General features: G+C 47.9%; 4 protein-coding genes and 1 long non-coding RNA gene across 8 annotated transcripts; 2 read left to right on the top strand and 3 right to left on the bottom strand.

Moving 5' to 3' along the window:
- Positions 1–3920: 3920 nt before the first annotated feature.
- Positions 3921–9281, bottom strand: LOC120097360 (uncharacterized). The gene is made up of 3 exons (XR_005494651.2): positions 6811–9281; positions 6373–6444; positions 3921–5759 (listed from the first exon to the last, which is right to left on the bottom strand). It is a non-coding gene; the product is annotated as an uncharacterized LOC120097360 (long non-coding RNA).
- Positions 9282–30164: 20883 nt separating this feature from the next.
- Positions 30165–32204, bottom strand: Ifitm1 (interferon induced transmembrane protein 1). Of its 2 annotated transcripts, none has more exon segments than NM_001106314.1 (3): positions 30165–30488; positions 30979–31180; positions 31943–32088. In NM_001106314.1, coding segments are annotated over 2 exon segments (330 nt in total). In that variant the 5' UTR covers positions 31165–31180; positions 31943–32088; the 3' UTR covers positions 30165–30344.
- A 14408-nt stretch (positions 32205–46612) lies between these two features.
- On the top strand, positions 46613–47793 carry Ifitm2 (interferon induced transmembrane protein 2). Its single transcript, NM_030833.1, has 2 exons — positions 46613–46917; positions 47469–47793. The coding sequence occupies exons 1-2, from the start codon at positions 46672–46674 to the stop codon at positions 47655–47657; spliced, it is 435 nt and encodes a 144-aa protein (NP_110460.1). The 5' UTR covers positions 46613–46671; the 3' UTR covers positions 47658–47793.
- Positions 47794–50769: 2976 nt separating this feature from the next.
- Positions 50770–53496, top strand: Ifitm5 (interferon induced transmembrane protein 5). Its single transcript, XM_002728832.6, has 2 exons — positions 50770–52455; positions 53004–53496. Exons 1-2 carry the CDS (start codon positions 52264–52266, stop codon positions 53214–53216), a joined length of 405 nt encoding a protein of 134 aa, XP_002728878.1. The 5' UTR covers positions 50770–52263; the 3' UTR covers positions 53217–53496.
- A 1279-nt stretch (positions 53497–54775) lies between these two features.
- On the bottom strand, positions 54776–61782 carry Pgghg (protein-glucosylgalactosylhydroxylysine glucosidase). Of its 3 annotated transcripts, XM_006230587.5 has the most exons (14): positions 60910–61782; positions 59944–60226; positions 59315–59525; positions 58807–59242; positions 57808–57927; positions 57349–57480; positions 57067–57178; positions 56909–56981; positions 56674–56810; positions 56418–56551; positions 56228–56323; positions 56002–56099; positions 55725–55936; positions 54776–55649 (listed from the first exon to the last, which is right to left on the bottom strand). In XM_006230587.5, the coding sequence occupies exons 2-14, from the start codon at positions 60197–60199 to the stop codon at positions 55573–55575; spliced, it is 2094 nt and encodes a 697-aa protein (XP_006230649.2). In that variant the 5' UTR covers positions 60200–60226; positions 60910–61782; the 3' UTR covers positions 54776–55572. The 3 variants fall into 3 exon arrangements, 2 of the variants coding, with proteins under 2 accessions (XP_006230649.2, XP_063135764.1); XM_063279694.1 differs by lacking the exon at positions 59944–60226 and having other exon boundaries at positions 58807–59525; positions 60910–61014; XR_005494647.2 differs by lacking the exons at positions 54776–55649; positions 55725–55936; positions 56002–56099 and having other exon boundaries at positions 56418–56576.
- Between the last annotated feature and the right edge of the window lie 7802 nt (positions 61783–69584).

Here is a 69584-nt window from a genome sequence, read left to right as displayed (position 1 = left end):
AAAGTTTTACAGGGAGAAGGAGACTGGAACAAGAGGGAGAAGCAGTGGAGAGAACATGGAGGAGGATGTTAAGATTCCTCTCTGCACATTTACAGGTTGTTATGAATATTTTTAAGAGATGGATGTGTACAGGGCTTTGTCTAGTAGGCAATTATATCTTATCAATTGGGTCAGAGGTTATTGTGTTGTGTGTTCTTTCATGTGGCAATTTAAGTTTAAAAGAGTGTGTGGTGACTGGAGGCACTAGGCTGCCATGAAATTGGGATGTGTATGTCTGGCGTGGTGGCAACCTGCTTTGGAAACTAGATGGGTAGAGAGATTGTTGCCAGGCTCAGAGAGTAGCCATTGGCAGTGTGATATGGGATGGAGCAAAGCAGGTGAGACGCTTTGCTGACTGAGATGAAGATATACAACAGATGTCTTGGGGCACCAAGGCACCAGACCTAGTGCAGGATAAAAGATAGCCTCCCCCCTTTTTTATAATTTTACAGCAGCAATGAGGTGCTTTTATGGTTAAAACTGCTTGATGATGCAATTAGGATGTTGCTACTGTATCATGAACTAAGGCTCTAGAACACTTTCTGGTCACACATATGCACTAAGCATGGGTATGTACCCTTAAGAGACCTATACTACAGTCACTACGGGATCACTTTCAATGTGGTTTGGATGCCTTCCATTTGAAGGGTTGTGAGTAATTATCCATCTATTGGTTCAGCCCTTCTCATGTCCACTACCCTAAACTCCTTCCAGTTCATAAGCCTCCCTCCCTGCAGCTTCTCATCCTTATACCCTGGCACCTCCTCTTGTATCCTCTCTTGTGATTCTCTTTACTCTTTCTTCTCTCACTATTTGCTATCTCTTGCTAGTCTCTGTCTCTTACTATCTCCACTGCTCTCTCCTGCTTCCTTGGCCATATCCAGACTGCTCTCTTTGCTCTCTGCTCTGGACTCTTCCGGATGCCTCTGGATTCACAATAAAATCTTTCCCCCTAATAGCAGATCAGTCAAGCTTCTGTAAAACAAAGGACACTGTGGTTAGGACAAAATGGCAACCAACAGATTGGGAAAAGATCTTTACCAATCCTACAACTGATAGAGGGCTCATATCCAAAATATACAAAGAACTCAAGAAGTTAGACTGCAGGGAGACAAATAACCCTATTAAAAAATGGAGTTCAGAGCTAAACAAAGAATTCACAGCTGAGGAATGCCAAATGGCTGAGAAACACCTAAAGAAATGTTCAACATCTTTAGTCAAAAGGGAAATGCAAATCAAAACAACCCTGAGATTTCACCTCACGCCAGTGAGAATAGCTAAGATCAAAAACTCAGGTGATAGCAGATGCTGGCAAGGATGTGGAGAAAGAGGAACACTTCTACATTGTTGGTGGGATTGCAGACTGGTACAACCATTCTGGAAATCAGTCTGGAGGTTCCTCAGAAAATTGGACATTGAACTACCTGAGGACCCAGCTATACCTCTCCTGGGCATATACCCAAAAGATGCCCCAACACATAAAAAAGACACGTGCTCCACTATGTTCATAGCAGCCTTATTTATAATAGCCAGAAGCTGGAAAGAACCCAGATGCCCTTCAACAGAGGAATGGATACAGAAAATGTGGTACATCTACACAATGGAATATTACTCAGCTATCAAAAACAATGACTTTATGAAATTCATAGACAAATGGATGTAACTGGAAAATACCATCCTGAGTGAGGTAACCCAATCACAAAAAAACACACATGGTATGCACTCATTGATAAGTGGATATTAGCCCAAATGCTTGAATTACCCTAGATGCATAGAACACATGAAGCTCAAGAAGGATGACCAAAATGTGAATGCTTCACTCCTTCTTTAAAAGGGGAACAAGAATACCCTTGGGAGGGAATAGAGAGGCAAAGTTTAGAACAGAGGCAGAAGGAACACCCATTCAGAGCCTGCTCCACATGTGGCCCATACATATACAGCCACCCAATTAGATAAGATGGATGAAGCAAAGAAGTGCAGGCTGACAGGAACCGGATGTAGATCTCTCCTGAGAGACACAGCCAGAATACAGCAAATACATAGGCGAATGCCAGCAGCAAACCACTGAACTGAGAACAGGACCCCCGTTGAAGGAATCTTAGAAAGGACTGAAGGAGCTTGAAGGGGCTGGAGGCCCCATATGAAAAACAATACCAAGCAACCAGAGCTTCCAGGGACTAAGCCACTACCCAAAGACTATACATGGACTGACCCTGGGCTCCAACCACATAGGTAGCAATGAATAGCCTAGTAAGAGCACCAGTGGAAGAGGAAGCCCTTGGTCCTGCTAAGAGTGAGCCCCCAGTGAATGTGATTGTTGTGGGGAAGGTGGTAATGGGGGGAGGATGGGGAGGGGAACACCCATAGAGAAGGGAAGGGGGAAGGTTTGGGGGATGTTGGCCTGGAAACCGGGAAAGAGAATAGCAATCGAAATGTAAATAAGAAATACCCAAGTTAATAAAGATGGAGAAAAAAATAGCAGATCAGTCATGTCAGCAGTTTCTTTCCTGCATCCCCTCCCATACAAGAAGAAAGAATCTTCTTGCCCAAATGTCTCACAAATGCCCTGCTTCCATGATCCTCTCTATGAAGCCAGTTTCCATGTGCAGGTTTCCTGTCTCAGAGATGGCCGCCTGCATTTGCTAAAGCAATTCTCTATGGGAGTCCAACAGTGATTCAGAAAGAGAGAACTCAGTTTCAGGAACTGGACAGGCCAGCTACATCCTAAAAGGAAGATCTAATCTATTATGATTTTGGAGGGGGGAAAAAAAGTCAATCTTACCTCATGACTATGACATCTACCTCATGAATATTTATGAAATATTTAAATCCATAGTGTTGACTCCACTGTGCTATCTGCCCATCCCATCCCATCCTTTCAATCTCTCTTGGAGTACATGCTTTGTTTGTTTGTTTTTGATTTTTAATTTCGTTTTTAAAGTTTTATTTAATTTTTAAATTTAATTTTATTTATTTATTTAATTTTTAAAAAAATTGTATGTGCATTGGTGTTTTGCCTTCATGCATGTCTGTGTGAGGTCCTCAGGTTCCCTGGAACTGGAGCAACAGACACTTGTGAGCTGCCATGTGAGTGATAGGAATTGTACCTGGGGTCTTCTGGAGGAGCAGCCCGTGCTCTTAACTACTGAGACATCTCTCCAGCTCTAGAGTATATACTTTAATTTGTTTTGCTAAATAAACCTCTTTTAAAATTGGTACTCCCCCCACCCCCAAAAAAAGGAAAAAAAAAAAACAACCAAGAACTAAATGATCCTTTAATATCTTGGTGCCATGGCTCAGATGACTTTTCACCAAAGGCAAAATGAAGGCCCCTCTCTACAACACCATTTATCTCCTTTTTCCTGGAGCTTGGGAACATTCTATATGCCTTTTGAGTCTTTTTACTTGTGTGTCTTGGAAATAAACTGAGCATTTCTCTTCGGGTCACTTTCTCTATTGCAGGGCCTCTGTTCCTTCCTCATGATGACACCGTCCACTTACCACTTCCCTTCCTTTGTGGCTACCTAAAACCCCCAGTTGATCTCTGCTGTCACCCAGCAGGGCTGTTTCTCTTTCTTTGATTGATGGTGAGGCACTGAGGATTGCCATCTCCTCTCTTCATTGGTTTCTTCTTTTTTGCCTAGAAACTCAGTAGGGCTGAATTCTCTTGAGTTTGGCCAAGAGGAAAACTTCCAATTGCTAAGGGAATTTGATGGGATCCCACTCTGCCTTGCTTACTGTCCTCTCTCTTAGCAATATAGACAAGGGCTTAGATAGAGCGTATTGCTTTCTATTGCCAACAGGACTCAAGTGTATTGCAAATATTTCTTTTTTTTTTTAAAGATTTATTTATTTACTTTTATTATATGTAAGTACACTGTCGCTGCCTTCAGACACACCAGAAGGAGGCATCAGATCCCATTACAGATGGTTGTGAGCCACCATGTGGTTGCTGGGATTTGAACTCAGGTCCTCTGGAAGAGCAGTCAGTGCTCTCAACCGCTGAGCCACCTTTCCAGCCCAAGATGAGTTTCCAGTCAACAGAAAAGGCGTCTGAGGACGCTCAGCAATGGCTGCTCTTTTTTTTTTTTTTTTTTTTTTTTTTTCGGAGCTGGGGACCGAACCCAGGGCCTTGCGCTTCCTAGGTAAGCGCAAATATTTCTTGTTCTACATGGCCGAAGAGACATTAATGAGACCATCTTCGCTTCATTTGACATTTGGTCTGCTTCTAGGTGGCTCCAGTCCCAGATGAAAAAGATATCCCCTTATCCCATTTGCCTTTTACTATCCAACATCTGAGTTCCAGAAATTTTAATGCCTGTAGACTCCTCTTTTGCAAACTTGCACCATGCATGCAGATTACATGTATGCATTGTGTGGGCATGCATGTTCTTGTGTACATCCACATCTATGTATATGCATGTGGCGATCAGAGGTTGCCATGGAGTGTTTTCCTCTATTGTTCTCCACCATATATGTTTAATCAGGGTCTCTCATTTGAACTCAGAGCTCACCGATTTCATTAATCTAGCTAAGCCATCTTGGTCCAGTATCCCCCATATCTGCCTCTGGGTTCCTGGGGTAACGGGGAATTTGTTTTACCTGCCCAGCACTTTCATGAGTGCCAAGAAGCCAAACGACACTCCTCAGACTTGAGCAGCAAGAACTTTGTCCTTTGAGACATCTCCCAAGTCCCAGAGGTCTCTCTAAAGCTGTTTTCTGTGAGGATGAAGAAGTCATTTGGGGAGAATGTAGTTTCAGGAATTCAGTCAGCCATTACTCCGAGTTCCTGGGGATGATTAAGGGACACCCTGATCACCTGTTTCTCTGCTTTAATGCGTGAGGGAAGATGCTCTTACTTGAGGCAGTCACTGGATACCTGGAGTGGATACCTATCCCCCAGATTTTTGGTTTCTTCTCTTTTTGTATGGGGATCAGTTACCTGTCCAGATGATCTGTTCTGTGGGCAAGTCTGCTTTAGCACATATATAATTGTCACTAGAAAAATTCTGTGGGGGCTCGATTGATGACAACGATATATATAAAATCTCTGTGTAACCCTGACTGTCCTGGGACTCACTCTGTAGACCAGGCTGGACTCCAATTCAGAGATCTGCCTTCCTGTGCCTCCTGAGTGCTATGCTTAAAGGTGTTCATCACCACTGACCAGTTCAAAGTCAAATTTTAAAACAGCTTGTTCAGAGAGCCAACAAACCAAGATGACAGGGGATTGGGGTCCGTTTTCCAGGGTTAGAGAGACGAGTCAGCAGTGAGGAGCACTGGCTGCTCTTTCAGAAGACCAAAATTCTATTCCCTGCAGTCACTGGGCAGCTCATAACCACCTGTATAACTCCAGTTCCAGTAGACCCAGCACCCTCTTATGGCTTCCCCAGGCAACAGACACACAAGAGGTCCACAAACATACAAACAAGCAAAACACCCATAAAGATAAAATCGTCGAAATTAAGAAGTCTGTCTTCCATCTCATCTCTAACCAGAAAACGAAAAGGGGGGAAAGAGAGTGGAGGTAACGCTGTTAATCACTGACCCTTGGTCAGATGGTCAGGCACTCTGTAAGATGCGTGATGGCTGTGTTCCCTTTCCATTCATCCATTGCACTCTGATCCAGATCTGTGCAATCTTGAGCAGAGTCATTTCTTGAGCTTTATGTCAGGTGAGTTTCTGCTGGTTCCAACCTTGTTCTAGTCCAGGGGCATCTTCTGGATTAGAAGGGGTTAACCAGGAAGAAGACAAAACATTTTAACAGTGCGTGGGTGCTAAGCTAGCGATAGCCTTATACATGCGGATTCTTTTTTTACAACATGGATGATGGGCAAGGTGGCTCAGTGGGTAAAAGTACTTGCCACCAAGCCTGAAGCCCTGAGTTCAATCCCTGGGACCCACATGGTAGGAGAGAAGTGATCAATTCCCACAAGTTTTCCTCTAAGTTCCACAGCTGTGTGCACATAGGCACCCTAAAAAGTTTTTTTTTTTGGGGGGAGGGGAGGCTTCGAGACAGGCTTTTTCTGGGTGTCCCTGGCTGTCCTGGATCTCATTTTGTAGACCAGGCTGTCCTTGAACTCAGAGATCCAACTGCCTCTGCCTCTGCCTCCTGAGTGCTGCGATGAAAGGGATGGGCCACACTGTCAAGCGTCTTCCAGCCCGTCTTTATAAATGTTACAAAGAACATACCACTATTTTAAAAGAACGTCTCTAAGTTAAATAGAGGAGTCCTCTCAGGTTTTCTACCAGTGTCTCAATTTGATTATGGGACTTTTACCAAATTTCAGTCAGCAGCCATCTTTAAGTTCTGCACATCCTGTAAATGATTACCTCAGATCTATGAGCTCGAGCCTCCCGATTTTACCTCTATTCTTTCTTTTCCATTTTGGCTGGTCACTTTATCTTAGGAGAAAAAAAAATCTTGTTAAAAAAAACTTTCTTATAAAAAAATTCTGTTTTCTTTTCGTCTTTATCAGTAAAATATATATATATAGCCTCACACACTCTCAGCCTTCTTCACATTTCTCTCTCCTACTTACTGGCGCCTTCCTGTTTCATTTCCTTCCTTAATATTATGAAACGGAGCAACATAAGCAAATTTATCAACTTATGAGCTTTATGAACTTTCTTTATGGCCATCCGAAGCACCCTAATCACCAATAGTTAAGTCACTGTGCTTTTCACCCCTATTTCCTTGAATGCCTACTCACGTGTGTTTCTCTCGGAGTCTGACAAATTCGAATGGTTAAGCAACAAAAATGCTCTTACCGTTTACATAGTTTCACTCATCTTCCGCATATAAAAGAGTAAAATATCTAAACCACAGAGTTTAAAATAAAAATCCTGGCCTTCCTCTGAGACTGAATCCAGACATTACACCCTCTGTGGTATCAAATGAGACTTTAAAAACGTGGGACCATCCAGGCAACGGTCATGTGACCAGGCTTCCAGAGCCCTTGCTACTGTTTCAGTTTTATTTGTGTCTTTGGCTCTGGCTCACTTAACCTCCTGCTATGATTGACGTCTTCGGACTCTGAAAAGTTCAACTAATGATGACTTTGGGATGTCAGCTGCTGCTTGCTATAATCATGGCAGAGCATAGGAGGGCTTTGGTCTTGGCTCAAGGACGCCATCTGGAGCTTGTGTGGGCTGGTTCCCATTGGATCCTGGAATGGTGTTATGTGTACTGTCCGCCAAGTTTCAAACTGTCCCCAGCACAACCCTGATGGAGGAGTTTTTTTTTTTTTTTTTTTCGGAGGTGGGGACTGAACCCCGACGGAGGAGTTTTAACTGATGATTCACTCTCTAGTGGCCTTCCGGGACTCACACATTTTATCCTTAGAGTACAGCACTGGAATCCTTGTACCAACACTGGAGCCTCCAGAAAACTCCAGCAAACTTGGGGTTTTGGGGTGAAGACGCTGATCTAGAAAAGGACCTGTCCAAACATTGCCAACCGCCGTCAGGGGACACCCGTGTCTCCTTCCTGTTGACTCTCTGCCTTCACCTACAGCTGCACCTAAGCCCAGGAACGAACTCACAGAACCAAAATAAACCCAAGCAAGGCTGCAGGAGGTGGGTGGGCAGAGGAAGGGGGAGGATGTCCAACTCCCACCTTATCGTCCAAGTGTTCTGGGAACCCGGATCCTCACCCAGGGCCACCACGGAATTCCGGACAAAATCTGTCAGTATAGCAGAGTTCTTTCCACTTTGAGGTCAAGCAGTCAGTCATCCACCCTAGGTCTGAGACTCTCTGTATCAGATCTGCATTTTTGTTGGGCGCTTCGGGAGAATGGGAGTAGGGAATGATCAGTCGGTCTCTCGGCTCTACCTTTCTGGGAAAGGCCAATTATTTGAAAAGAGGCCCCCCCACCCAGCACGCTGTTAACCACTGCCCACAGCAGGGAGCCAGAAACCTCCCACTCAACCCCAGTCATTTCCTGTCCCTGGACTGGAGGAAAACAGATAGGGTCCAGGAGCCAGTGAACTGAGAATGTTCCAACTCAGTTTCCCATTGTTAACTGCCTACTGCAGCCTCAGTTAGGCCAGGGACCCTGTGGCCCTTTCACACACTCAGACTGTGCAGGAGTCCCTGCATCTTGGTGTCTTACAGTTGGGTTTCTGTTTCCTCGGAGTCCCTTGGGTACTTTTTCAGACTGTGCTCAGCCTGCAGGGTGAAAAGGCTTTTCAAGAGCTGGACAGTAAGAATTCCTCTAGGCTGTAAGGTTTGGGGTAGGTGGGTGCGGCAATCTGACCTCAAGGATATCCAGGCAACATCACCGTGTGTCTGCCTAGGAGAGTCTCCAAGGCATCATCCCCCAACTCCCTGGTACATACAATAGACAAGGCAAATAGACTGTCATTCAGCCATAAACACCCCCCACCCCCACCCCCACCCCCACACACGAGGTGCTATTCCGGCCAGGATCCTCAGGCTCAAACTCACTTTCTTAGACTCCTGCTCTTTCGATCTTCCTCCCTCCTCCATATTCACCTTCAGGCATAGGCCACAGAATCCGGGCAGCAGAGCTTCATGAAGAATGTGCTAAACAGGGACCAGACCAGGTAGCCAGGCCCTGAGACCTCACTGGGCATGTTGATGGTGGTGGCTATCATGGCAGTACAGTCAGTGTGGTCCCCTGAGCAGGATCACTTTATGCTGCTGCTATGCATGGCCTTGTTTGGGGGACACAAGTGCTGCAAGCCAGGACAGGGTGGGAAGTGAGTGCTGGAGAGGGTCTGGAGGCCAGCACGGCAGTAAACTAACCTTTCTGCTGTGTTCTCCATTTCTCAGAAAACACTTTGTAAGTTGATGTATTTCCTAGAGACCAAGTAGAAGACAAATCACAGAGTTTTAAGTTACAGCTATGGGTGTGTACGGGGGAAGACTGCTCCCATGAAGGCTCTTTTCAGCCAGCCTCCCGTAGCCATGAGGTGGGAGTTTGAGGAGATGGACAGCAGCAGGCATTCCTACAGCTCTTCCTGTGCTCAGGATGTAAGTTATATGAATAACCTCAAGCGAGAAGGTGACCTCGAGTGACGAGTGATGATGCCATTACCATAACTAGGAGAGGGCTGCCTCACCTATCCTAAAAGAGTGAGCTCTGCCGTGTATTCTAATTCCCACGCTCCCTCCTGTTACATAGCATTCCTTCTAGACTCTGCCCAGCAGTTACCTGGCTATTGCCAGGTATGCCTGACTTGCTATGAAAGGAGCTGTTTGGCCCCTCCTCGCTCTCTACCCCTTTTCTCTTTCTGATCCCCTTCACTCTGCCTGACCCCTTTCCTGTTCTCTCCCCTTCCCCCTTCTCTCCACTGTTCCTGGCTGGCCTCTCCTCTTTCTCTCTGTCCTCTGTCCCCTCTCTTTCTCTGTCTCTACTTCTTTCTCAACTCCCCTTCCAGGCCCCCAACTAAACTCTATTCAGAACTACACCCATCATGTGATTGGTACCTCAGGGGGAAGGGATGCCTTAGCCTGGACCCACCAAGGCACCCCTCCCTCCTCACCATAACTCGCCCTATGAGACATATCTTTGTCCTTTTTATAAAACACATCACATAGTTCACAAATTAAGGCTTCCTCCTGGCCTAAGACCTGTTCCGCCCAGGAAACCTTAGGCGTGCACCTTTGTTTCCTCTTCTTATACAACCTCGGTATGGTGGCTGTCATTAGAGATCTTTCTGCCTCAGAGGGATGATCTGGCTCTGCCTATCTCTTGAGCCCTAGAACACGGCCGTGATGAGCTTCGTCTTAATGTGTTTTCCTGGATTCATGCTTGCTAGAGCCTAAATTTAATGAGCAATTCAGGTCTGGAACAGAGCTAGAGCGTGTTCAACATCAACAAGGAAATGATTCCCCAGAAGCTCCTGTCTTGCGGATGAGTGAAACGTGGTGTTTAAGGGAACAGACTTCTCAGGCCAGAGGGAGGGAGTCACCCATGAAGGCAAACCTCAGGCAGTATTCTGGAGTCAGAACACTCTAGTAGCCTCTGTTTGGTTTCAGACCCCAGGACGGGGTGGGTAGGGGTGGGGGATGGGGTGAGGGTGGGGGTGGGGGTAGGGGGTGAGGTGCATATTTTATATACCAAAGCAGACCTGGCCTCCAGGTTCTCCCAGCATCCCTCAGTCCCTACCTGGTGTACCCCTCCCTCAATCCTGAATTTTCCAGCCTAGAGGCTCTTCCCTGTATAATCCAGATGTTTTGGTCTCTCCCTCCACTTCTCTCCTCCTCCTTTTCTCTCTCTGTGTGTTTGCTTTCTTTCTCTTCCCCTTTTCCTCTCTCCTTCCCCATGGTGACTTCCTTGGCCTCTTTCCTTGGGTGTCAGTGAACTTGCCGGCCAGAGAGCAGCTTCCCAATAAACCTGCTTTATATGTTTTAATCTGGCTTGAATTGGCTCATTCTACTGGTGGAGAAATAACTTATCAGACTCCAAAATATTTTTGTTTGTTTGTTTGTTTGTTTCTCAAGACAAAGTTTCTCTGTAGGGTTATGGGTCCACGTCCACTCCACCACAGGGCACAGCCACTGGGGAGGTGGGACTCAGGAAGTTGACTGCCTGGAGCTGTAGGGAAGCCAGGACACTACTCCGGAGGTGGGGAAGCACAGTCTGAGGTGCTGGACAGCTGGAGCTGGCTCAGGGGCCTTCAACGAGGCCAGGGCTGTCTGGTTCTCAGATTCTCAGGCTCTCAGACACCCAGGCGCCGCTGGAAACTGCGGAAGAGCTGAGAACAGAGTGGGAACCTGCAGGCTGGATCTACCCTAGAGCAGGAGGGGAAAAGGGAGCTCCAGCTGGTCCTGTGAGGAGAGAGTCCTTGACTCCTTAGTGGTTGGCTTGGTTTGAGCTTGGTAGCAGTCAAGGCTGGGAGTACAGAGAGGCCTTCTACGGGAGATTAGACAGCGAATCTGTAGGCAAAGGCCTTTTCCATGGCTGCCCACAGTGGATCCTGATGAAAAGAGGCAGTCCATGGTTTTGAGACATTTATTGTCATGGTGGAAAGTGAATGAGTAAAATCATACCCCACTTCTCAGGGTGGGCCTGAGATTAAATACCTTTTGCAGGGAAGGCAAGCTTATTGGCTAAGCCTCCAGGCCTTTAGGTACCTCATTAAAATGGAGATCTGTCTTGAGCCTAGGTGACCTCAAGTCACATCCTCTACCTGTGGAGGGGCTTGGGGCTTTGACTGATGGCCACAAATCTATGGGGGGCTGTGGCTAGAGACAGGAGTCTGCTGCCTGGGAACAGGTGAAACTTCCCTTCAGGGTCTTTGGGGTTTCAAGCCTTAGCTCAACTGAGAACCGGGCTACCTTTCATGGTCCCACATTTCTCTGTGTAATTCTGGCTGTCTTGGAACTCAGTAGACCAGGCTGGCCTCAAACTCAGAGATTCTCCTCCACCTCTGCCTCCCAGGTGCTGGGATTAAAGGTGTGTGCCACCACTGCCCAGCCAACCTCCAAGATCTTGACCAAGTTCGAGGCATTCAGTATGATCTTACAAGAATGCCTGCAGTGTCCTCAACACACTCTGGTGACACACACATTGACACTCCAGTCACTGTTCAAGTCTCTCTCAACGGATAGTCATATCAGGGCCACTAGGTGCCCATAGTTTCCAACAGAGGGAGAGAAAGTGCCTCAAAGAGCAGCACAGTGGCCTCCTGTCCCTCTGTGAGCACCCTTGATTTCAGTGATCTATATCAGATCCTGGGACAACATGGCAGTCACTGTGGTCTGAAAACTGAACTTACTGTGTTTCATAAATATAAGTATAATGCAGCAGGAGGGAGCCCCTCAGTGGGCTGGCCAAAGCGTTCCGCTGAGGAATCACCACAGTGAGACAGGCCCAGTACAAAAGAAAGTTTATTGGGAGAAGAGAAGGGGACCTGGAAAAGGGTTGGAGGCAGAGAACAGAAGGGGAAAGAGAAGGACGGAAAGAGAGGAGAGAGGAAGGAAGAGAAGAAGAGAACACTTGAGGAAGAGAGTGAAGATGGCAGAGAAGGAGAGGGAGAGTGAGGAGAGAGGGGGGAGAGCACGAGTGAGCTGGGGTAGTTGAGCAGTCCTGAAGTCCCTCTAAGCCATGTTGGCTCGCACCTGGAGGGTGGAGAAGCAAGCTGCTGGGCGGAGCCCAACTCTGTTGAAGAGTTGCCAACAGAATTAATTTGTATTTTCTTCTAGAAAAAGAAATCGTTTTTAAGAAAATCACTTGCCACTCTCCTAAAGGGGGAGGCAGTATCTGTAGTTCTGAGAGAAAAGCTCTAAGGTAACAGAGATCTCGATTCTGGCTCCAAGCAAATGTGCCTCTGAGAAAAACCCAGTGTCACGGGGTGCCATTGTTCAAGCATGTTCCTGGATTCAATTTGGTAGGATTTCAGCCCTAAAATTCATGCGATACAGTTTGTGGTTTTCTTTTCATGAGATGTATTTTTTTTTCCTTCTTTCTTCTTGTCAAAATCGAGGTAATCCTGACCTTGGAGGATGTGTTGGGAAATCCCCATGCACTTTCTGTTAGTCCATTTGTTTGTTTCCTTTTAAATGGAGCTTGTGCTTACTTGATATTGTTTCTTTGAAAAAACACTTGATGTGGTATTCAGTGAAGTGTCGGCGCCTGTGTCGGTGCTGGCGCCGACAGTGAAGAGGCCACCAGGGACCACGTCAGTGGGTGGGTTGCAGGCTGCCCATTAGTCTGTGCTCCTGTTCTCGGACTTGCCGGCTTGTCTGTTCTTCCTGAATCAGCATAAGTGGCCGAGCCTTGTCTTGTGGTTTGTCCGTGTCATCTAAGTCATTGACTTGCCTGTGAGCAAGTCAGAACTCATGATCACTGTTCTCTCTTTAACTCCAGTTTGCATGTTTAATGTGTGTGTGTGTGCGCGCGCGCTCGTCCACATGTGTGCATTCACACGTGTGCACGTATGGATGCATGCAGTACTACAGCATGATTGTGGAGGTCAGAGGACAACTTTTGGGAAGTTCTCTTCTTCCACCATGTGGATCCTAGAGCCTGGACTCAGGTCATCAATCTTGGAGTCGTCCAAGCAGCCCTTTTACGTATTCCCTTTTAGTTTTATTTTATGTGTTTTGATGTTTTGCTGGCATGTACTTCTGTTTGAGTGCATTGGGTCCTCTGGAGTTACAGACAGTTATGAGCTGCCATGTGGGTGCTGGGAACTGAACCTGGGTCCTCTGGAAGAGCAGCCAGTGCTCTTAACCACTGAGCCATCTCCAGCTCCCTTCCATTTATTACTTATTTTGATTTTGGGTCCATAATTTAGTCTCCTCTGTTTTCCCTGTGTTTGCTAGTGTCGCTAATTTTTTAAGATCCAGCTCTTGCTTTTCTTTCTTTCTTTCTTTCTTTTGTTTTTTCTTTTGTTTTTTTGTTTTTTTTTTTTTTTCCGGAGCTGGGGACCGAACCCAGGGCCTTGCGCTTGCTAGGCAAGCGCTCTACCACTGAGCTAAATCCACAACCCCCCAGCTCTTGCTTTTCTGTTCTCTAGAAATCCAAATAATTTTCATTAGTCAAGTCTGCACTCGCCTGAGCCTAAGTATCTCCTGGTACTGCAGGCCTTCCTCAGTGTCCCCAGTTGTCCCATCCTGCCTCATGTTTTTGCCTTTAGTCTCACTCTCCCTCAGTTGTAGCATCAAACATATACTCATATCCATGTGTATTAATAGGGTCTCACTGTGAAGCCCAGGCTGACCTTGAACTCTGTCTTAGGTTTTCTGTTATTGAGGTCCTAAAACTCCAAACAACCCAAGCAGGCACAGGAGTTCATGCAAAGCAAGACCTTTATTGAATTAGACAGCAAAAACTGCCTGGTCAGGGGCAGCACAGACTTGGGAGATGACTGTGTCTGGAACATCATCTTAGTAACTATTTAAGCAGAAAGATCATAAAGCCCATATAGCATCTGTGCCAACATCCTGTCACAATGTTTCATCAATCAGAATCACGTGAGAAGCCCACAAGTATGTATGCAAGATACTGTCACAATGTTTCATCAATCAGAATCACCTGAAAAATCACAAAGCCCACAAGCATGCATGCAAGATACAGTTACAATGCTTCATCAGTCAGAATCATTTGTTCTCGTCCTGATTGAGAAAGATCATTATGTTTTGGGGGACAAAAGAAGAATGGGAAGGAAGTTGGCAAGCCACCTGGAAAGTCCCCAGCTCCCTAGAGCCTGGGAACTTGAACTTCATTTCACCTTGTGATCAAAATGGACTCTGAGCACACAATAGCAGTCCTTAGGTGTTGAGTCTCATGTGTTTGATTCCAACACTGGTGGCTGGGTAAGGCACTATACCCAAAAGCAACTTGGCAAGCAAAGGGTTTATTTCACCTTATAACTCTCAGGCCACACTTTATTACTGAGGGAAGTCAAGGCAGGAATTGAAGGCGGGAACTGAAGCAGAGGCCATGAGGGAGAAGGTGTTGCTCACGGTGGCTTCCTTCTCGTGGCTTTCTCGGCCTTTTTCCTGACATCACCTAAGACTACCAGTCCAGCGTGATGGTGAGGGTTGGCACCACTCACTTTGACTGGATTCTCACACAGCAATCAAGAAAATGCTTCACAGCCTTGCCCATTGGCCAGTCTAGTGGAAGAAATTTTCTTTTCTTTTAATTAATAAATTAATTTTATTTTTATTTTTTAGCACTGGCTGGTCTGGAGCTTGATCTGTAGGCCAGGCTGCCCTTGATTCTCAAAGTTCTGCCTGCCTTAGTCTCTCAAGGATTGGGATTAAAGAGAGGAGCCATCACCGCCTGGCTAATGAAGGCATTTTTATTTTTTCAATTGAGGTTCCCTCTTTCCAAATGACTCTAGTCAAATTGGCATAAGACTAGGCAGCACAAACTCACTATACAGCACGGGTTTCTTTCACCTTTCGAGCCTCAATGTCCCAAGTGCTGGAATTATAGGTGTGTGTTACTATACCTAACTATATTATTATTTTCAACAAATCCTTAACTGTTAGGCCAACTAAGAAGATAAAAAACTGAGCATGCGTTATTAAGTGACAGAGCACGTGGCTGTATGAAAGGCTCTGGAGTCAATACCTGCCAAAACGTGAAATAATCCACATCATAAACACAGAAAAGGTGATGTGAGGTTGGACCCAGAGACCCAGGAATGTAAATCCAGCATCTGGGCATGGAGGCAGGAGGATCAGGAGTTCAAGGGCAGTCTGGGCCACACCAGAGACTGTCACTAACTAAATAACATCAATAAAACATATTGTGTGTGTGTGTGTTTTTTTTTTTTCTTTAAGGAAACCTTATTACACTTGAGCTCCAGTTAGAACTACACCATCTGAACTAACAGGTTCTGATGTTTTTCTCCTTTCCAAGTTCTAGGGTTAGTTCTGGCCATTTATTAGGTGGTCGTGATAAAAAAAAAATGACAAGCCAGATGTATTTATCATGTTGCATTTGGGAGACTAAGGCAGATGGTCCCTTCGGATTTGAGGTTTATCTGAACCAAGGCCATGTTTTACCAGTAGGTGCTGTAATGGCAAAGGCTAAAAGTTCCTTAAGTATCCCTATTTCTCTCCTGCTGGCTGAGTTTTCCCAGAGTTTGAGTCCACTGGCTTTGTGGAAGAATTGGTGGTGGCTGGCGTGCGGTAGATACACGGTGGCTGTTAGGGTGCTGCCGCTGGTGTGGGGGGTGTCTCTCGTGAAGGTGAGATTCAAGTGGAAGCTGCCTGGCTGCTCTATTTCAAGCCCTTGCAGGGCTGTGACTTTTCCAATCAGGCCTCAGTCTCTCCTGTTCTTTCTGAGGGAGACAGAGAGACTGACCAGGCCAAGCTGAGTGAGATACTCCCAAACAATCAGTCTCTGCCTGACGGAAGGGAGGTGTAGATAGTCTGAGGAGGTCACTGCCCTCTCTGTAGGAAGGGCGTAAGGAACTTCCTCTTCTGCCTCAGGCCTCCTGGGTTCCATACATGTGCAGATTCTCTGTTTCCAGTTTTTATGGTGGCATTGTGTAATGTATCTGTCAAGTTCTCTTCCCTTCACCCTTTTCTTGCTGTGGTTAGAAGTGAGGGTCTGGCAGCCTTGGTGTGCTCTGTGAGAAGCCGGAGCTCCTTATTCAGTGTCATGGTGCAGCTGCTGCGCTTTCGCCACAGAATTTTCATTTGTTTCTGTGCTCCAGTTTCCACACGCTCGCTGATACTCTGCTGTTCAGACCACCATGATGCCTCCCCTATCCTCAAGCCTCACCACCAGGCTTTAGTCTGGGAACACGCTTATAACACTTGTCTTGAGCTTTTCCCCGCTGACACAAACATTCAGGACTCCTCCAGAAAGTTTCTGGGCTTCGTGGTTTTCCAGAGAGAAACAGCTGGGTGAATTTTCCCAGAAGATGTGTCACAGAACTCATGATTGGTGGTGCCAATCATGAAAAAAAAACAAGATTTGGTGAAGAGAAAATGGTTATTCACTAGGCACACAGACAGGAAAAGCAGGCGGCAAGTGCTCTGTAGTGGACTAAAGAAGTCTAGTGGTGTGAGACGAGGGGCCGTGAAGACTGTGATCATCATGGCTCCTGAGAGGAGCATGTTTGGGAGTTGCTGGCTACTGTGCTCTCTGATATCCAAAGGTCACCAAGGGCCACGTGAAGGATGAGTGGCTTCATCTGGTTTGAGAGAAAGGAAAGTGGTTTCTAGCTTTTTGAAAAACAACTCAGGTAGCCTGTGCTACTTCACCAGTTACCACGGTAACCAAGTCAGAGGTGTTGTCTGTGGCAAAGCTAAGAGGAGCAAACGCCCTAGTGTCTGACCTCTAACTCCCTGACTAAAAGTCGGTGGAGCACCAGGGTTCCTGCAGCTTCCCCAGTTGCAGCTAGGTAGTTCATGGTACATTCTAGCAACTCTGGCTGGCATTGAACATCTCATCATGCTATTTTTTTGCTTGTTAGAGTTTGGCTCAATTAATTCACCCACCTTCACACACACACACACACACTCATGGGCTCAGGGAGGCACAGATCTGTTTACCAGGACAGTCTGCTGTTGGTGACAAAGCCCTGTCCAGAGCCAACCGTAGAGCTAGTTCACTGATTGCTGCTTGCACCAGTTTGACCATTGGTCTAGCCCACTGATCGCTCTACAAATGATGGTTAAAACTGTGGGCCAACAAGCAACCAGAGCTTCCAGGGACTAAGCCACTACCTAAAGACTATACATGGACTGACCCTGGACTCTGACCCCATAGGTAGCAATGAATATCCTAGTAAGAGCACCAGTGGAAGGGGAAGCCCTGGGTCCTGCTAAGACTGAACCCCCAGTGAACTAGTCTATGGGGGGAGGGCGGCAATGGGGGGAGGGTTGGGAGGGGAACACCCATAAGGAAGGGGAGGGGGGAGGGGGATGTTTGCCCGGAAACCGGGAAAGGGAATAACACTCGAAATGTATATAAGAAATACTCAAGTTAATAAAAAAAAAAAAAAAGAAAAAAAAAAAAGAAAAAAAAAAAAAAAAAAAAACTGTGGGCCAAGATTAAAACCCTAACAGTTCTTTTGTAAGAAGCTTCAAGTTCAGTGTTGGCTGTCCTCTCTGCACCTCACATGGCTTCTCCCAGCTATCCTGGTTTACAATTCTCTCCTGCCACCTGACCTATGACAGCCTGTCTCCATTAAGGCGTGCACTCTATCCAGATGTCTTCACCATGACCTCCAGTGTCTTTGAGAGTGTTCCCAGACACGGCTTTCTCTGTTCTCCTGCACATGGTGCCGGTGCCCTGGGACAAGACAAGTTCTGCTTTCTAGATGCTTCTCTGTCTCCAAGGACATCTGTACAGGGTTTCTAGATCTTGGGATGGGGACTCTGGCAAACTTCTCTGGAGTGATGGAGTCAGAACAGTTCCAATGAATGCTGCTGTCACTTGATGAGACCCAAAAGTGAGCCTTTCCCAGCAAATCAACCTCTTGAGTCTGGGACGTTAAGTCATAAACATAGGGGAAGAAAGTGATAGCGTGAGATGAGACTAACAGGGGCAGATATTCAGTCATCTCTGGTCAGAAACAAAGATCTTCCCAGATGCTAGAGGTCTCTTCTCCTTCCGTTTATGGTCTGGGTGTTTGTGGTCATGCTAGTTTGTGGGCATCTTTAACGTAAAGGGTGGAGTGAGTAACTATGCAAGTCTAGGCTACACCGACCCTACATTACAATCTCTCTCTCTCTCTCTCTCTCTCTCTCTCTCTCTCTCTCTCTCTCTCCCCTCCCTCTCTCCCTCCTTCCATTTCCTTTCTGATCTTAAAAACAAGATTTCTCTACATAGCCTTGGTTGTCCTGGAACTCACCATGTGTGTAGGCTGGGCCTGGAATTCACAAAGACCTGCCCGCCTTTGTCTCTGAGTGCTGGGATTAAAGGCATGCATACCTACACTCCTCCCGGTTGCATTGCTGTCTCTTGATGATCAGCATGCCTACATGAAGAAGTGAGCTGATAAAAAAAACTTTAAGGAACAGGCAGAATCTGAAGATAGAGACTGTGGTTTCTCATCCCATGACATTTACAGACCTCGGGGTGAACAGTATTGTTAGCAGAAGTGTCTTTCAGATATCTGTAGTGTGACCTGTTGTAACTACACAAGAGCTGTGGGACACGGATGTATTTCCCAATCGCTCTATCAGTAGAAACGGCATAGTTCTGTCAATATTTTCAGTTACAGCAGTTCAGGGAGTTCTCCCAGAGGCCTTCACTCAGGTCATGAGAAGATGTTGACTTAGAGACCTTTCTAGGAAAAAATTTCAGAGCCAGACATGGTGGCACATCCCTTTGATCCAAGCACTTAGGCAGGCAGATTTCTGAGTTCAAGGCCAGCTTGGTTTATGGGTTGAGTTCTAGGATAGCCAGGGATACACAGAGAAACCCTGTGCCAGAAAAGAAAGAAAGGAAGAAAAAAAGGAAAGAAAAGAAGGAAGGAAGAATGAGTGAATGAATGAATGAAAGAAGAAAGAAAAACCAGTAACTATAAAGCATCGTTAAGGTGACAAAAGAGTTTTTTTATGGGGTTGGGGATTTAGCTCAGTGGTAGAGCTCTTGCCTAGCAAGCACAAGGCCCTGGGTTTGATCCCCAGCTCCGAAAAAGAGAAAAAAAAAAAAGAGTTTTTAACTGGGCATGGTAGCTCAAGTCTGTAATTCTACTACTCTGAGACAGGAGGATTATTATGAGTTTGAGGTCACCCTTGTCTACAGAAGGAGTGACAGGTCAGCCCAGAATAAAACCAAAAGAAGGAGGCAGAGGGGAAGAGAATAAAAAAGGAGATGGAAGTAGGTCAGAGAGCCAGTGAGCCGGCCCCTGGTGAGAGCACTGTAACCTACCCAGCCCGAGGACACTGGTTGCACGCCAGACTGCCTCCAACCCTCTGGGAAAGTTGTCTGATGTTCACGTGGGCTTAGTGGAGAAGGTGTTGGGGCTGGATGACGTTCTGGGTAAGGAGGTTTGCTTCCAAGCTCGAGTACCCAGATTTGACCCCAGGTCTCACATGGTGGAAGGACAGAACCAAACTATTGAAAGTTGTCTCCGTATCCATGTGTGCGAGCACCTACGTGTACATACACACACACACACACACACACACACACACACACACACCACAACACCACACACACATACACACACAACACACACACACACATACACACCACACCACCACACACACACATACACACACACACACCACACACACATACACCACAACACCACACATACACACATACACACATACACGCACACACTCACACACACACCACACATACACACACACACCACAACACCACAATATACATACACATACACATACACACACACCACAACACCACACATACACACACACACACACACACCACAACACCACACATACACATACACACACACATACACGCACACACTCACACACACACATACACACACACATACATGCACACACTCACACACACACACATACACACACACCGCACATACACACACAACACAACACAACACCCAATAAATGCAGAAAAAAGTTTTAAAAAGAAGGGTTGGGATTTGTACAGGGGTAACACACTGTATTAAATATGTAAGGTCTTATATACGTGGGTTTGATTACAAAAACTAATAAAGTATTCTCTAAATAAAAAAAAAAAAAAAAGAAGGGTTGGGGAGACGTAAGGAAAGGATGATTGGACACACTTCAGTTTTACCCCTCTTAAGGGAGCAGTAATGCTGCATATGCTATTTTGGTAGGGTTTTAAGTGCTCTTATTTATTTTTGAGAATTTCATACAATAAATTTTGATCTTTTGATTTTCCCCTTTCCCAAGACCTGAGATCCAACTGCATTGGTATGGAGTTCATATGAATCCAACTCCATGTTCTTTCTCTCAAGAAAAAGCCCAAAGCCAAAACAATATTTTTGTGATTTTTAAAGTTACATTAATCGGGGTTGGGGGTTTAGCTCAGTGGTAGAGCGCTTGCCTAGCAAGTGCGAGGCCCTGGGTTCAGTCCCCAGCTCCGGAAAAAAAAAATAAAGTTACATTAATCAACAAATTGAAAAGATGAAGTGAACATGTTTTGTTATACTTGTTTTATCTAAGAAACCTTTTGTAAATGAGATGCTTATTTTTACAAATGAAGGTGGTTTATAAAGTGCACTGCAGGTCAGTGGAACCTATAACTATCTTAGGACAGACATGTAGGTAAAAAGTGCCAAAAAATTGTTTTGGGGGAAGTGGTAGTGGTTTGATTTGTTGAAATGTTCTATTTACAAAGCCCTGGCTGTCCTAGAACTCAGTACGTAGGCCAGGCTGGTCTCTAGCTAACAGAGATCTGCCTGCCTCTGCCTCCAGGATCAAGGGTGAGCATGTTCACGCATGTTGCCAAAAATGTCTTAATTTGCACAGGCCACAGGGTGGTCAGAACATGCTTTGACTATAAACGTGGCTTAAATCTTGTCTGTGAAAGTCTCAGACAATCAGGTTTTCTGGCGAGGGTGCAGTAAGGTTAAAATGAGAGCCCATGCACATTTTGGCCTTAAGTTTTGCTCATCGCCATTTTAACATCCCTATTTGAAATGCCTCTACTGAAAAAAAAAAAAAGAAAAAGAAAAAAGAAAGTATTACTTCTATGTAGGCAATCATCAAAGCATTTTGTCACTGGTTGTGCGGAAATCATGGCATGTCAATTGACAAGAAGTTTAAGCCAGCTCAGGACAAGAGGCTTTTTCCCTTGCCAAACCCCCTTAGTGAATCTCCCCAGTCATACTTTGTTGCCTCAGTCTGAAGGAGTGACATATGCAAATCCAGTTTATCTTCTATATGAGGTCTCCAAGTGTTGTGACAAGCTGTGCTCTGTGGGCATGCTTCTCCGGAGAGCGGAGCCCTCCCCTGGCTTACCGGAGACTTTCTATGGCTGCTCTCCTGTCTGGGAGTCATTTTGCTGTGTGTGTTACCTAGACTCTGGTATACTTGACTTGCAAGAGCCTGGTGTTCGTGGCAAGCCATGGTACTTTTGGGCTGCACTAAAGTTTTTGCCAGTGAAGTGTGTTTCCTTCAAACAACAAACAGATCTTTAATACAACCAGCTAGTCCGCATGCTTTAACCGTAAGTTAAGAGTGTTGACTTCTAGGGGTATTGTTGATAGGATTTGCTGAGTCCTCTCATCTTGTCAGTTTTCCTGGCTGCTTCAAATATTACTTATTCCTAGTAAGGGGTTGGTGATTTACTAAGTTGGGCGTGAGTGATTCTTTCTTTGTTATCATTCGTTTATATATTCCTTTCATGGAATTTATGCTTTCTTGCACTCTCCCATGTGTGACTGTTTCTCACCCATATGAGACTCTCAGGATCTGCTGTGGACCAGTGTAGTGATCATGGATTACTTCAGGTCCTGCTTCTCTTGCCAAGCTGTTCTCCATGTGTTATCTTGCTGCTGTCGTATTGGTTTTTTGAAACTGGATTCTCTTTATCCCAGCCTGACCTGGAACTCACTGTATAGCTCAAATTGGCCTCCACAGCTGAGAAATCTTACTGCCTCGGGCTCCCTAGCTCTGGTATTACAGGTGTAAGCAACCACACCCAGCTTCCCTATGGATTTGAGAAGTCACCTGCTCAATAGAGTGGACTCCATGGGTAGTTTTTTACTTTCAGAGGTTAAAATACATGATGCTATTCTAGTTTTTTACTGCCTTTTTTTCCCCCTGAGAAACCTGTTATTTCTTGTGAGTTTGCCCTTATGTGTTAATGCTTTTATTGTTTTTTCAGTATTTTTCTTTTGTCTTGAGATTTTGAGATTTTTGTCTGTCTCTTTCCCCAGCACTGGGAAACCTTCTGCTATGATTCCATTGGGTAGATTTTCTAAGATTCCTTCTACCTTATAGATTCTTGGGTTTGGTCTTGATCAGGTTTCTGAGTTCTTGAAAGTGTGGTGATGTTCCTCTCTTTCACTGATATTTCAATGTATATTACCTTGACCTTATACTCAATTCCCGATATTTCTTCTTCTTCTTCTTTTTTTTTTTTTTTTTTCCGGAGCTGGGGACCGAACCCAGGGCCTTGCGCTTCCTGGGCAAGCGCTCTACCGCTGAGCTAAGTCCCCAACCCCGTTAGTCACTTTCTTCCTCCGGAGCTGAGGATCGAACCCAGGGCCTTGCGCTTCCTGGGCAAGCGCTCTACCACTGAGCTAAATCCCCAACCCCATTTCTTCTTCTAGATTAATCTGCTGATGCTTTCTATATACTAGAGGTATTTTTTTATTTGATTCATTTTTTTTTCATTTCCAACACTTCTTTGGTTCCTCCCCCACCAAAATTTTCATTTCCTTATGTAATTTCTTGCTACCGACCTTCTTATGCAAAGTTGCATATCTCAGACATCATTGTAATTAGGCCATGAACTTTTTTGGCATTTCAGGATTTTTTTAAAATTTGGTTATTGAAGCACTATGATATTGGAGTCGTGTTTTCTGTCTTCCAGGTGTTTCTGGGTTGTGATTTCTGTACCTGTGAAGACCTATAATATAAATCACTTCTGCTTCTACTTAAGGATCTTCCTAGCGGGCTGCATTTGAGGAGGGATGGGATATTCTATGAAGAATGGCATTTTAGAAGAAACAAGCCTGGCGGTGGTGGCCCATGCCTTTAATCCCAGCTCTCAGGAGTCGGAGGTAGGCGAGCGAGCTCTGTGAGTTCAAGATTAGCCGGTCTACCGAGTGAGTTCCAAGACTGATGGCATTCTGTCTAAGCTCCACCCCCACAGTTACCTGGCAACAGCCAGGTATGCCTGACTCACTATAAAAGGGGCTGCCTCCCCCACCCCACCCCCGCCACCTCCTCCTCCCGCCTCTTGCTCTTGCCCTCTTGCCCTCATCCCCTTTGTCCTTCCCCAACAATGACAGCCAGGGCTACACATAGAGGAAAACAGTTTGGTCTCAAAAACCAAACCACAAACAAACAAACCTGCTTGACCAGCAACTGCACCAAACTAAATAAGATAAAGAAACACGGCGTTTATTAAAGGCAGTCATTTCCTGTCTTAGTTAACGGCCTATTGCTGTGAGGGACACCGTGACCACAGAAACTTATAAAAGAAGGTGGCATGTTTATAAAAAGATAAAGAGAGGATATGTTCTGGGTTTCGGCACCAATGTTGTGTTTATGAAAGGCTAAGGAGAGGAGGGAATATGGTCTAGGGAGGTCTGGGGGAAGGAGTGCCTCAGCAGGCCCATGCTGAGCCATCCCTTCCCCCTCAGTGGGCATGGAGAGGGGAGTTAAGAGGGCAGTAGGGCAGAGGGGGAGGTGGGTAGAGAAATAGAAGAGTAGAGGAGGAGTTGAGGAGTGGAATAGAGACCAGCCATGAGCCATGAGGGAATGGGGAGAAAAGGGACAAAACGGCAACACAGAAGCAGGAGCAAGAGCAAGAGAGTGAGGAGGGGGCAAGCAGGTAACTGTGGGGTGGAGCTTAAACAGAACGCTAACAGAAGTCATTTAAATGGGGTCTTTCTTTCTTTTTTTTTTTTTTTTTTTTCGGAGCTGGGAACCGAACCCAGGGCCTTGCGCTTGCTAGGCAAGCGCTCTACCACTGAGCTAAATCCCCAACCCCTAAATGGGGTCTTTCTTACAGTTCCAAAGGGTGAGTCCATGATCATCAAGGTGGAGAACAGGGCAGCGGGTAGGCAGGCAGGCCGGCAGGCAGGCATGGCACTAGAGGAATAGCTAAGATTTATATCCTCATCTACACATTGGAGGTAGAGAACTGAAACTGGCCTTGGCATGGGCTTTTGAAACCCCAAAGCCCACCTTAATGACACGCCTTTCCCACATCTAATCCTTCCTAGTTCAATGAACTAGGCACCAAGCATTCAAATACATGAGCCTAGGGTGGCCATCCTCTTTCAACCACCACACTCCCACCAAAGATCATTGAAAACTTTGTGGTTAAAAATTGCAGTAAAAATAAAAATACTAAATGAAATGAAATGAGGAAAGTAAAGAAGGAGTAAAGTGAAAGGAAAAAAGAAAGGAAAAACAAGTTAGGAAAAAAGAAGAAAAGCGGGGTTGGGGATTTAGCTCAGTGGTAGAGCGCTTGCCTAGGAAGCGCAAGGCCCTGGGTTCGGTCCCCAGCTCCGAAAAAAAAGAACCAAAAAAAAAAAAAAAAAAAGAAGAAGAAAAGCACAAGAGATAAACAAACCCCGAAACTGTTAGGTCCTAAAAAATTCCTTTTCTGGAATCTGGCATTTAGACAAGCCAGCATTCCCTCAGAGATTTAAGAAGATAGTTCATGCTAAAAGGACTCCTTACTTGGGCAAAAAACCAAAACCAAAACCAAAACCTACAGTAACTCTTCCATTAACATGTGCTTGTGGTGCCTATTAGCATGTGGAGGTCTGTGCTAGCCTTGGGACTCCCTCAGTCCCTACACACTAGTACTTGTTGCCGGTCATCCTGGCTGGTCCTCTATCCTGAGCGTCCCTTCCCTTCCCCCACCTTTTCTGACTCCCATCTACTCACCAGATGAATTAAAATGAGGACAGCAACTGCCCCTCGGGATGGTTGAGGAGAAGATTTTTATTGTAGATACAAAGGCCAGCACAACCAGGGTCATCTGGAAGGGTCTAGACTGAACAGGCCAGAGAGGAGAGGACAGAGAGAAGAAGAGAGGGCCATGGGTACAGACAGGTCTAAGAGTAGAGTCAAGAGAAGAACTAAGAAAGTATGTAGCCAACAGAGTTCATCTAGAGATCAGGAGAAAGACTCCTTTTCACAAGTAGAAACTGTCTTCTTTAGTCCCTGAGGAACGCTGGCTTTTGCCAGACTTTGGGAAAAGGGATTTCTTGAGACCTAGCAGAACCAAAGAGTGCTCACAGGGTGCAGGCCATCATGGTGGGGAAGGCATGGTAGCAGGAACATGAGAAGCTGGTCACATTGAATTAATAGTCAGGAAGCAGCAAGCACTCTCATTTTTATTCAGTCTATGACCTCAGCCTGCGAAGCGCTGTCACCACACTTTCCTTCCCAGACAATCCTACAAACTCCATACATATGCCCAGGTTTGCATGGGTGATTCTAAATCCAGTCAAGCTGACAAAGAAGATTAGCCCACAGATATATTACTCCGGCTGATGCTGATCCCAGACTCCCTGAGGGTCGGTTCACTGTCAGGGAGATGTTTACTATGGGTTCTGTCTTTTGGGAAAGTGGCAGATCAGGGGACACTGGTCCTCGTGGGAGGTGCTCTGGTTACTGGAGATGTGGCCTACTGCGGAGACCGATCTTTGCTGGATTCTCTGTGCTCTGTGCTCCCTGGTGAGGCACCAACCCTACCTAGCCAGATCTCAAAGCCAGTGGGCTGCCAGTCTTGGATGGAACTTTGGGACTATGAGTCCAAAACAAACCATTTTCTTTATTAGTTAATGGTCTGAGGTATTTTGTTATAGGAATAGAGAACTGCCCAACACCAGGAAATACGTGCATACCTTTCTGCACTAATAATGTCTAACCTGCAGATTAGATCACACAGCTCAGATTCATTCTGTTCCAGTTTTCTCAGTTGGATAATTCTGCTCTGCTTCATTCTGCCTACGGGGCCATAAACCGTTTACATGCAGTTTCATTCTCATTTGTTTGGGGATTGTTAATATACTATCTGGAATGTGGAAATCTACCGATAGATGCACATTTATGTCTTTATCAATTAATCCACTTACTGTTGTCTTTTTCGAACCTTGGTCTCACAGTGATCTAGAACATTCTATGGCAGATATATTTTCAAGTACTTGTTGATGTGTTCATAAAAAGGCAAGGAGAGGGAGGATTATGCTTCATGGAGGTGCGGTGAGGTTTGAGGAAGGGGGTGCCCCATGCACCTATGTGGGGGCATCCCCTCCCCCTCAGGACCAGCCACACGACAGTACAGCACAGTACAGAGCCCATTCAGGGCATGGGGAGGGGAGCCAAGAGGGTAGTAGAGGGTAGTAGGGAGAGAGAGAGAGAGAGAGAGAGAGAGAGAGAGAGAGAGAGTAGTAGAAGAGTAGAGGCCGGCCATGAGCACATGGAGTGGTGGGGGAAGGGAATGGGGATGGGGAGAGAGGGGGGTAGAGGAGCAAAGAAGAGAGCAAGAGAGCTGGAGAGAGAGAGAAGGGGGCAAGCAGCCCCTTTTATAGTGTTAGGCTGGCTGTTGCCAGGTGACTGTGGGAGTGGAGCTTAGACAGAATGCTAACATTTGTAGTCATGTGTTTATTATATGCATTTTATTTTACTTAGAAGATGATAGTAATTTTAATATGTTGTGACAAGGTCATATTTGTCAAATCCAACTAGGTTTTACAGTCCATTTTGGTCCCCTAAGTTCTTTTGCTTTTAGTGTCTTTTTCTCAAAGTGTGTGTGACTTGTAGTCAAGTGTTTGGAGTTTTTCTGAGGTTTTTGTCAGTTCCTGTCCTTGGCTTGTTCTGTATCTGGAGGCTATAAAACCTCTAAATGGGGTTTGCCAGGGAATTCACATTGAATATAATTGCAGGTGAGGCTGGGCTTTGTCCTGGCCTTTTGTTGTCTGTTACTGTGTCATTAGACTTTGTTTCCCGACAATGCTATGGCTTCTGAGGAGAAGCCAGGCGTGCTCTCCCTGTGGGGAATAGGTGGGGTGGGAGGGGGGTGGGCCAGTGGTAACTCAGGGCTTGGGTGAGAAGAGCCAGCTTCCTCTCCACTCCTGAGTCAGAAGCGAGTCAGACAACGACGAGCCTTACTGAGAAAATCTGGCCAGCCTCTGCTTACTTCATGTTTATCGAGCCTCTTTGAGCACAGAGGGTCCCGTAGTCTGGGCAAAGGCAGAGTTAAGAGCCACAGAGCAGCAGCCTTAATTAGTAGAGTCTGATGAGCACGGCGAAGGGCGTGATGGTGGCGCGGCTTGTACTTGAGGCGGTTGCTGCTCAGCCTGGTTGTTTGCTTTGTCTAGATTTTGATCCCTTGTCAGTCAACTTTCTGAGAATGAAGGCCACCTCCTGGGGTGAACCTTGCTTTGCTTCCTCCAGAGGGACCTATTCCGGGGTTACATCCCACCAAGGTGAAGCCCTCTGCTCTCCTTACTCAGGAAAATAGTAGGGATCAGAGTGATTGCTCCCCCTACCCTGGCCAACTCTTGAGGAGTCAGTTTATTGACCTTTCACCCTTTCTGCCCTGCACTGAAATTTGAAAAGTCAACTCCATGTGAAGTTGCTGAAGTGGTTAACCTGGCTAATGAGTTGTGTCCTTCTCCACAAAAGACCTTTTCTTCCTTCGTTCCTTCGTTCCTTCGTTCCTTCCTTCCTTTTTTTTTTCAAACCGGATTTCTCTATGTAGTCCTGGCTGTTCTAGAACTTTCGATGTAGGTTAGACTGGCTTTGAACTCAAAAAATTCCCCTGCATCTGCCTTTCAAGTGCTGGGATTAAAGGCGTGCACCACCACCACCACCACTACCACCACCACCACCCAACCCCTGGCTTCTTATTTTGATTCTTTCTTTCTTTTTTTTTTTTTGGTTCTTTTTTTCGGAGCTGGGGACCGAACCCAGGGCCTTGTGCTTCCTAGGCAAGCGCTCTACCACTGAGCTAAATCCCCAACCCCTTGATTCTTTCTTTTATTCTTTTAATGAATGTTTAATTTTTTAAAAAATCTTATATGTATGGGTGTTGGGCCTGCACTGTATTTCTGAGCACCATATGCCTGCCTAGTGCCAGGGGAGGTCAGAAGAGGGTGGCCGTCAGATCCCCCTACACATCCAGAGTTACAGATGGCGGTGAGCTGCCATGTAGGGCTAGGAATTGAACCTGGGTTTGGAAAAGCAACAAGTGCTCTTAACCACTGAATCATCTCTCCAGTCCCTTAGGTCAGCTCTGAGGCCAGCTCTCTCATTGATTCTATGGATAAACTTGGGGTTTCCCACATTGCTATCTTGTGCAGGCTTCTCTTTAATGATGGTTGGGTCACAACCAGAAGGAAAACATCTGTGCCTTCTAGGAATTCTCAGGCTTCAGCCAAGTGACTGGAATTTTCCAGTCTCCCAAAGTAGTCCTTCTTCAGTCAGCCAGAGGCATCCAGACCCTTAGCTGGGAGGTACCACCTTCTCTTATATACCAGGAGCCATAGCTCCCAAGCCTATGCATGGAGTAAATCCATCCGTCAAGGAAAGGGCGTGGACATCATCGGAGAAGGCTTCTGCAGTGAGCGCAAGCTTAGGGGTGCTCTTGGGGGTGGGGGTGGGGTGGTTGTGTGGAGTCAGGCTGGGACAAAATCTGATTTGAGTTCCAGGGCTGAAAGTTCCCAGATCCTTTCCACTTCCTGCTCTTCTGTTGTGGAATAATTTGGCCCTCCGTTTATTTAGTTCTGTCTCCCCTCAGTATTTAGCTATTTTCTATAAAACCAGAATAGAGGAACAGAAAATGTCTGGGACATTAAAAAGTACTGGGGGCAGCGGTGAGGGAGGGAGGCCTTATGCACACTCGGAGGTGCATGAGTACACTTTTGAGTATTTCCTTCTGCTTTCTCTCTCACCATGCTAGACATCAAGGGAAGTTGGGAATTAGATGGCAGCTGTCAACACCCAGTAGATCCCTCCCTCCTGGATGGCTATGCTCCCGCTGGGCTGTTCTACTGTGCTACAGTCACGGGCAGAAGACACGTGGGTCCTGGGTCACTACTGTGTAAGGGGTTCTATCACTTTGTACCAAGCATCCCCACCCCTTCCCGCTAAGCTCTGGCCTGCTTCCTGACTGAATCCACTGCAGCGCTTCCTGCATTGGTACCAAGGCCAGACCCTTTAGCTACCCTAGGGATTCTGGATCAAAGCCACTGTGGTGGCTGACGAGGAAAGGAACTGAAGGGGGTAGGGTGGGTGGCAAGTTCCACAGACACAGTGGGAAAGGCTGGGTGGACTCTGAGAGACTGACCTTGGGAACCACAAGTACATACTCCTTTGAAGGCACCACTGAGATGAAGAACCAGACATCTTGAAACAGCATCTTGATGCCCTGGGGACTCCAAGAGACTTGCAAACTTGAGGTTCGAGCATGGCTGTGGCTGCCACCACACCTGGGTCTCCTCAGTGCTAAGATGAGCTAGGGGAGGGCAAGAGGTCCTCTGCACAAGGACGGTGCTGCACAGCCAAGGTTAGAGTACCCAGGATGTCCAGACTCCCCAGAAGCTGGCAGGACTTCCCTTCCTTTTTGTTTGCTGCCTGCTGCTCACCACGGCAAGTAACAAGGGCACTGTGTGGCCCTCATTCCAAACTGCTCACCCTTGGATCTGAAGTAAACACTACAAGTGGAAGGTTAGAGAGGCGAAAGAGATAACAAGCTCCCACCACAGAACCTGGTGTTGTGCCTGGGCTCCGAGGTCCTCACAGAGCCCTGGTAAGTGATTTGTCTGGATAGAAGGTGTACCAGAACCTTAAAGGGTGAGACATCAGTGGACTGAACCCTTCTCCGATTATTATTCTATGTCATTTCTGGGCACTCTGGGGACATGAAACCAGAAGGAGGCAAAGCTCATACCCTGTCCCCCATCCCCATACACACACCTCACACAAAGAACTCAGGCCCAGTGCAAGTGGCCAGAAACCTGCCAATCTGAGGACACCCTGCTACCGTCAGACTAAGAAGATGCAGGATGAACTCAATACAGGGTTAGTCCAGGGACAGAAGGTCGCAGCACATGTATTTTATTGAATCCACTATGAACAGCCATGTGAGTATAACATTTGCATATGTGTGGGGTAAACAGGCAGGACTAAGACTAGAGTTTGGGGCAGACTGGAAGGCCCCAGAATCTGTTATCTACCGTGAGGTGCTGCAAGATGGCTATGTTCTTTTAGTGGCGTAAAGAATGATCGTGAGGATAGCCATGAGGATGGTAAAAATCACGGAGCTGATGTTCAGGCACTTGGCAGTGGAGGCGTAGGTCTTGGCCCCAGTCACATCACCCACCATCTTCCTGTCCCTAGACTGGAAGAAACGGGATGGTCAGTGGCCTTGGAGCTGGTCAACCAAAAGACAAGCTCCGACTCGGTTCCCCCATCATCCTTCCAGCCCACTTAGTTCCTCTTACTTTTCAGGGCAGGGACCTTCTTCCATTTTCCCACGCTCACCACTATCCAGAAACACCCAGCACTAGCCTCTCACTCTACTGTTCCCTGTTGGTTCCTAGTGAAATTTCCACCCAGCCTGGAGTCCTAATCTTCAGAGTTAAGGAGCATTCCAGGAATTGGGAAGAAAGGAGATTTCCTTCAAACTCTAGGCTATGATAGGGGATCCCCAGGCAGCTCCTTGGATTCCCTCAAAACACATGCACACACATGCATGCATACACACAGCTGTATATATACTCACATATGGGTGCAGCCTACCCCCCCCCCCACACACACACAGACCATCCTCTGCCCCCTCTCCCACCAGCTGCCATCTGGGTAATTCAAGGTTGAGGCCCCTACAATACCTTCACAGAGTAGGAATACGCTATGAAGCCCAGGCAGCAGAAGTTCATGAAGAGCGTATTGAACAGGGACCAGACCACGTGGTCAGGCGTGGAGATCTCAGCAGGCATGTTGATTGTGGTGGTTGTCGCAGAAGTTGAGGTGTGGGGTCCTCCCAGGATAACCACCTCTTGCTGTTCCTTGGGCATCTCTTGGCTTTTGAGGCTGGAAGAGTAGTGAATAAGGAAGGAATGAGAAATATGGCTCAAGCTGAGAAGTCCGGAGCCTGCAGTGCAGTGGGCCCGCCTTTTCCCCAACAGGGTCTGTTTCTCGGAAACCTGCTGCCTTATGTTTATAATTTGGTGTGTTTTCTAGGGGCTGTGAGGCAAGAGCAAATAATGGTTTCAAGTTACGTGTGTGTGTGTGTGTGTGTGTGTGTGTGTGTGTGTGTGTGTGTGTGTGCGAGAGAGAGAGAGAGAGAGAGAGAGAGAGAGAGAGAGAGAGAGAGAGAGAGAGCGCCACTCCTACCCCTTTTCAAACTGTCCTAATCCCCAGAGGCTGGAGTTTGAAGAGCTGTGCAGCAGCTCACCCGCTCCCCTGGGGAGAAGAAATGACAGCAGCGATCCCAAGTGCATAGGTTACAGTAAGTAGAAGGGAACAACATGGTCACTCTGTAGTCTGCTTTGAGGAGTGATGACCTTTTTTTGTACATTCTTTTTAACTGTACTCCCTTCGTTGTGACTGATAACAGGAGCGCACAACTTGTCATAGAGTCTAATGTCTACCTTCTGTACAAACAGGCCCGAGAGTTCAGGATTCTATATTTTTATTTAATTTGCTTTTGCCTTTGTAAGATACTCATTCTAAAAGCTGATGTTGAAGGAAAAACAAAGGCCTATAAGACGGAAATTCCCCAGAGATAACTATACCCCAAATCCTGACCCAAACTGCTGTGTCATAAAAAGGGGATTTATTAGAATGACTTACATACAGGCTTGGTCCGAGGAGCCCTACAATGGCCGTCTCCTGACAGAAAGGCCCAGGATCTAGGAGTCGTCCACAAGACTAAAAACAGCTGTCTCAATTTGGTGCTAGGGTCCCAGGGAGGTTCTAGAAGGTACGCTGGGATCCTGAAGAAGTAGGCACCAGTATCTCTGGAGCAGCAGAGATAAACTAGCCAGTGAGAGTGGGGGCGGACTGTAACTTCCTTCCTCTGTGTCCCTTTATCTGGGGAGCCACCAGGAGGTGTGGCCCAGATTTAGGGTGGGCCTTCTGAACTCAAATCATCCAACCAGGAAAAAACAAAACAACAAAACAAAAAAACCCTCCCTCTCAGGTACACCCAGCTGCTTGTGTTACAGTGGATTCTAGGTGAAGTCAAGTTGGTAAACAACAAAAGCCATCACAGCATATATTGAATATATATAATCAAGACTGCCCCATTGTCTGAAGTCCTCATTGTGCTGTTGTTTAAATCTTGGTCCACCTGGATAAAACACACACAGCCATCATGGTTCCACGTGGAGAGGTTTAATGAGAGACGAAGAGGAGAGGATAGGAAAGGCCGGCCATGGGCACGTGGAGGGAAGCTGTGGGGGGAGGGGGCTGGGGAAAGAAGGGACAGGGACAGAGGGGAAGAGCAGGGAACAAAAAGAAAGAGGAGGGGCCAAGCAGCCCCTTATATAGTGTCAGCCATAGCTGGCTGTTGCCAGGCAACTGTGGGGTGGAGCATACCTGACGGTTGCCAGGTAGCTGTGGAGGTGGAGCTTACACGGAATACCAACACAGAGTGTGCTAAATGTCACATTCCTTTGCCTTGTAATGCCCCTAAAAGCCAGGAAGCCACAGAACCATGCCCATCCTCCATTTTCCCAAACCTCCACGCCTCTTCCCCTTTTCTCCTGAAGTAAAAGCCCCTAATAAAAAGCTTGCCTGGGAATTTGCTTCCACCCCACTTCTACCTCGAAGAGACCTGAAGATCTTGGGGTTTGCAGCCATCTGGTTTCAACTTCTCCAAGCCATTAGCGCTGAATTTCAGTCACAGTTGGCATTTCGGAGGAAAGAGATTGACTAGAGTAAATTTAATATCACCTTTTGGGAAGCCATACCTACATAAAAGCTACAGACGTCTAGGAGAAGCCGCTTAAAGCCTTTAAGTAAGGAAACATGCTATGGAGGACAACAGAGCACCCAGGCCAGGCCAGAGAAGGGAGAGGGCTGTGAGAGGCAAAGCAACAGGCAGAACCCTCTAGGCGATGCCACCACCTTTGTTTGGGTTTGATCATCTATCAAGAATGAAGAGGGGGTTGGGGATTTAGCTCAGTGGTAGAGCGCTTGCCTAGGAAGCGCAAGGCCCTGGGTTCGGTCCCCAGCTCCGAAAAAAAAGAACCAAAAAAAAAAAAAAAAAAAAGAATGAAAAGATGCGGGGGCTGGAGAGATGGCTCAGTGGTTAAGAGCACTGACTGCTCTTCCAGAGGTCCTGAGTTCAAATCCCAGCAACCACATGGTGGCTCACAACCATCTGTAAAGAGATCTGATGCCCTCTTCTGGTGTATCTGAAGACAGCTACAGTGTACTTATATATAATAAATGAATAAATCTTAAAAAAAAAAAAAGAATGAAGAGATGCCAAAGGCACAGGGATAAAGGTATTTACCAGATTAGAATGTAGATGAGAAGATTTAATAGAGAAAAGATGCTGGGGTCGGAGAGAAGTCTCCGCAGTTAAATCCCCTTCCTGGTCCTACAGAGGACCTGAGTCTGGCTCCTGTCAAGCAGCTCAGAACAATCTGTATGTCCAGCTCCCGAGGCCTGATGCTCTCTTCTGACCCCCTTGAGTACTGCACTCGTGCAAGCACACACACCCCAAACACACACACACACACACACACACACACACACACACACACACACACACACACTTAAAGATGAAAATAAAATCTTTAAGTCTGGAGAGATGCTTAGGGTTTAATAGTTCTGCTGGCTGCTCTTCCAGCGGACCTGATGTGAAGTCCCAGCATATGCGTAGCTGCTGTTTGTAGCTTCAGTTCCATGAGATCTAACACCTTTCTGGCCTCTGGGTGCGCCAGGTAGACGAGTGTTACACAGGCCACATGCAGGCAAGACACCTGTTTTCATTAAAAAAAAAAAGTTTAAAAATTGAAAAATAAAAATCTTTTCTCTTAAATGTAATGTTTCAAAGAAAGAAAATATTCTGCAAAAATGTTGCAGAAGCACAGCAGGTGAATTCTCAGAGGCTCGCCCCCGAAAGACAATGGGGATGCTCTCCTAACTTTCCTAAAAGTCGATGAAGTGATGTGGGGCTGGCCATGGTGGTTCAGGCAGGTGAACCCACGGACATCGTGAGGGCTCTTTCTTTCACTCTTCCTTTTGCCTCCATATCGGCCTCCATGCTCTGGCCTTCGCCGCCATTGCTGCTGTTGTTGCTGCTCTCCTGAGGAAGAAGGAACAGATCATTTGACTCGTGACATCATGCCCCGCGTGATGTTTCCCATCAGGCCTCCTGATGTGCAAGAACCAAACTTTTACTTCCTCTCTCACAGTTGATATGTGGCAACTTGAATTTCTGGGTGTCCTTTAGAGAGATGATGCTCGTCAGGAGACACCCCGGTCGTAGGCTCTTCACAGCCACGTCAATGCATTGAGAGGTTTCTCGCCACGGAAAGCATCAGGAGGTGGTGGACATCGATGGATCCTACTACGTTTCCTCAACTCACCTCTAGGATGCAATAACTGATCTAGATTTGATCTTCAGATCCCCACCCGTGACAGGGATGCCATTTCTACCTTATTGGGTGTTTTTTAATTTTAATTTTTTTAACAAAACCTCAATTTTTCAATTTTACCAATAAAGACTCAGGAGCCAGACGCAGGGGAGAAAGCCTGCTAACTCAGAGAGGCAGAGAAAGCACCCAGCTGACCTTCTCCTCAGCCAACATCCCAAAAGGGCCTGTTCTTTCCCCACATCTCAACCACAACAACACCCCCCACCTCAAATCCTCAAACTGAATGTCCCTCCCTTCTGCTTCCTGTGTGTCTCTCTATTTGTCCTCCTGACTTTCTCTTAGTCCTTTTTTTTTTTTTTTGTCCCCTATGCTCACATCCTGTCAACTGGTTGCTTGCTCTTCCTGTTGACCAATGGTTGACTTTATTTAATCCTGTTTGCAATATTCAAGCTATTGGATGAAAGGTACGTGTGAGGGCTGAGGCATACCAAAAACTTGAAACAAGTCTTTCCAGGAAACAACACAACCTCAGGGTTCACAGTGTGAACAAATATCCTGCAACAGTTGGGTTCTCTGACACTTACCCATTCTTCTCACGTGAACCCAATATGGCCACCATGACGACTCTTCCTTTGGACACCTTCCAGCTGGTCTACTACCAGCCATCCCTCTACCTTGCAACTCTGCTCCTTCCGCTTCATCTTGACCTTTCCGTCTTCCGGTTCTCCCTCCTTCCCTCCCACCTGCTGCTCCCCGTCCTTGTCCACACACTCACACTCGCATTCTCTCTCACATCCTTGTTTGGGACATTCATGTTAGGCAACTCCAGGAACAAGTAAAAGGACCCTCTTCTCTCCGAAAACATGCTTTCCCTTCCTGAGGTGGCAATGAAGACCTTATTGCTATCTACTCTGTGGCCTTTTCTTTATACCCCCTATCCTGATACAGGCTCTAGCCTGCCGTCACGGGTTCCAGTGGCAAGTATTGTGTTCATGTCATACATCGAACATCACCTCTCGTTCTCCTTACCATTTGACCCTCCAGGCAAAAGCTGTTTTTTGTGCCCCAATTCTTCAAGGGGAACAGATGTCTTCTGCATTCTTAGTTATAATTACCAAGTTAACTATAAAAAAAAATTGGCATTCTGTAGTTTCTGTCCCGCCTTTATCACTAAGTTCTAAGTTCAGCATCTGATGTCATTGGAAACTTAACTATCTTGGCCGTCTCTTGATGGAGTGTAACAGACTCTTGGGGGACCAAAGAGGGAAACACATAAAAGTACCTTAAAGAAAAAGTTCCAAGCAGCAATAATGCCGGCCTGGAACCTTTAACAGATAAGGACTTTACATTCTTAACTACATGTTGACAGGTAATTAGGTAATTACTTTGTTATGGAGCTCAAGACCACAGGGAAAAGACCCTTGGCTTCAATCTAGATTACAGTTAGCCAAATTCCTGAAAGCAGCTGACAGGTAGTCTCTAGCCAAATCAGAGATGTGCCGCCAAGAGGCTGGTGAGGGAAGGGCTTTTGAGGGCAAAAACTCCGAGAAGTCCATGAGTATCTGTACAAACGAGTCACAAAAACCAAAGAGCTGTTCACCTCTGCCAAGATTAGGCAGTCAAAGTGACCATAAAATAGTCCTTGAACATCTGCCTAAGTGGGTTACAGAAGCCTGAGTCCATGGTTAGTCATAGCTTATAACAAAGCAGATGGTCACGGTGGCACATTTCTGGGTGCGGATCGAGGAGTCAGGGTTGATGGGAACTTATTCTCCAGAAACGGAATCAGAGACAAGTGGTTATTAGGTCATGAAAATGGGCACGTAGCACAAAACGAGTCCCTCTAACATCACACTATATTGTGAGTGCGACTAAAATCCAGTGCACTGGTCTAACGCTAAAAACCTTGTTCTCTATTTAAAATAATTGGGGTTCTTGAAAATATCGATTTGTTCTTGGTGACATAATAATTGTGTGTAGGGAACCATATTGGATTTGGGCCTGGCCACTTTGTGACTGTATGGCTACAGTTAAGATTACCGCCATAAAGTCATGAGACAAAAGCCTCTCCCATGAATTTACGGCACAGGAAGAAAAGACCAAGTATCTCCCTAGTAAACACCCAGTGTCTCCACTGCATGACCTCTGCTGAGCCCGGCTGATGCTTGTGGAACCAACACACCAGGGCCACACCTGGGTGGTGGTCAATTTACTTCCGCCTTTTGCTTCCTCAGCCTTTATCCTTGAGATTTAGGCTGGTCTTCTCGGATTTCTCCCTAATTAATTCGGGTCTTTTGTTACCGAAGTCGTGAGCCAGGGTTTCCCACTGTGCTTCCCAGATATTTTCTACCTGGAGACTTGGGTATAGAAGTGGTGAATAAAGCTACAGGAGACTCTCACTCCTCTTCCTCTCTCTTCCTCTCTCTCTCTCTCTCTCTCTCTCTCTCTCTCTCTCTCGCTCTCTCTTTTCCTCTCCTGGCTTGACACGATAACGTGTGTGTGTGTGTGTGTGTGTGTGTGTGTGTGTGTGTGTGTGTGTGTATGTGTGTGTGTGTGTGTTTCTTTCATCCCACAGGCTTTCGCCTGATTCTCGGTACCGTGTCGGTGCAGGCGCCGACAATTGTGTTTTCTGCTAAGCTTGTCAGAAGTTGAAGTAAAAGTTGGAATTGAGTAAGAGCAAAGCCAGAACTTACTTAAAAAGTTGGGTTATTATCTAAGCTTTGTCCGTTACATGAAAAATTAAAACTAAAATTTATTACTTCCTCCTTATAACTGCTAAAACCATTCTTCTGGGCGTTCAACCAACAAAACATACAGGCCAAAGCCAATGAGGATATAGGAACGAAACAGACTGCCCAAGGTCAACCAGGACCAAGGGGACATTGGGATCCCTGTAAAAGGTCCTACAACTCTGGTAAGTCAGGCCACGGAACACCAGGGGGTTGTACTTTAACTCATGTCCCTGCTGGGAGGTCATTGGAAGGGGAAAGGTCTTCTTTGTACTGGAGGAAATTCACACAGTCAGCAAGAGCCTGACCTAGGACCACAAAAGGCTGGGAGAGGGGAAATGAAGGCGAAAGGGGTCCTCTTACGTCCCTAGCATAGTTCACAGAGCCTCAACTGACTACAATATGAGTTCATTTTTGGTCCCCCATTTGGACTTCATTTATTTAGATTTTTTTTTGGAGACAGGGTCTCTCTATGTCAGCAGTTCTCAACCTGTGGGTTGTGATCCCTTGTATCAAAGAACCCTTTCACAGGCATCTCCTAAGGCCACCTTAATGTCAGATATTTACATTACAATTCATAAGTAGGAAAATTATTGTTATGAAATAATAATAAAAATAATTTTATGGTTGGGTACTACCACAACATGAGGAACTGTATAAGAGTTGGAGCATTTGAGAACCACTGTTTTATGTAGACCTGGCTGTCCTGGAATTCGATATATAGAGCAGGCTGGCCTCGAACTCATAGAGATTTTTCTCCCTCTGCCTCCCCAGTGCTGAGGTTGAAAGTGTATGCCATCACACCTAGCCCCTTCTTAGTTTTTTTTTTTTTAAGATTTATTTATTTATTATATATAAGTACACTGTAGCTGTCTTCAGATACACCAGAAGAGGGCATCAGATCTCTTTACAGATGGTTGTGAGCCACCATGTGGTTGCTGGGAATTGAACTCATGACCTCTGGAAGAGCAGTCGGGCGCTCTATAACCGCTGAGCCATCTCTCCAGCCCCCCTTCTTAGTTTTAAACCCCTAGATGGGGAGTATAAAAAATCAAAATAATTGATAATATTGTATAAATTTTTATCAGTTATTGCCCAGATGTCTCATCATGAACAGGTTTAGATAGGGTCCCTCATTCAGATGAACTTTTTTGGCCAACCTGAAAAGCTTTCAGGTGTTATTAAGTGTTCCAACAACGGTTAAACCATAGGAAATTACTAAATATACTCCCTTATTGTGATAAGATCCAACTTTCCACCAAGCATTCAAAGTAAAAGACAAGAGAGCTCTCAGAAACAGCAAACCAATGGAAGACTTAACATTTCTTTCTCAAAGGCCACCAAGCACTGGAGAGTTCTACAGCTAAGAGTACTCAGTGTGCAGTCGTGAGGCCATAGTTTATAACACACAAAAAGGAAATATTTCTTTAAAGTTAAGCATGGTGTTTGAATGACATAAGGTGAACTTTGTTGTCTTTACTGTCCCATGTCTGATGTCTTGCTTCTCCACTGTGATGGTGATGGACTCTCATCCATCCAGAACCATAAGCCCTAAATAAACTCTTCCTTCTGTAATGCCTTGGTCACTGTGTTTCGTCACAGCAATAGAAAAGCATCCACAACACAGGGCCATGCATACCTATAATCTCAGCACTTGGGGAAAGTGCAGAAACAGGAGGATTGTTTGGACTAACTGGCTAGTCAGCCTCATTGGAAAATGGCAAACTCCAAGTTCAGTAAGAAACCCTGACTCACACACGTAAGGTAGAGAATGACAGGGCACCCAACATTCTCTCTTGTTCTCTACACACATGTACATGTGCACACATATCTGTACATGCACCAATATCCCTATCTTACACACACACACACACACACACACACACACACACACACACACACACATTTTATTAACTATTTTGGCTCTGAGTAAATATAAATGCAATCTGTTCAACATCTCTAACCATTATTGCTAAAATTCTCCTTCACAGCCGACTCTCCATCATACTCATCCTGAGGCTTGACCTACCTCTATTCAGTTTCAGTCCTAACCTTTAAGTCCTCCAGACGAATCTCTGTTAATCCATTATAAAAACTACCCGGTTCTAGTGGCCACCTTCACTAGACAGATAGAGGCATTTCCCACTAAAACAGGAAGGACGTCAGAGGTAGCCCCCATTTTTTTCTAGAATGCACTATTCTTTTCTTTGGGCTCGCCTGCTTTCTACAGTTTGATAGCGCCTGACTTTCATTTCTACTGTCTCTTAGTGAATGGATGAACCTCTCAAAATTAAGCTCTATCTCCATGCTACCTAAAATCCTCCATCTTCTCCAAAGCTAAGGAGGACTAACAGACCATTAGAAATAGGATCTGAAAGGTTCATTTCCAAAGGTGCCTGGGCCATCTTAGGTCCAGCTACAAATGAACAGAAAACACTAGACCCTGGCTAATGCTTGCTAGTTTAGTTATTCTTGCCCCATGATCCAATATATCCAAAGTCTACTAAGCTAGCCCATTCACACCATCTAGGAGTTTAGAGCAGATGAACCGCCAGTCAAGTTTCCCTGCAGAGTCAAGCAGCTGCCAAGTGTCAATAAACAAGGTAGAGGTGGGAGAAACAGTGTGGCAGTTTGAATATAATTGACCCCCATAGGCTCATAGGAGTGGCACTATTAGGAGGTTTGGCCTTGGAGGAGGAGGTATGGCCTTGTTAGAGGACAGTGTGTCACTGTGGGGGCAGGCTTTGAGGTCTCATAGATGCTCAAGCCACACCTGGTGTCACAGTCTCCTTCTGTTGCTTGCAGATCAGGTTGCAGAACTCTCAGCGCCTCCTCCAGCAGCACACGTCTGCCTGCGTGCTGCCATGCATCCCACCATGACGGCAACGGACCAAACCTCTGAAATTGTTAGCCTGCCCCAACGAAATGTTTTCCTTTTCAACTATTGCCTCGACAATGGTGTTCTTCCACACAGTAACAACCTGTCTAAGACAGATGTCTCAGGTGCTAAGAGCCCTTGCTGCTCTGAAGAAGCCCGGCTTCACTTCTGAGCATCCACATGACAGCTCAGAATCATCCGTAACTCAGGTTCTCGGAAACCTGCCACCTTCCTCTGGTCTCTGTGAGCACCAGGCACACATGTGGTGCATACATTCAGGCAGTACACTCGTGTACAGAAAATACAAATCAATGCCTTTAAAAGTAAATAAAATAAAATGAAATGAAAAACAGGCTCGCTGGGAATGGTGAACATGTATTTAACCCAGAACTCAGGAGAAGGAGGCAAGGGAATCCCTGTGCTTTTAAGGCCAGCCAGGGCTACATAATGAGACCCTGTCTATATATAAACTAAAATGAATAAATGAATAAAATAGGATGTAAAATGTAAAGAAGAACCCTCACACACTTTTGTTGAGAAAAAGACAAACATACACAGGAGAGGGAAGGCTAAGACCTAATGATATATAAGATTGTTCTCTCCTGATCACTCATAAGAGAAAGGGAGGGTCATGCATTATAGCTGTAAGTTGTTCTCTGTACTCAGTGTGCCTGACATTCTAGGTTGATGTTCTCTGTACTCAGTCAGTGTGCCTGACATTCTAGGTTGATGTTCTCTGTACTCAGTCAGTGTGCCTGTCACTCTAGGTTGAAGACCGACCTTGCAAGAGGTCTTAAGATAAACTGCTTCATTTTAACTACTTTGCATCTTTTAGACAGGGTCTCAGCCTGGTTTGGTGGTGCACTCATTTAATCCCAGCACTTGGGAAGCTGAAGCAGGCAGATCTCTGTGAATTTGAGGCCAGCCTGGTCTACAAATCAAATACCAGGACAGCTAGGGCTACACATTGAAACTGTGTCTCAAACAGACAGACAGACAGACAGACAGACAGACAGACAGACAGACAGACAGACAGAAGTACCTCTCTACAGTCCTGGCTGTCCTGGAACACACTGTGTAGACCAGGTTGACCTTGAACTCACAGAGATCTGCCTGCCTCTGCTGTTGCTATGCCTAGCTTCAGTACTATTATGAAGTGAGGACCATAGTTTCTCATAGTAACCTCTAAGGGATCTTGAAGCTCACGTATACTAGAGTTCTGCTTTCCCTACAGGAAACGTGGGCGGTGCTGCTGTGCCAGGTGGGTCTACTGTGTTCATTGTCATGTTCCTCATGATCCATCTTGAGTTTCCCCAGAAAAATGCTTCTCTTACCTTTATAGGGTTGAAGACCCTCACAATCTCACCTTGAGATAATTGATCTTCCTAAATAATCATGATTCCTTATAAATTACCTTATAAGATTGTCTTAGAGTTTCTATTGCTACAGTCAAACACCATGGCCAAAAGCAACTTTGTGAGGAAAGGGTTAATTTTATTTGCTGCTTGTGGTCCTCATCCAGGAGTCAGAACAGGAACTCAAGGCAGGAGGCTGGGGCTGATGCAGAGGGCATGGAGGATGGCTGCTCACTGGCTTGCTCCCCGTGGCTTGCCCAGCCTGCTATCTTATACCATCTAGGCCCACCTTCTCAGGGGTGACATTGACCACAAAGAACTGGGCCCTCCCACTTCACTCATCAACCAAGAAAATACCTCACGGACTTGCCCACTAGCCAATCCTATGCAAGCATTTAAAAATTTTTTTCTTCTCTGCAGATAGCCCTAGCTTGTTTCAAATTGATATTAAAAACTAGTCAGTAGGGGTTGGGGATTTGGCTCAGTGGTAGAGCGCTTGCCTAGCAAGCACAAGGCCCTGGGTTCGCTTCCCAGCTCCCAAAAAAAGAATAGGAAAAAACAAAACAAAACAAACAAACAAACAAACAAACAAAAAACCTAGTCAGTATTGAGATGTAGAGAAAAGTCTCTCTTAAACTAGAGTAACTATCAAAACGCTGGAGTCTTAAACAAAATATAGTACAGACCTGGCTAGAATTTCTAGGTAGCTTTTCTAAATAGGTTTAAACTCTCTTAGCACCTGAAACTCTTTCTTGTTACTTTAATTATGCTCTGCCTTTGTCCCCTGCTTAATTAACATCCTGTGTTTGGTTTCTTTCATAAGCAGAGCCTCTCCGCCTATTGGAAGGAGTCAGGAAACAATAGCTTTCTGGGGTTGCTTTGGGTTGATTAAAAGTCCTAATCTAAAGCCTGTTGGGTTTCCTGAGGAGTATATTGTGGCTGGGGTGGGTGGGGTTAGAAGGTAAGTTACCTATTTAATCTATAAATCTGTTGTGATCGTTACCACAAAAACTGGCAGAATATTCCTGGTTCTGTTTTAAAATAGGTCTTGCAATGTATAACCCTCAAGTTGGAGTATAATGGACTATGTTGGAGTCAAGATGATGAATATTAAGGCCAGCATCCCAGGGGCATCTTCATCAGCTCCCTTCTCTCTAGATCCCTGCAAGCTCACACACAGATCCCATGGAAAGCCCAGGCTGACTCTGTAAATTTTTTCTCCATCTTTATTAAATTGGGTGTTTATTTACATTTCAATTGTTATTCCTTTTCCCGGTTTCCAGGCAAACATTCCCCTAACCCCTCCCCCTCCCCTTCTATATGGGTGTTCCCCTCCCCATCCTCACCCCATTACCGCTCTCCCCCCAACAATCACATTCACTGGGGGTTCAGTCTTGGCAGGACCAAGGGCTTCCCCTTCCACTGGTGCCCTTACTAGGCTATTCATTGCATAGATGCAGTTGGAGCCCAGGGTCAGTCCATGTATAGTCTTTGGGTAGTAGCTTAGTTCCTGGAAGCTCTGGTTGGTTGGCATTATTGTTCATATGGGGTCTCAAGTCCCTTCAAGCTCTTTCAGTCCTTTCTCTGAATCCTTCAGACTCTGCAAATTTTAAGTCACTCCTGCCCCCAGCTGGAGAACTGTTGTTAGGACAATGAATTCCGCTTTGGGGGGGTTAACTTGGAATCAATTACTTGGTCCTGTCCCGATCAAACTGCACTGTCTGGGAGCCACGCAGCCTCAGGCTGGGAAAGTGTGGAATCTTACTGGTGTGGCCCAGCAGGTAAAGCTTAGTGCTTTATACACAGGAGAAGCCCCGGTGTTGGGATCTGGCAGAGGGAGTAGAATTAAAAGTGACTGTTATCCGAGATTTTTATGGGGTTCTTCCTTTGAAGGATTCTCAGAGCCTTTGCATAACTTGGTGTCCAATTTGCCAGGCAAACCAGTCTCATATGGCTAAGAATTGCTTAAGGCGATGATTCTTTCAAGAAAACCCCCAGATCAGATGAGAAGTTTTGGTGTGCAGAAACTGACTCGCAAAAGGCATCTTTTATGTAACAATTAAGAGGCTCGCAAAAAGGGTCTGAGGTTCAGTCCCTGAGAGGCTGATCCCCCAGCTACTGAGAAGCGTCCCACAGCGTCTCTTTCTTTGATCAATCCCCTTGTGTAACCCAGAACACCAACACTGGTACTTGTTAATTCTCTTTTCTGAGACCGAGCAGTGGAAGGCCTTCAAGTTGAGACCTTAAAGTATAGAATGTCATTGGAGGTACATGTTCTAGTTTTTGTCCAATACCTAGAGAGGCTTGTCTAATAAAATGTACAACCAGGACAGCTTGGCCTTTCTGACTCTCTATGACCAGATATATACTTGCCTATGGTTTCAGCTCCAAAGAGATCAGGGTTCTCAGAAGCCATCAATGCTATCTATCCGCCATAGCTTGTCATACTTATGGGCCTTTTATCCCTCCTATATGATTACCTCACTGTTTGAGGTATTCTCTCTAATAAAAGGTGACCATATGGCATACCTATTCATACAGTCACCAGCGTCTCCTTCCTCTACTCTTTCCTGCGTGTCCTGATACAAGCGCAAAGTGTCCCACCTGGCTGTGCCACAGGAGTTAGCCCGGCTATAACGGAATTCTGAGGGTGAGATGCATTAGTTCAGGGATGGTACTAAAACCCAGGTATGAGATGTTCCCTAATGGTGAGAATGATATGGATACTTTTCTAGGTTAGGTCAAATGCCACAGTGAGACTTTTGAATTCTTTAATGAAGGTGGAAGAGATCCTAACTAAATTAGCCTAGTTTAGATTGCATTTGGGAAAGATCAGTGTCTTCGTTATGGTTCTATTGCTGTGAAAAAACACCATGACCAAGGCAACTCTCATTAAAAAAAACAAAAAAACCAAAAACCATTTAATTGGAGGCTTGCTTACAGTCTTAGAGGGTTGGCCCATGATCATCATGGCAGGAAGCAGGCAGACATGGTATTGGAGCAGTAGCTGGAGAGCTTATATTGTGATCCACACACAGAACACAGACACACATAGACACAGACACACAGACACTCACAGAGACTCACAGACACACATACACACAAAGTGGGGGAGGGGGACTGGGCCTGACATAGGCTTTTGAAACCTCAAAGCCCATCCCTAGTGACACACCTTCCCCAACAAGGTTGCCACACCTCCTGATCTTTCTCAAACAGTTCTACTAACTGGAGAAGAAGCATCCAAACATGTTAGTCTATGGGGCACTTTCATTCAAAAAGTGAGATTCAGTCAGAGATGAGAGAGAGAGCACCCGCACAGGGCCCACCAGGAACAAAAGTCAAGTCTTACCATCTCTGACTTTTCCCCTAAAAAGATTTTCATCAAATGCGCGCGCGCGCGCGCACGCACGCACACACACACGCACACACACACACCCCAAAACCAAAAACCAAGAACAACTCCCCCCAAAACCAAAACAGTAACAAAGACACCTAACTCCATCCTCTTTCCCTCTAAGATGGGAAGCTGCTCATCTACTGCCCTGAGAGCTTTTCATAAGACCCACTCGTGTTCAGTATACATCAGAGTTCGTGGCCCTATGACTCCAGTTTCTGGAGTTGCCCATTTGTTTTGTCCGTCGGTTGACAGACATCTAACATCCATCTGTTGCCTGTCGTTACGAACGCTGCTGCAGACCTGAGATAGCTATAGGCATACAGAATACATATAGACATGTGCTCATTCTCACCCACACAAGAAGTGGGATCCTGGGTTGTAGCTGAGATCTGCCTGCTGCCTGCAAAGCCTGCAGCACCAGGGTTATAGCTTCTTTGCTCCCAAATAAACTACAATGCTTATCTGTTTTTCCCTAGCAAACCTCATGGGTAGGAGCAGTGTGCCAACAGGGCTTTGATCTGCATTTCGCTAATGACCAAGAATGTGGAACCTGTTGCCCATCGCGCATCTTCTAAAAGAAAATGCACTTGCTACTTGTTATTCATTTATTTGAGACAAGATCTCACGTAGTCCAGACTGGACCTTGAATGGATCCTCCTGCTTACAGTTCCCAAGTGCCGGCATTACGGATGTGTGACCTGCTCCAGCTTTTGAGGCTCTGGTCGATGGTGAAGGTTGTACATCTAGAGGTGAACAGGGGCTCTGAAGTCAGACTTAACGATCTCTTCCTTGATCCATTCTGCCCTGTAGGATGAAATTTGGGTGTTGGGGGTGGGGATGTGAGGTTACGGAATGGGTTAAAGTGTCAAATGATTTGTGTCCTTCACCACCAGGGAACTCTCCTCGTTTCTGACAGACGCTCAGCTTTCTCATTGCTCCTGCCAGGAAAGACATGGAGTTCTCTGTGCTGCTGTTCTCCTACAGGCTTCATTTTAGCAATGGCTGTTTCGCAACTGGCAGGGAAACATCTGCCTCCCATAAGCTCCCAGGCTGCAGCCGAGTGACTGGAATTTTCCTTCTTTAGCTAGCCAGGAGCATCCAGGCCCGGGCTGGCTGGAAGGCTCCTCCCTCCCGACTGACAGCCAAAGAAACCTTGAATTGCAGATCTTCCCAGTCCCCACCTGCAACAGATTAGTTTGGGGTGGGGGGGTGTTGTGCATGGGGCTCTTTAGAGGAGGCCCTCACAATGAGGCTGGGTTTAGGGATGTACAAGAGGAGGGGGTGGGAAGTCAGTAGATCTGGGGAAATTCCAGTATGCCTACTCTAAGCAGGAGGTGGAGACCTTGAGACAAGTTTTAGCCTTGGGACAAGTCTTGACCCTGGAAGTTTATACTTGTCTCTGTACCTTAACAGTCAACTAGCCCTGAAGTAATTTGATCCTTAAGGCTTAAGTACCGCCCACTTCAGTATTCAGCCAATTCCCCACAGTAAGGCCCTCTGGAGACTAACCCACCAACAGGAAAAGGAAACTGCTAGAGAAAGGGCGGGCCTACAGAACCAGGGTAGCAGCAGCCATCCTCCAGACGGTGCGATTGTTCCAGAGTCAATACCATGAGCCACAATTCCCAAGCCTTCTTGCCCGCCAATGCCGGGCTTCCTCCAAGCTATGAGACAATCAAAGAGGAGTACGGGGTGACTGAGCTGGGGGAACCCAACAACTCAGCTGTCGTGAGGACCACCGTGATCAACATGCCCAGAGAGGTCTCTGTGCCTGACCATGTGGTCTGGTCCCTGTTCAATACGCTCTTCTTCAATGCCTGCTGCCTGGGCTTCATTGCCTATGCCTACTCTGTGAAGGTGAGTGTGCTAGAGGTGGGGGTGATGGTGTAAGGAGGTGTGTGTGAGCCTGAAGTCCATCAACCCAGATGGCCCCGATGTGTGTGCGGGGGCGGGGGAGGGAGGGCCCTTCGTGTAAGAGAGTGTGTATGCACCCTTCCTATTTGCGTATGTGTGTGCGTGCCTGTCTGTCTCTGTCAGTGTTGGAGACTTTCTGATAGTCACAGGATGAAGCTGCCTGGTGTTTCTGGGGCCAGATTTTCCTCCACTCCATTCCTGGAATGTCCTTTCACTCTTTAGACTGGAGCTCTACTCTGTGTGGAAAGTGGGGTATGCGGCCAATGCTGGGGCCTACTGTATAGTGTGTGTGTGTGTCTGTGTGTGTCTGTGTGTCTGTGTGCATGTGTGTGTGTGTCTGTGTCTGTGTCTGTGTGTGTGTGTCTAAAGAGGGGAGGATTTCCTGGCCTGAGGGAGTGAAGCAATGGGCAGGGAGGACATGAGGAAATAGAGCCAGAGCACCTGGCTCTCAGCTGGCTCGCTCCAGGGCCCCCTTACCATCTGGTTTCCTCCAGTCCAGGGACAGGAAGATGGTGGGCGATGTGATTGGAGCCCAGGCCTACGCCTCCACTGCCAAGTGCCTGAACATCAGCTCCCTGATCTTCAGTGTCCTCATGGTCATTATCTGCATCATCATTTTCTCTACCACCTCTGCGGTAGTCTTTCAGTCGCTTTCACAAAGAACGCCACATTCTGGATTCTAGCTGCCCTGTGTCCCACGGTCCACATCTGGCCCTCCCCCTGCCTGAGGCTGAGGGCTTGACCCTTTACCCTATGTGTATGCAAATGTTACCTTCGTATATCTGTCCACAGTGGAGTCAATAAAGTACACTTGGTGGCAACTCTGGCTGTGACTCCTGTTCTGTACTGAGCTCGCCCAGCATCCTTCTTGTCTGAGGAGACGGAGCATCCTTAGCTTGTCAGGCTTCTGGTCTCCTGGTAGAGGCAGCAGCCCTACCTGTGGGTTTTTGGCTGATCCAGGCAAAAGGCATCCGAGTATCAGCTAATGCCAATGCCATGCTCCCAGGATGCCCAGGAAGGGTGCAGAACTTCCAGCAAAGGAGGCTTGGTTTAGGAGTGAAGGACACCCAGAGTCCTTTGCCTTAAGGGAAAAGAATCCCGTGGCCAAGATGTCTCCTCATTTCATGGCAGCCTCTTGGATATGACTTCAGGCTCCTGGGCTGACCTGTACACAAAAGTCAGGTGCTGTGAAGTTTGCTACCCTCAGTCTTTCCTTCCTCCCCTCCCCCCACAGCATTCAGGTTTTTATAGGGAACTGGAGTGGGTGGGGATTGAAGAATGTCTCTCTCGGTCTCTGAAAAGTAAGAAGGACCAGATGAGGGAGTTCTACTGGGCTCACAACTCCCATGCTCCACCTCATCTGGAGGTGAGACTGGCTCCCTTGGCACCCTGCTAACATGCGGCATCTCAGGAGTTCCTTCTACAGGATACTTCTATTTACTCAAGCCTGGCACCAAAAGATTCAGACTGGGTTTCCAGTATCTGCAGGACTTGAGCCCTGTCTAAAAGTTCCTTGCTTCCCTAGCCACCATGATGATTTGCATGTATCCAAAATTCTAGGAGTGGCACAGTGAGCCCTAGGGTAGAGGTGCAAATGAGAAGGACCTGTGAGGTTTCAGCAAGGGGAAGGCCTGTTTTTTTTTTTTTTTTTTTAGTAAGAAGTATGGCTTTAAACAGGAAGTAGGAACAGCTGCCGCTAAGGGGGTGCTAAGGGGGTCAGCTCCCTGCCGTGACATGCCAGTTTGGGGAATTCCTTTAATCTTTTAGAAATCTTAAAGTGACGTAAGAGAATTTCATAAGACAGTAGGAAGAAGTTGGAGTTTATTCAAAATATTGCCCATGGCAAAATATAAAGCATTCCCAGAAGTAGGAATGTGGGCTTCTGAGGGGTCACTGCTAAGTGTTTTAAGGGTGACTGTGTGAAGGATTTGGGGAAGCTTTTGGAATGTCATTGCTTAACAGGGTTCTAAGAAACTATTCTCCCCTCTGTAATGAGGCTATACAGTGAGTGCAGGGACTTTGATGGGGCCACACTAATAAGGTAAAACCAGGAGCTGCTAGGGCTTTACAGGGAGTCTCTGGTGAGATCTCTGGAAAACGGCAGGTTTATAGTTGGGAAAGGAGAAGAGCCTCAGAAAATGTTAATTATGTTGGGATTCTTGACTCCAAGTTGGTGAGAATTTCCAGGATGAGGAATGCTTTTCCTTCCCATGGGTACCTGGCAGGAAGGGATGAGGGGAGTTGGGTGGTGGATCAGCAGGAAGACTTAGGATAGGCTGTGAGTTCAGACTGAGGGTTACGGTCCACAGGGAGGAATTAAACAGAACATGACCTCGAGACCTTCCTGAAGCTCTGTAAACATTGTGTGAAGAGAACTCATCTGCTTAGTTCATAGCCATCAGGGAAAACAAACTACACCCAATACTCTGGGTGCCCAAAGGGCTAGGAACTTTCTTGGGCCCAAGGCAGTTCCCCCACCATGAGGGATAACAACTACTCAGGTTCAGGAATTTGGTCCTGAGATTTCGGGGTCTGTCCTATCTATCACCAGGAGGTCACAAGTCTGATATTTGGCTTCTGCAGTGGACCTAGAGCTAAGGACATTGCCCTGCCAGCCTGTTACTGGATGTCTACACAGCCAGCCCCATATAACAGTGGGCAATGCTCACTGGACAGAAAGCATCGTGCAAGGTGGAACTAGAAGTCACATCATCGGCCAGGCCTAGGGTGTCATCGACTGCTTCTAAAGGTGCCAGGGCCCATCCACCTCTCCTGGCCAGCTCTGTTTTCATTTCCCACAAGTCAGACAGGGTGCTCTTGAGCTGAGAACATTTAGACAGGGCATTCTTAAAGTAGGCCTCAGTGCTCCGGAAACTCTTACTGTGATTCCACTTGCCTCAAGCAGGAGGCCCGAAAATGTTTACACCTTCTCTTAGACAAGGAGGGTGAGGATGGGTCCTGTTCCCCTGCCTTAGGACAGCAAGGGAGAGGGTGGGCCCTGAACAGGACCAGGGTGGAGGTTAACAGTAGAGGTATCGTAGAACACTTAGAACCAGACGTATTTTACAAAGTCCCACTGGACAGATGTGTAAGTATAATATCTGATGTAGTAAGGGTCTAGCTAAGGAGCATCTACCGCTGGTGAGTGAAGACTGGGGAGCTCTCAGAGATACAGAGCTGAGACCTCAATGTTTCTAGGTTCTTGGCACTGTCAGAAACCAGAGGAACACTGGGAAAAGTTTGACTTCGGGTAGAGGGATGTACTCAAAGGCCGGAAGCGTGCTTCTGGATGGTTTCATCGCTGGGGTTTGGGAAATCCATTCTCTCCCTCTACCTCCTCAACCCCCTCAAGGCAGGAGTCTAGTCTAGAACTCTGTGGACCAGGCTGGCCAGGATCTCACAGAGATCCACCTGCTGTGCCTCTGGGTGCTGGGATTAAAGTTGTGTGCCACCATTCCTGGCCTATGGCTAAACTTTTACTGGGGAACGAACTGGTTAGTCATGAGTTAAAGTGGGACGAAAGGAGGGAAATCCCTGGCATGTCAAGGTTTTTTTCTTGAATACATTCCCTTCTCTCCTTTGTCCTCGTGCACAATGGGAGCAAGAGATTTTGGAATCCTGACCTTATGAAGATGCTGTAATGGAGGGAAGAGGGAGGGTAGAGCTCATCTGCTCAGTTTGGGACTGTTTTTCTCTGAGAAGTCCCATGTCCCGGGGAACGCAGGTCTGAGTTTGCACCAGCCCTACCAACCACTGCAGCTTGCCTCTTGCTTTCCTTGTATCTTCTCTAGCTCACCTCATGAGGAAGACATGGCAGGACAGAAGGCAGACAGAAGGCAAAGAGGCCTGTGAGGGCTGGACAGATGGCCCAGCAATTAAGAGCATACGCTGCCCTGACAGAGGACCCAGGCTGATTCCAAGCATCCACTTCAGGTGACTCACCTACACTCCAGCTCTAGAAATTCAACACTACTGGCCTCCGTGGGCACCTGCACTCATGTGTACATACACACACACCCTCGTATATATAATTAAAAATAATGAAAATAAATATTAAAAAAAAGAGGTCTCTGAGATGAACAGAGCTGGCAGAAACAGCACCTACACTGATGGTGAGGATGCCAAGGCACTGATGTACAGGCACTTGGCAGGGCAGGTATAGGCCTGGGCTCCAAATATTACCCATTGTTCTCCTGTCCCCAGGCTGGAGGAGACTAGATGACAGGGGATCTTGGAGAAAGTCATCTGGAAGCCAGATGCTCTGACTAGGTCCCTGTCATCCTCTCTGGTCACTGCAGCCTCTCTACATCGTGATGGTCAGGGACCCTCTCTCCCTTCTCATGTACTGTCCTGGAGGGCCCAAAACTGCTTGCTTGATGTCTAGCGATCAGAGTGGGTATGAGCAGGAAAAGCCAAGGCTTTGGGCCTGAACAGCTGAGGGAGACTGGGCAGTGCTGATGTGAAGGAGGATTTAGGTCTTGCTAAGGATTTGAGCTGGGAAGACACTGAGGTCCCCTTTACCAAGGAGGCTCTTGGCCTGTGAGCCTGGAGTCAGACTTCCTGCCGGACATGCATTGAGTTCTTGGCACACACAGGTATCTGAAGTCTCAAGGAAACTATTCCACACCCAGTTTTAGGATTGGGAAGGGCAGGACAACAGGCCAAGGAGACTGAAGAGGGTCTTCCTGCCCGGGAGCTGGAGAAATGCCCATCACAGGGAAAGGGGAGGAGCTGCCTACAGTTTGTGGTGGGAAGGGGGCAGACTCCTTCATTGCTCCTTCCTGCCTGCTCTCTTCTTAGCATTCGTCTCTAGCAGGTGTGCGTTTGCTCTTCCGTCTGTGCATGTCAGCAGATGCCATGATCAAAGCCTGGATCCTGAGTTCTGGAGGGCCATGGGATATGTAGCTCTGGGCTTGAGGAGAGGGCCTGGGTGTCCCCTGAAACTGAGGCAGCCTCATGCTCACTCAGCCCTAGGGCCCCCCATGGAACTGTTTGCAGCCAGTGTCCTTGGGGCAGCCTTTTGTGAACAGTCAAGACAGCAGGGGGACTCTGGTGGGTGGTCTGCAGCCACCGAACATGTGGCGCAGTGGCCTTTGATGGGGTCTTTCGAGAGGGGTGGGGGATGCTCGGCTGCAAGGGCGTGCCACTCTATTTGGCAGGCCGAGGCTGTAATTTGTGATATATATAGCGGGTGGAGCTGGTCAGCCAGGGAGGGTAGTGAGGGGCTATAAGCGGGCCTGGTGCTCAGAGAGCACAAGTCTCAGCTAGGAAGACACGGCGCTGGAACCCATGGACACTTCATATCCCCGTGAGGACCCCCGGGCCCCATCATCCCGCAAGGCTGATGCTGCAGCCCACACGGCCCTCTCTGTGGGGACACCCGGCCCTACGCCACGAGACCATATGCTCTGGTCTGTCTTCAGCACGCTGTACCTGAATCTGTGCTGCCTTGGTTTCCTGGCGCTGGTCCACTCTGTCAAGGTTGGCTTCAGGGCTTGTGGGAAGGGAGAATGAGTGTGGGGTGGGAGGCAATGTGGGGGTTCAAGAGAAAAGTATATGGGGGTGTCTGTTGGCATAGCTACAATACCTCACCAAGTTTGGGGACCATTAAGGGGTGTGTGTACGTTCACAGGAAAGAAGGCCTGACTCCTCAAAGGGCAAAGTCCTTAAAGGTTGCCCACAGAGGAATTCCCACTGTAGTTCCTGAGTAGAACTGAGTTCTTGGTTTCCCATAGGACTCCTCTCCCACAGAAGGCTCTCGAACAGTGCTGCTGACCAGAATGGCCACTGAATCTTACCGTCCGCAGCCCTTATTTAGGCTGAGACTATCATGGTCCGGGACCCTGCCAAGGGCCAAACTGCTGCATGCTGGAGATCATGAAGGAGCTGGGCCAAGTCCAGGGGAATGTCCCCTTAAGACATAGCCCTCCCTCAAGATTAAGAGTTCAGCCTGTGCCCTACAGTTGCTCTGGGTGGTCCCCCAGACACCATGAACATGTTAACATCTTGGTTCTGGTGCTACCCTGCAGGCCCGAGACAAGAAGGTAGCCGGGGACCTGGAGGCTGCAAAGCAGTATGGCTCCAAAGCCAAGTGCTACAACATCCTGGCTGCAATGTGGACACTGGTGCCCCCATTGCTGCTCCTGGGACTGGTGGTGACTGGCGCCTTGCACCTGTCCCGGCTAGCCAAAGACTCTGCGGCTTTCTTCAGCACCAAGTTTGATGAGGAGGACTATAACTGAGAGTTCTGAGCCTGTCCTGAACCAACGACAACCATGCCAGGTCAGCTGTGCCCAACACCAGCTCTTGGGAGTTATAGCTTACTATAGCACCTCGATCCCTGCCCAACCACAACCTCAGAGGCCACCCTCTTTGTCCACCAAGTGTTTTCGATGGTGACCCACTCAGATCCCTCAGACTTAAACCTCTAACTTAGAGGGTCCTCGGTGCCTGGCTTTGCCCCTTTTCCCCACTTACCAGGCCGAGCCTCCGTTCACGATTAAAAGTGGCAGATTCCAGAAATGTGTGGGCTCCTCCTTCCTGGTGGTAGTTGTGTAGGGAGCCCCAGCACCAAATCATCTGGCCAAACCCCAGTCATCTTATCCCATCTGCTTGCTGCCCGATTACTGCTTTTGCTTAGCAGCCTGTGGCTTCTGGGGTGGGGGAGCCTAAGTATTTTAGGATGAAGTTCGGGAACTCGGACCTTTGATTGCGACTGCCCTGTGGTTTCATGGGCTGTGTCCCAGAACATGTGAGGGTGTGCCCTGACTCCTCATATGCCACAGTGGTCTTCTTCCCTCCCAGGTCAGTAAGGACTGTGGGGGGAGGTAGGCAGGATCCATTTCCTATGCAGGACTGGATACTGGACTCGAAGAGGACAGAAACATCACCCAAACAGACGTTTACAGCCTGATTCCCACATTTTCTTTCACTCACACGTGGTCAGAGGCAGAAAGGCAGTGGTACTAAGTGAATGCTCTCACGTCGCTTCCCTCTGTGTGTCACATGCCCTGGCTTCCACGGAGGTCTCTGCCTAGCTGCCCTACTTGGAGACTTTAGGTAGTCCCTCATCCTGTTCCTCAGGAGCTCCGAGCTACTGACAGTGTCCAAGCCAACCCTAGGAGATAAGGCCTTTTGCTGCCCTGTGTGTGTTTGGAGCTGGGGAGGAAGCTAGTGCTGGTTACTAGACCTATTATGGACCAGAGACAGGGACAGTGTGTAGCTGTGCTAAGAAAAAGATGGAAATAGTATGCTGCATGAGCCACTGGTCTAGTTCACAAGGTCAATTCCCACTGGCTACAGGAACGTCTGTGTTCCCGAGTAGATGTCCCCAAACATGGGATATTTTGCCACCACCACATAGAATGAGGGATTGTCTGGTTTGTGCCTCAGTGCTAAGAACAGAGTGTGTGGCCAGTCAGTGGGGCAGCAGTTTCCCTTGCTTCAGGCTGCTAGGCTAGACCGACCCGATCAGTTATGCCAGCCTGCAGGCTCTGTCACCCTCCACGGCCCTAGAAGCTTACCATACTACATGCACAGAAGTGACCACACAGATAGTATGCACACACAGGCACCGGGCTACTTCTATTCTTTAAGTGCAGTGCCACCAGGCAACCTGCCAATGCTCATGTCCTCCTGTCTGAGGCAACAGATGAGCATTCACTTTTGCCTGGGTAGCTCATGGCCCACCCTAAAGAAGGTGGAGGGAGACGCCAGGGCCCCACCTTGCCTCTAAGCTTTGAAATCACATCAGCACTCAGCCCCCGGTGCAAAGGTCCATAAATCCATCACACACTCTGACTTCAGCCTTTGCCAGCACTGACTTTAATTAGCCAAGTTGGCTTGGTATAGGGGCACAGGTTTTTACCAGGATTATGGTCCTAGGCTATGAACCTTGTTCTGAGAAACACTAAGAACCAGGAGTGAAGCCTGCTTCTCGGCACTGATGGCCAGGACTAGGGCCTGGAACCCTGTCCATGTAACTCCAGTTCCTCTGGTTGCCAGTCTGATGTTCATCTACTCTGTTCTCTGATAACACTCCCTTCCTGCTCACAGGCTGCGTGGTTAGGGACAGTTCTTACCCTAGCCCACTACACTAGATACCATCTGACGTGAAGAGAAATCAGAAACTAGGAAGTTCAAAGCCACAAGCCCTTAAGCACTTGGCTAGCCATACCTGGTGCCAACTCCCTGTCACAGGAAGCTCTTGGTTAGTGTAGCTAAGCCCCTGGCTCCATGACTCACTCACTTGCTGGTGATGCTGGGTGGAAACCCAGCCCATTGACCAGAATATTCCAGAGACCAGAGGTGTGAACAAGGAAGTTAAGGCCTAGAGAGACAGGAAGGTGGGGGTGCTAAGGGGTAGGGTGCTAGGGTCAGCTCAAAGCAAAGGATGTATGAGGCTCTAGATAGCCCAGGATTGGAGAGGGTGAGAAGAGGAAGTGGGGAGGGGAAGGGACAGAGGGAACACACTGTAAACTTGCTGGGTGAGGGCAGGATCCAGATTGAAAGATTGTGGGATTGGGGATGCAGCTGAGGGCACGAAAGTGTCCCAGAGGTACCGAAAGAATTCTAATGTCAAAACTCCTATTAGGAAACTCAGATGAATTTCTGGGCAGCTATGGAGGTTGACCTCTGTATCCGGCCAGCTGTATGGGGAAAGGAGACCTTCTGTCCTGCAAGAGAGAGGGTTAATCCTTGAGGGCATGGACCAAGACACCTGGATCACATGCCCAAAGGCTTCTCCCTACCTGGTGACAGGGTAAGCCGGGCCAGCGACGGCCACAGCTCAGCTTCAAGCAGGGGCGCCCCGGGCTCTGCACGGGCTGTGACCTCAAGTGTCACCAAGTCCTTGGAAAAGGCGAAGTTGAGCTTGTTCCCCAGGTAGGAGACACCAGAGACAGAGACTTTGGAGACCAGGTCGGGACACAGGGGGTCAAAGGTCACACCTGCCGCAGTGATCCTGTGGGGAGAGTGGTGTAAAGAGACTGGGACAAGTGGGAATCTGAGTCTGGTCACTGTACTCACCTGAATCCTGTGCACCCGAAGAGTGCTGCCTGCAGGAAGCCCCCCATGCCTGTTAAGAAGTTCACTGCACCGGACCCATTTGCATTCTCCGTCCACACCTGCAGGCAGCAAGAGCGGCTGTCACCTGAGGCTATTACCCTAGGGTCAGGCAAGACCCTTACCCTGCTGAGACTACCACAGCGGGAGAAGATTGAGGCAGTGGGTGGAGGGTAGGAGCCAGGCTGACCTTGAAGGGCTCAGTGACATTGGCGAAACTCCTGTTCAGGTGGACCTGAGCCCTTGAGGGGTCCTTCAGTTCCATCCAGCCCACAGCAAACATGCTCTGAGGTCAGAATTCAAATAGGAAGCAGTCAGACTCGCTATGTGGGAAGGAAGGTGAGGACTGTGGGGCGAGACTCCCCTGTCAGGCTCCTCACCCAGGTCATGGCAGGGCCCCGGGGCGATGTCACAGCCTCGTAAGTCTCCAAGTTTTTCCTTCGGATGTCAGGTCTCAGGGGAAAGGGGACTGGGTATCCCAGGAGCACAACATCTGCCTGCTTCACTTCTTCTCCTGATTTGGGGGAAGGGGCAGCAGGCTAGGGATAGGGTTATTGGTCAGAGATGAGAGCGTGTCAGGGTGAGTGTGGGGGTTTGACCAAGCAGAGGGCCTTTGGAGGATTCAACAGCACTCACCACGCTCATAGCCATCAAACTCAGGGTGGAAGTTCTGCTCAGAGTCAAATGGTACCTTGATCCTATCGGCTACCTCCAGCCACTGTTTGGGGACAGGCAAACCCAAGTCCTCGGCCAAAGCAGCAGCAAAGTGCAGGCTGGAGGGGGAACAAACCACAGTTGCATGGCTTCTGACTGGGCCCTCACTGCTGTGTGGGGGCTAAGGGTAAGTGAAAGGGGAAGTTTTATGTCTGACCTGTTCTGGACCAGGACATTGGTGTACACGGAGTTGTTGACTCCTGAATGGTACTCATCAGGGGGCATGACTCCTGGTCACACAGGGCCACACGAGAGTTAGTGTGGGAGCTCAGGACACGCCCTTCCACGATAAGCCCATGGTGAGCCGGTCCTCACCTTTCAAGTGGTACATCTTGTCCTGGGAGCTCCATTCTACACGGCTGCACCAAAACTCAGCCACAGAACTGACCACATCCCAGCCACCATCCTCTTGGAAGAGCTGCAGGTCCTGTAGAGTGAGAACAGGGCAAAAGACCAGGCATAGCAGAGAGCCTCTATGCAGGGACACAGAGAAAGCCATGCCTGGCTTCTAAAGTCCTTCTTCACACAGCTTCCTAGGGCCTTGGGGTGGAGTGTGATCCCATGAGGTGCAGGGGCACACATCTGACAGTGCCTTACCTGAGTGTAATAGTAGTACAGCTGAAAGGCCAACACCACGGCCCCATTGATGTGGATCTCCTGGGTCCCATAAATGTCCTCCGGGCAAACTTCCAGGCCAGTGCCTGCACTCTCCCAGGCAAACTTGGCTCCCTGTGAGGAAAGAAGATGGGATGGTCAGGTCTTTTTTTTTTTTTTTTTTTTTTTTTTGGGTTCTTTTTTTCGGAGCTGGGGACCGAACCCAGGGCCTTGCGCTTCCTAGGTAAGTGCTCTACCACTGAGCTAAATCCCCAGCCCCGATGGTCAGGTCTTGATCTGGGGAGAGGGCAGTCTGGGGAGAGGGCAGTCTGGCCCTACCAGAGGGGCAATCCTTTATGGAGGGAAGGAAAGAGGAGATACGGGGCTCTTGTGGCCACTGAATGGCACTGGAAGACTTTGGGGTGAGGGCTTATGGGGTGGTACTCAGGCCCCATTCATTACCTGGTAGCCCAGGTTTTGGGCATTCTTCAGAGCTCCTCCCAACGTACGGATTCGGTACTCTAGGATGGCCCTGGCAGCCTCTGGGTGGAACATCAAAATATTTGGGAACATCCAGAGGTCCTGAGAGATGAACCGTTTGGGGTAAGCAGAAGTCCATACCTTCTCCCTCCCTTACTCCCTTGTTCTACCCTGCCAAGGCTTCTAACCAATATACAGCAAAGCAGGCAGCTGGGGGCTTCCTCTTTCCTACCCTCCGGCCATCCCTTCGACTCTCCTAGTCCTTCATTTCATGCTCACCCAGATCCACCTGGGGCCTCCCTAGCTTGGCCACTCCAGTGTTATCTTTCCAGCCTAGACAGCCCAAGAGTTCTGCTCCTCAGTCCAGGCAGTATCAGGAGACGCTCATGGGCACTAGTTTGCATCAGGCCTCTAGAGAAAGCTTGCTCTGTGGCTGCCTGACCTCAGCTTTCTTTGGTTTCATCTGTCGAATGGGACACTGTGCACACATCACAGGGTGTCAGACGTGGGAGTGTCCTTGAGTCCCTTTCACTACTCCCTTGGGCAGTGGCCACTGAACTCCATATGCTTCAGCACTTGCTTCCCTGCACCCAGCTACTCCTGGCAGGCAGTCACAGACCTTTCCAGCCTGTATCTCTACTTGTATCATTCCTCTACAAAGTCTCTATGGCGGTTTTCAGTCTTTTAACAAGCTCCAGGCTTGCACCTGGCTCACTCTGAGGCTCTGGTCTTGGCCTGCTGTGATGCTCCTTCTCTGCCTTCACATGTTGCATACCTTCTGTCTTTGCACCGTCTGTTGCTCTAAACTGGACCACTCTTTTCTACCACATTCCCACACACCCTTCTGAGAAACCATCTCTTCCAGGAAGCCCTCCTATCTAGAGCTCCCATGTTTGGTCTTGATCTCAGCTAGTGCAAAGGCAATACCCACAATCTTTGCACGCAGCTCTCCCCATGTAACCAGTGCAGGGTAGGATGTACCTGATCCCAGAAGATATGGCCCCAGTAGCATTCCTCCTGACTCCCATTGGAGAGGCCTCCAGGGCTAAGCCCATGGCTGGTGGATCCCTGAGTGCCGGGCTTGGGAAGTTCACTGAACAGGTAGTAGAGAGACCCACGAAGGGCCTGGCGCAGGGCCAGGGGCCCAGCCACATCCAGGCCACAGCCTGCCCAGAGCTGGCCCCAGGTGTCTGCGTGGATTGTATACAGAACACCCCTAGTCTGCAGCTGTAAGGCCTCAGCATAGCAGCCCTGGGCTTCAGCCTGGCTGCTGCCCACAACGGTCACAAACTCCCAGGTCCTGTCTTTCTCATCTTCTCCAAGGGTCAAGGCTGGGGGAACTGGCACCCATAGCATGTGCACTTCTGGCCGTGGCTCTCCAGGGTGCTCAGGGATGAGTGTGTGGCCATGCAGGTACCTGCAAAGATATAGCTGAGTCTTAAAGGACCCTCTCTCTGGGCTACATAGATTTACCCAGGGTATTCCTTACCGGAGTCCCTGGAAGTCAGGCCCCACATGTAGGTCCAGGTCTGGGCTTTCTGGAGAGAAGTCTGCCCGTAGCGGCACTGTGATGGGCTCGTTCCCTGTGGTCAAGCGTGCGATAGACACACTGAAGACCAGTACATGGGGTAATACACGGTGAGCATAGATGCATTGCGAAGCCCGAAAGCTGGAGCTTTCCAGGGTGTGGAGGAAGGAACCTAGGGGAGGGTTGGGGAAAATCAGATAGATTCTCAATACCACAGAGACCACAACCTTCCTGGGCTGGGAGCGGGGTCTTCCAGATCTCAGGCTGCATGTAGTGGGCCCACCCAGATAAAAAGAAAGCAAGACCAACCACGGAGGCCTCATCTTGGGAGGCAGCTTTTTCATGTTTTTTTTTTTTCTTCCTTAAATTAAAGCTCATTTGTTTTACTTATTTTTGAGATGGCTCTTGGTGTGTACTGGAGGCCGAGCTCCGACTCTCCATCTTCCTGCCCCAACCTTCTGAGTACCCGTTGCAAAGTTACAGGCCTGAGTCATATACTGGTGTTTGTGGCCCCTTTCTCTACTTCATGGACAAGTGAGGAGTCTCTCTCGTTCAGAGCAATAGCTTGGCACGGATCGGTGACAGCTAACCTGTGTTGGTGTCCAGGGTAAAGGTCTCTGTCAGCTGCTCTGTTCCTGCAGGGGCTTCCAGATGGACATTGAGGGGGCTGGGCAGAATTGCCCGGTGAGTGTCCCCTCCAGCTCCATTGTACACGCCGTTTATATGGATGGTGTCATGATATATACGTGTACCTAGGTATGAATTCGTTACAGTGGCCCAGAGCCTGGGGTCACTGGGCAAACAGTCGGCACTGAATCTGGTGGGATCATCTTCAGAGCAGTCCATGGTAAGTTGTCACACAGTTCAGGTGGCCTGGAGATGAGTTAACAGTGACTAGCAGGGACTTCCCTCTGCAGACTGACAGTAAACCCTCAAACTTGGCCAATCCCCACAGACGCTGAGGGGGAGTGAGGGGCTAGCTGGGTAGCTACCCAAAGGGTTGTGCCAAGAACATTCCTAAATCAAGAAGGCTGCCAGAAACTCTGTAAACAAGTTCCCTCAACACCCGCAGCAGACCTCCCTCCTGTGAAGGCCTGACCCGGCTTCCTGAAGTAAGAAGAACTGAGAGAGAAACAGGGAGTTCTGTGCTGGCCCTAAATCCTCAGGGAGGTTTGGGACCAGATGATGGAGGAAGAAGAACCCGGAGATTTGGAGAGGGACAGCAAGGAGAGCTGTTGGGATTGGGGAGGATGAACCGGATAGGATGGAGGACGACGATAGGGGAGGGGGGCGGGAAGAAGTCGTAACAGGGGAGGAGCAGAACTTCTCAGGAAATGGAAAGAGGAAGCCTGTGTGTGGGCGGGGGGGGGGGGGTTTGGGGGTGGGGATGGCGGGGATGGCCGGGGTGGAGGGGGTAGGCCCGGGGTGGGAGGGTGGCGGGTTGTCAGGATGAGAGACTAGAGAATAAAGGGACGAAAAGGAGTTCAGAGTACTTGGTGAAGAAAGAGGGTGAGGTCGGGTTGGGGAAGAGGGTACGGGATGTTTTTGTAGCTCACCTCTGCCCTCTCCAAAACCAGGCCCGGGTGTAAGGAAGTTCTGTGGGTGCGAGCTGCCCCTGGCGGGAGGAAGAAGAAGTGGCCCCGCCGCGTGGCAGGTGGGCGGGGCTGAGTCCAGCGGAACCTGGGAAACTGTCAAGGTCTCTGGGGAAGAGACCACGCAATAGGAATAGGGGTTGGTTGAACTTTGGGTCTAAGATGTATGCAAGGGTGGGAGAGACCTGAGATTCCACTCTACAGTGACGTTTAGTGACTAGAAAGGACACTGGGCATTTAAGGATCAGAACACCGGTAAGAAAAGCCTACCTCCTACAAACATGAGAGAGATGGGTGCTGTGTAAAGGCCTACAGCCGAATGCTCTTTAGACTTTTCCTCAGCTCACGGACCTTTCCTAGTTAGGGAAATGATTCTGTCTTTATGTTTTATCTTATTTTTGAGTGGTTGGCCCGGAACTTGCTATGCAAACCAAGCTGGCCACAAACTCACAGAGATCCGACCTACTTCTGCCTCCTCAGTGCTGGGGTTAAAGATGTGCACACTACACTGGGCACTGTTTATTTTGATTTAATTAAGACAGAATTACATCATTCCTTCCTACTCCTCCCATATTAGTCCCGTCCACATTCACAGGACCTCTCTTTTAAAAGAATTTTTTAATTTGTATATGAATGCTCTCTCTGTATGTGCACCTCCATGGTGGAAGAGAGCATCAGAGCTTACTGTAAATGGTTGTGAGCTGCCATTGGTTGCTGAGAATTGAACTCAGGACCTCCAGAAGAACGGCCAGTGCTCTTAACCGCTGAGCCATCCCTCCAGCCCCAGGGCCTCTTTTTAAACCCTTGTTGTTACATATACATATAAATGAATAAATACACAATCTTTGAGTCTGTTCAGTGTTGCATTTGAGTATATGTTTGTGGGTCTGACCACTTGGTATTGAAACACCACTAGGAGCTGTAAAACCAAAACAAATGCCACACAGATGTCAAAGAGCCACATTATACATTGTTATTAAGTATTCCACAAGAATAGTTTCTGTTTCTTAAGTCGAATGTATCCTGCAAACCATGGCCCGCTCCTTTGTCTGGCTAAACTCCTGAACCTGTGATATTGAAAGGAGAATTATACGAATTCTAGGTTTTGAGATACAAAATTAAAAGAGTAAGCCCCTGCAGCCAAAACTAGCAGGCCATAAAGATAGAGGAATGCAAGAAGCACTGCCCAGGCAGCACTAGTAGGCCATAAAAGAATAAACCCCAAAAGGTCACAGACCCAGGGCTAAGCCTTGCAGCCAGGACTGGCAAGCCATAAAGATAAGGAAAAGGAATGCAGGAACCAGCCTGAGTTAATGGGACTGATTCATGGGACATCTGGCAGGAAGACATCTCCCCCTAGCACACTCAGGGCCATATCTCAACTAGGTGTCCACCTCCCCCTAGCACACTCAGGGCCATATTTCAACTAGGTGTCCTCCGGCCCCTGGTAAGCCCCTGACTTCTAGCACGTACCCTTTCTGCTTTGTTCTCACTGCTATGTTTGAATGAGCCAATTGTATGTAACCGCGTCAAAACCCCCTAGCTTTCTCTATATAACCCTCTAACTTTTGAGTTTCGGGGTCAACTCCTCTGTCTCCTGCGTGAGACACGTGTTGGCCCGGAGCTTCGTTATTATTAAACGACCTCTTGTTTTTTACATCAAGACTGGTCTCTCGTGTTACCTGGGGTGCGCCATCCTGAGACTAGAGCAAGGGTTTTACATTTTATGGGGGCTCGTCCGGGATGGAAGCGTAGCCCCCGGTGACTCGAAGACCCCCTTGGAGGTACGTTAGTGTGAGTGCTGAATGTGAAAGGGCGGCCGCCGTGTGTATGTGCTCGTGTGTCTGTCTTGGTACCGGTCAGTATTAAGAAGGTGGATGAGTATTCCCACCTGGGTGGATGAGTATCCCCGCCCTGTTTTAAGAGAGTGGACGAGTATTCCTGCTCTCCGTGCAGCTGCCTCTGCGGTTCGTGAGAGCCCTCTGGCTGCGGAAGGGGAGACGTCCCGGCCCCGCAGGCTGCAGCCCTGGAAGACGTTCCACGGGCGGAGAATAGTCGGGAGAGTCCGACTGTGGACAGTCAGGAGGACCTGACTGTGGTTTTCTGGAACCAAGGAGACGGAAGGCTCCTTCTACCCAGGCGGGAGCGGACGCAGGGTCCCACCCCATCTGAGGTAGCGTTTGGCTGGCTATATAAGTCCAAACGGGGGAGAGAGTGTGTGAACGCGTTGGTGATTAGTGTGGTTGTCTATCTACTGTTCCTGTATTTGTTTTTCGTTATGGGTCAGACTGTGACGACCCCTCTGTCTTTGACTCAGGACCATTGGACGGACGTTAGGGCGAGAGGACGGAATCTATCAGTAGTAGTTAAAAAACAACCTTGGTTAACGTATTGTTCCTCAGAATGGCCCACGTTTGGTGTGGGATGGCCATCTGTGGGGACTTTTGATTTACCAACTATCAGGGCCGTGAAGGCTATTGTTTTTCAGGAAGGAGCGGGGTCTCACCCAGACCAACAGCCATACATCGCAGTATGGGAAGATTTGGCACGGTCCCCACCCCTATGGGTCCGCCCATTCATCCCGCCCCTTCGTCCCGGCACTAAAGTCCTGACGATCCGGGAAGATGAAGTAAAGGAGAAAACAACACCAAAATCCGATGAGGACAGCAAGCGCAGCCCACAGCCTGCGCGCCCCCCTAAGATCTACCCTGAGATTGAGGAGCCCCCTACGTGGCCAGATATCCCCTGGCCTCCTCCCTACCCGCTAGCTCCCCAACCCCCTGCCGCTCCCATGGCTTTGCCCTCTGCCCCCCCTACAGCTCAAGCCCCGGGAATTGGGGGTGGGGGGCCCTCAGCCGGAACGAGGAGTCGGCGAGGAACCTTCTTGGAGGGACCAGCAGATTCGACCATAGCACTCCCTCTCAGAGCGGTCGGAGCTCCACCTACTGACCAAAATGAATTACAGACATTACAGTATTGGCCTTTTTCCTCATCTGATCTTTATAATTGGAAAACTAACCACCCCTCTTTCTCTGAGAACCCCACAGGGCTCACGAGCCTAATTGAATCCCTGATGTACTCCCACCAGCCGACGTGGGACGACTGTCAACAGATCTTACAAACCCTTTTCAACACCGAGGAGAGGGAGAGGATTCTCCTCGAGGCTCGAAAAAATGTCCGAGACGAGGCTGGACGACCAGTCCAGACCCCGGCTGAGATAGAAGAAGGATTCCCATTGATCCGTCCCCATTGGGATTATAACACTGCACAAGGTAGGGAACGGCTGTCCAATTATCGCCGGGCTCTGGTGGCGGGTCTCAGAGGTGCTGCACGTCGGCCCACCAATCTGGCCAAGGTAAGGGAGGTCATGCAAGGGGCAACAGAACCTCCTTCAGTTTTTCTAGAGAGGCTTATGGAGGCATATAGAAGGTATACCCCGTTTGACCCTACGTCTGAGGGACAACGGGCTTCAGTGATTATGGCTTTTATTGGACAGTCAGCCCCAGACATCAGAAGGAAGCTACAACGGATTGAGGGGTTACAGGATTACACCGTGAGAGATGTGGTAAAAGAGGCAGAGAAAGTGTATCATAAGAGAGAGACAGAGGAAGAGAAGTTAGAGAGAGAAAGAAGAGAAAAGAGAGAAGACGAAGATAGAAGGGATCAGAGACAAGAGAAAGTTTTAACTAGGATTCTGGCCGCAGTAGGAGAGAGAGACAGGAGAGACAGGACTAGACAGATAGGGAACCTGGGAGACAGAAAAAGGCAGGAGCCAAGGAGCCCCGGAGGAGATCGACCGAGTCTGGGACGAAATCAGTGTAGGACCTGCAAAGGTATTGGCCATTGGGCATTTGAATGTCCCAAGAAGAAGCAAGGGGTGAAAGCATTGTCCCTCGGAGATGACGAAAACTAGGGGAGACGGGGCTCGGTCCCCCTCCCCGAGCCTAGGGTAACTTTAGATGTGGAGGGGACTCCCATACATTTCCTAGTCGACACAGGAGCTGAGTTTTCTGTTCTGCGAACGCCTTTGGGAAAGTTAAAAAGGGGTGAGAAGACTGTAGTAATTGGGGCCACTGGACAAAAATCGTACCCATGGACCACCTCTCGAACAGTGGATCTAGGACGGAACAGAGTGACTCATTCGTTCCTAGTCATACCGGAGTGCCCTATGCCCCTGCTAGGAAGAGACTTGCTAACTAAACTAAAAGCAAACATATCTTTTGCCTCTCACCATCCAGAAGTAACCTGGACAGGAGGAGAGCCCCGGGCCCTAGCGTTGTCTCTACAATTAGGAGAAGAATACCGGCTCTACCAAAATAAACCAAGACTTCCTGAGGGAATCCAAGACTGGCTTGACAAATTCCCTAGTGCATGGGCTGAGACGGGGGGTATGGGAATGGCAGAACAAGTTCCCCCAGTGGTGATTGAGCTTAAGTCCGGAGCCACCCCTATACGGGTCCGACAATACCCCATGAGTAGGGAAGCCAGGGACGGCATACGCCCTCATATTACCCGACTCATTCAACAAGGAATTTTGGTTCCATGCAAGTCTCCATGGAACACCCCCCTCCTCCCGGTAAAAAAACCAGGGACCAATGACTATCGCCCTGTACAGGATCTCAGAGAAGTTAATAGACGAGTCCAAGACATTCACCCGACAGTGCCAAATCCCTACAACTTACTCAGCACACTACCACCTGACCGGATCTGGTATACTGTCTTAGACCTTAAGGATGCTTTCTTTTGTCTGAGATTACATCCCAACAGCCAACCTTTGTTTGCCTTTGAATGGCGCGACCCTGAGAGTGGACAAGTCGGACAGCTGACATGGACGAGGCTGCCCCAAGGATTCAAAAACTCACCTACACTATTCGATGAGGCTCTACACCGTGACTTAGCCTCTTTTCGGGCCAAAAATACACAGGTAACTCTCTTGCAGTATGTTGATGACCTTTTAGTGGCTGGGAAAACCCGTAAAGAATGTGAAATTGGGACTCAAAACCTCCTGATCGAGCTAAGCAAACTGGGATACCGGATCTCCGCCAAAAAGGCACAGTTATGCCAAAAAGAGGTAACTTACTTGGGATACACCCTGAGAGATGGACAGAGATGGCTCACAGAGGCCAGAAAGCAGACAGTGATGCAGATTCCAACCCCAACAACACCTCGCCAGGTGAGAGAATTTCTGGGCACTGCGGGGTTCTGTAGACTGTGGATCCCAGGGTTTGCGACTGTAGCAGCCCCCCTATACCCTTTGACTAAAGAAAAAGGAGAGTTTACCTGGACTAGAGACCACCAATTGGCTTTTGAGACTCTCAAGAGGGCACTGCTACAGGCCCCGGCACTAGCCCTACCAGATCTAAGTAAACCTTTTATCTTATATATTGATGAGAAAAGTGGCGTGGCAAGAGGAGTCCTAACCCAGGCCTTAGGGCCTTGGAAACGACCTGTGGCCTACCTATCAAAGAAACTGGACCCTGTGGCTAGTGGGTGGCCTTCTTGTTTACGAGCCATAGCAGCAACAGCTATACTAGTCAAAGACGCTGACAAGCTGACAATGGGACAGAATGTTACGATAGTGGCCCCACACTCGCTTGAGAGCATTATCCGACAGCCACCAGACCGCTGGATGACCAACGCCCGGATGACTCACTACCAGAGTCTATTGCTGACTGAACGCATAAACTTCGCCCCCCCGGCTATCCTCAATCCGGCTACCCTGTTACCTGAGGCTGATGAAGCCCCTATACACCAATGTGAGGAGGTGCTGGCAGAAGAAACCGGAGTCCGGTCAGATCTCACAGACCAACCATGGCCAGGGGCAATGACTTGGTACACTGATGGAAGCAGCTTCGTGGTGGAAGGTAAGAGGAGGGCCGGGGCAGCGGTGGTGGATGGAAAGGCCGTCATATGGGCCAGCAGCCTGCCTGAGGGTACATCAGCCCAAAGAGCGGAGCTCATCGCACTGATCCAGGCCCTAAAGCTGGCAAAAGGGAAGACTATTAATATTTATACAGACAGCCGATATGCCTTTGCTACAGCACATATCCATGGGGCAATATACCGGCAGCGTGGACTCTTAACATCTGCTGGAAAAGATATTAAAAATAAAGAAGAGATTCTTAGCCTGCTAGAGGCTGTCCACTTGCCCCATAAAGTGGCAATAATACATTGCCCAGGACACCAAAAAGGGACCGGACCCATAGAAAAAGGAAACCAAATGGCAGACCAAGAGGCAAAGAAGGCAGCCCAGGGACCTATGACTTTGACAATAAAAATTCAATCTCAGCCAGAGACCAAAAAAACTGACAAAAAGACTCTTAAAGAAGAAGAAGAGCGAGAATATTTGGCTGATATACATCGCCTTACCCATCTGGGGGTTAAAAAGTTAATTGAATTGGTTAAGAGGTCCCCTTACTATATTCCTGGATTAAAGAAAACTGCCGAGAATCTAGTCAAAAATTGCCACGCCTGTGCGTTCACTAATGCTGGGTCTAACAAGCTCCTAGGAGGAAGGCGTTTGAGAGGGGATAGGCCTGGAACCTATTGGGAAACTGATTTTACGGAGGTAAAGCCTGCCCGGTATGGAAATAAATATCTACTAGTTTTTATAGACACTTTTACAGGTTGGGTTGAAGCATTCCCTACAAAAAATGAAACTGCAAATGTGGTGACCAAGAAGATACTAGAAGAAATCCTACCCCGTTTTGGGGTACCCAAGGTAATCGGGTCAGACAACGGGCCTGCTTTTGTCTCCCAGGTAAGTCAGGGAGTGGCCAGACAGCTGGGGATCAATTGGAAATTACATTGTGCATATAGACCCCAGAGTTCAGGACAGGTAGAGAGAATGAATAGAACATTAAAAGAGACCTTGACAAAATTAGTCTTAGAGACCGGCGGAAATGATTGGACAGCCCTTCTCCCTTATGCTTTATTTAGAGTGCGAAACTCCCCTGGCCCTTTTGGCTTGACCCCTTTTGAATTGATGTTTGGAGCCCCGCCACCCATTTATATGTCTATAACTGATAAATTTAGCCCAGACGTGTCTTTCTCTCCCTCTTCCAATCTCCTGATTCGGCTCAAGGCCTTAGAAACAATAAGAAAAGAGATATGGATACAATTAAGAGAATCCTATATTGCTGGTGATACACAGGTGCCGCACCAGTTTGAAGTGGGAGACGTGGTCCTGGTGAGAAGACATCGAACAGGAAACTTAGAGCCGAGGTGGAAAGGACCATATCTGGTACTGCTGACGACGCCCACTGCAGTCAAAGTTGAAGGAATTCCCACCTGGGTCCACGCGTCACACGTTAAGAGAGCACCTCCTGAAGCTGATCCAGATAGATGGGTGCTAGAAAAGACTACTAATCCTCTTAAGTTACGCCTGTGTCGTAGGGGTGACCTTTCATCTGAGACCTCAATCCGCCCGGGGAAGGTCATTTAACTGTGTTTGATTTTCAGATGAAAGGAAGGATGCCTTCCCTATGGATGTTTTTATGCTTTACAGTTGTAAGCGCCTCCCCGTATCGAATCTTTAATTTTACCTGGGTTATTACTAACCAAGCGGGGGACATGGCAAATTCCTCCTCCATAGTCTCTGCCACCACGCCTTGGCCTAATTTAGAAGTAGACCTCTGTCGGCTGGCCCTAGGAGCAGACACTGCATGGGGTACCCCTGATCACTATTTGCCGCAACCTAAACCTGTAAACACCCAACAGAGATATAGCACTGTCCCAGGATGCTATAATGCTGCTGCCAGGACATACTTGACAATGGCACCCATATATGTCTGCCCAGGGCCACACAGAGATCGCTCCCTGACCACAAAATGTGGCTATGCCCCAGATTACTATTGTGCCTCTTGGGGATGTGAGACGACTGGTGATACTTACTGGAACCCATCCGCCAGATGGGACTATATTACAGTTAAGAGGAAGAACCCCCCGACCCAACAACTTAATTCAGGACCTACACCCCTTAACCGAAACTGTGTTCATAATTGGTGCAATCCTTTGGTTATATCGTTCACGGAGGCAGGGAGAGAACAACACTGGGAAGGCCGAGGATACGAGTGGGGCCTGCGCCTATATTTAAAAGGAAAGAATCCTGGACTAACTTTTAAAATAAGATTACTTAAATCCATTCCAAATCAGCAAAATAACGTTGCTGTGGGTCCTAATTCAGAGTTACACCGCAATAACCCAGCCCAAAGTCCGAGAAAAATAATTGCCGGCCTTATCACCCCTCGGGCTCCCCCTCCTCCTTACCCGAAGACACCTGCTGGCCTTGACACCCTTCGGGCTCCTCCCCCTGCCCGCCCCGTCTTTCAACCTACACTCCCCGCAGGCCCGCCTTCTACCGCTAATCTTATTTTGACCTTAGTTAACACCTCAGTACAAGCCATTCATGGGGCCAACTTTACGCTGTTAGAAGAATGCTGGGTCTGCTATTCCTCCACCCCACCCTTTTATGAGGGGATTGCTAATTTTAAAAGATTATTGTTTACTAATGATACCTCTAGCTTAAGGTGGAGCCCACCAGAAAAACAAGGCCTGACTCTCAACAAAGTCTCAGGCCTAGGATTGTGCCTCATTGGGCCCAACATGTTACCTCCTAAAGCTCTGACAAAAGTCTGCAA

This window comes from Rattus norvegicus, chromosome 1 (assembly GCF_036323735.1).
Source record: "Rattus norvegicus strain BN/NHsdMcwi chromosome 1, GRCr8, whole genome shotgun sequence".
In the NCBI taxonomy this organism is placed as follows: Eukaryota; Metazoa; Chordata; class Mammalia; order Rodentia; family Muridae; genus Rattus; species Rattus norvegicus.
Note: the sequence above shows the minus strand (reverse complement) of the source record. Positions and strands in the feature narration are given on the sequence as shown.

Excerpts from the sequence above, each read along its gene's own strand:
- Ifitm1 (XM_006230530.4), bottom strand. The coding sequence starts at position 31,164 with ATGCCCAAGGAACAGCAAGAGGTGGTTATCCTGGGAGGACCCCACACC. Across the intron at positions 30,489-30,978 it reads CGTATTCCTACTCTGTGAAG|TCTAGGGACAGGAAGATGGT; the intron begins GTATTGTAGGGG and ends CGTTTCTTCCAG.
- Ifitm5 (XM_002728832.6), top strand. The coding sequence starts at position 52,264 with ATGGACACTTCATATCCCCGTGAGGACCCCCGGGCCCCATCATCCCGC. Across the intron at positions 52,456-53,003 it reads CGCTGGTCCACTCTGTCAAG|GCCCGAGACAAGAAGGTAGC; the intron begins GTTGGCTTCAGG and ends GCTACCCTGCAG.
- Pgghg (XM_006230587.5), bottom strand. The coding sequence starts at position 60,199 with ATGGACTGCTCTGAAGATGATCCCACCAGATTCAGTGCCGACTGTTTG. Across the intron at positions 59,243-59,314 it reads CCTGACTTCCAGGGACTCCG|GTACCTGCATGGCCACACAC; the intron begins GTAAGGAATACC and ends ATATCTTTGCAG. Across the intron at positions 55,937-56,001 it reads TTCGGGTGCACAGGATTCAG|GATCACTGCGGCAGGTGTGA; the intron begins GTGAGTACAGTG and ends CTCTCCCCACAG.
- Ifitm2 (NM_030833.1), top strand. The coding sequence starts at position 46,672 with ATGAGCCACAATTCCCAAGCCTTCTTGCCCGCCAATGCCGGGCTTCCT. Across the intron at positions 46,918-47,468 it reads CCTATGCCTACTCTGTGAAG|TCCAGGGACAGGAAGATGGT; the intron begins GTGAGTGTGCTA and ends GGTTTCCTCCAG.